This window comes from Pteropus alecto, unplaced genomic scaffold (assembly GCF_000325575.1).
Source record: "Pteropus alecto unplaced genomic scaffold, ASM32557v1 scaffold22, whole genome shotgun sequence".
Taxonomy (NCBI): domain Eukaryota; kingdom Metazoa; phylum Chordata; class Mammalia; order Chiroptera; family Pteropodidae; genus Pteropus; species Pteropus alecto.
In genome coordinates this window covers 12,610,458-12,670,027 of record NW_006434839.1, presented here as the reverse complement: position 1 = coordinate 12,670,027, position 59,570 = coordinate 12,610,458, and the positions used below count along the sequence as shown (strand labels likewise).

Below are 59,570 nucleotides of genomic sequence, written 5' to 3'. Positions count from 1 at the left end.
GAGAAAAAGGAACCCTCATACACTGCTGGTGGGACTGCAAATTGGTACAGCCACTGTGGAAAACAGTATGGGGGTTCCTCAAAATCTAAGAATTGATTTACCATATGATCCAGCAATCCCTCTGCTGGGTATTTACCCTAAAGACTTGAAAACCCATATTCGAAAAGATATTTGCAGACAGATATTCATAGCAGCATTGTTCACAGTGGCCAGGACATGGAAGCAACCGAAGTGTCCTATGATAGATGATTGGCTAAAGAAGCTGTGGTACATATATACAATGGAATATTACTCAGCCATAAGAAGAGATGAAATACTGCCATTTGCAACAACATGGATGGTGAACATGCTAAGCGAAATAAGCCAGACAGAAAAAGTTGAAAATCACATATCACTTATATGTGGGATATAAACCTAAAAGCAACAAAGTAACAGGACAAACAAACAGAGACTCATGGACATGGACTACAGGCTAGTGGTTACCAGAATTTATAGATTAGTAGTTACTAGTGCGGTGGGGGAGGAGGGAGGAGGTAGACAGGATAAAGAAGATCAAATATATGGTAGCTGAAGAAAACTGGACTCTAGGTGGTAATCACACAATAGAATATATAGATGTCAAATTATAATGTACACCCGAAAATTTGGGGGGTGGGGAGGGAAATGTGTGGGCGGGGAAACATCATTGTGGTGACTTTTTTGATATCATTAGAAACAATACATCCTTTCTGAGATATTTACAGTATTATTAAAATGAAAAAAGGTTGTACTGTTTTGCATAATGAATGTTTTTAGTGGCTATTCAAAGGGGACATGGGTTGTACTGTTTTGCATAATGAATGTTTTTATTGGCTATTCAAAGGGGGCATGATTGCTTACTCATTTTTAAAAATTAAAGGAATGAATGAATTAAAAAAAAATCATATTAACCAATGTTATCCCAATAAGCTTAATTAAAAATTAAAAAAAAATAAGAGACAGTAGTCAGTTTGATAATCATGCAGATTTACGATTCACTGAACTAAGGTGAAATGAGTTAAAATTTGATCACAAGTATTTGAGGTTTGGTTCCAAGCCTGAGTCTGACATCCTCATGTTAATTCCAATTCTGACAGCTCTTCTCTTCTATTTTTCTTGGTTTGAATTACTGTCTGAGTAATCTATTTAATGCTTGATCCATCTGTGAATCCTTGCTTTGCTTTTGTCTTTTTTCTTTTCTCCTAATATATTTTCCAATATGTCGTCTATGGATGGCCATTTCATCCAAGAATCTCCAGAAATAAGTCTGGATCCCTCGCAGACTAAATTTATAGAATCTCTGACAACTGTCAAATCCACCCCTTTTCCTCCTTTTCCTATAACCACTGATCCAAAACTTGTTAATATTCTACCTGGAATTCTAATTTCAATTGAAAAAAAATATTGATTCTTCTAATGCCACTAATGAATAGTTCTAACTGTGTCAGATATTTTGATAGAAGCATAAACAAAGTAATGAAAGAGTAATTATTTTTGGCTGCCAATGGAAAGCTTCACAGAAAAAAAATGATATTTGACTTGATTCTTAAAGGATATCAACAATAACGATAGCAAAAGTTTGAGGACGATCTTTTAATTAGAGTGGTAGAAAGACCAATATGAAGTATGTATAAAAATCACGAAAGTTCTTGGCACATTTATTTACAAGTCAACAAATAAGACATAATGGTAGAAGTAAAAGAGGAAAGAGTAAACTGGAACCACATTAAAAGCTATGCAAATAAATTTAAAAGTTTTCAAAGCGCTGAAGATAGCCACTAACATACTTTGTTTTGAGAAATGACATCATCATGTTTTCATTTTAGAAGATGAGAAAAATAAAAGATGGTTTTTAATATATTTGTACTTCAGTTCTCATCTATTTATCTTGGCTTATTTTGTTTTTGTTTGTTTGTTTGTTCTTTCTTTTCCTTATTATTGAGACTTTTGCCTTCACTTAACATAAGTAAAGGTTTAAAAGCTCTTTTAATTTACTGATCTCACACTGGTATTCCAAAATTTCCTTGTTGGTTTCTAGATTTTGTATTATGCTCAAAAATTGAGTTTTCAGAGCTATGTATCTGAAATTTCATATCATAATTATTTTCATATTCATCTGTCTACTCATTGTTCTGTTGCTGGTTCCTTTCTGATCATTACATACCTTGAGTTGAGATAACTCAATGAGGGGAAGATACTTGCTCAAGAATAATCATGAAGGGTTTTTTTATATGGGGGGAATCAGGCTGTTGCAGAGCTGAGGTGGTGGTCTCTGAAGTGTTTGCATACATTTTACTACATTCTTTCCTCAATTAAAGTGGCTCCCTTTCAGAGTGAACAGGATGTTGTCATGACTCATATTGTTCCTAATATCACAAACCTCTGATTTTGAATTACCTCCTTTCTGCTAATTCTGATCAGCAGCAGAATGTCCTCCCCTCACCCCATTTCTTTGTAGATACACTGAGTATGGATGACAACAGGAGGTTTCCCACTTTTCCACAACCTGCCCAAGCTTTGTCACTTCATCAGCTCCAGCATCTTTAGGCTTTTTTAGACTCTGTCACTTAATCCTAAAAAATTCTGAAAACTAGTAAGGATTTTGGAAAAGAATGTATTAAAACATAGCAATTTTTCCAATTTAATTAAAATTCCAATGTATTTACCAAATGCTCTTATGTTTTGTGGTTTGTGGATAAAGCCATTTGTAAATTTTGATGATCAAATTATTTTCCTTTTTGTTGTGTTCTCTTTGGGTTCCTGTTATAGGTCTCAGGAAAAAAAAAAAAGAAGAGTAAAAATGATTATGCTCTATAACCTTTTAGTAGAGACTCTAAACTAGATTTATCAGAGCTTGTTTTTATAAGCCATTCTTCATATACTAGAATAGATATTATAATATTCAAAGTCCTGAAACTAATTCAAATTAAAACTTGCACTGGGGAATACTTCCTGTGATGCTGTGAAAATATTTTTCAGTATATGCAAAAGCATTATTTTTATGGGAAAGTTAATTATACTGTAAAATATGTCTAAACAAACTGTGCTAAAAGTACACAAAGTATTCTTAGGGGATAATATATATTTCATATAATTTTTGGAACTATGAATTATAGAACATACAATAGGAACTGAAACTTGAGAAACGGGTAGTTACATATTCTCTGAGTATAAGATTACTGATTATGTCTACAGCCATGCCGTAGGAACAAGCCCGATCCTGTCTGATCTTGGAAGCTAAGCAGGGTCAGGTCTGGTTAGTACTTGGATGGGAGACCACCTAGGAAGACTAGGAGCTGTAGGAGTAAAAAATAAAAAATAAGGGATTGTAAGCTGACAAGGTCCTAGCAATCTGTGAGGTCAACCAAGGGTTGTCCCACCTCAAAAAATAAATAAATAATAAGATTACTGGTTATTAAAGAAAGGGATTTAGAAATGTGATTTTGGTGCTAAAGATTCTAACAACTGGCTATCAGGAGAAATCTATTAACACTTTCAGGCCTTCATTTCATATTCTCCAAAAAATAGATAAGGTGTCTAAAATTTTCACTCTCTCTCGAGACTTTCTGAATGTATAACAATTATTTTCTTTACATTTTGTTTTTTGAATGTGCCCATTTTTTAACTTTGGCATATTATGATTCAAATCTTGAAAAATACATACAGAGAAAAAATTCATAGAAATAAAAATAAAACACATGTAACACTGTCCAAAATTAATGTCGTTTTATAATTACCCTATTGGCAATTTAACAAATTCAGATGAAATTGTCTTTATTGTGTTTTCCTCTCCAAACTGTGAGATATTAGAAATTTCCTATTTTCAAGCTAGTATTCCTGGAGAGAAATGTTTTTGCTCTGTCTCTGTAGCTCTCCCTTTCTCTCCCTTCCTTCCTTCCTTCCTTCCTTCCTTCCTTCCTTCCTTCCTTGTTTCCTTCCTTCCTTCCTTCCTTCTTCCTTCCTTCCTTCCGTCCTTCCTTCCTTCCTTCCTTCCTTCCTTCCTTCCTTCCTTCCTTCCCTCCTTCCTCTGTCTCTGTCTCTGTTTCCATCTCTCTCTATCTTTCTTTCTGTCTCTCTCTGTCTCTCCCTCTCTCTCCACACACACACACACACACACACAAACTCATACACATACAACATACAGAAAATGGAAAATATTTATAATCTTATCACCTCTAAATATGCACTGTTATGTTAAAATGCATCCCCTTCTAGTTATACTTTTCTATGTTTGTTTACTATTACCTTGGGATCATATTTTATGGAATTTTATTATAGTATTTTTTATATAAAATTATGTCATGGACACTAATCCATGCTATTTAAAATTCTTCAAAAAAGACAGTTATTTGTATTTGATTTCCTGGAAAGCATTGTAACTTTTAGTTGAATGTTGATATATATATATACACATATATATATATATACAATATAAATATATATATATTTATGCTAAGTTAAGCTAAAATATATATGTATATTTATATTTATTACTTAGGTGTTTGTATGATATATAAATAATAAATAAATACATATTTATATTTATAAATATATACTATATAAATACACATACATATATATTCTTTAGCTTAACTTTGTCAATTTGAGTAAGGCAATTAGTTATTTGTATTTTCATATGAAATAGTAATTTTATACATAATTCTTATAAGAAGAATAAATTAAAGTTAAAATATGTCTATGGTAATGTGCTCCTCCGCAATAATACCATTTACAGTCATTCATAAAATATGTACGTGAAAGAAAGATAGTAGCTCTTATTATATTCCGACATGCGTCTTTCACTGTACTAGGTCCATTTTATACTCTCTATTTCAATACTTACAGCATCCTATGGGGCAAACACTGTTCACAGTTTTGAAATGAGGATGGTGAGTCTTCTGATATTTAGCAACTTTCTGAAATACTAGTTTTTACATACAGAACTACAAATTAAACTGATTTCAAAACTCCAGTTATGTTTTTTTAACCAAGTCTACATCTGGTTTTTAAAAATTCTTGAACAACGAGACAGCTCAAGTGACTCATGATCATTCTTATAGGTTTCTCTTCAACAGAGCATTTTTGGGATCTTTGGGATATAGTGTGACCTCTAGGTTCTACAGGCACTCTCCCCAGTATCCCCTCTTCCCTGCCCCATTGACACCCTGCCATTCCGACATCTTTTCTATCCAAGGGGCAGTGATTGTTGATGCCTCCTCTTCCTTTTTTCTGCCCTTATGCACTCTTTATCCAATTGGCTTCTCTAATAAGTAGATTATGGAAATACAATAGTTTGTAAAATAAATCAGGTATTGAGAGTATTACACTCTTTAAGCAGCATCTATTTTACTATTTTTTTAATAAATAGAATACAATTTTGCTTTTTCTAAGATTAACATACTAATATGTGTAAAGAACAGTAGTTAATAACCTTTCTAAAGATGGTAGTATGGCAGTATTTAATAAAAATTAATAACAATATTACCTTAATTAATAAAAAGTTTTTATTCTTAAGGTAAAATCAGAACTTGACATGATTTCAGAGCACTAAGGACTACTAAAATATCATTTACTTCTAAATAACAAAGTTCCATGATCTCAAATCTTTGAAATTAGGCCAATGTGAACTCAAAGACTTAGTCAACTTGTGTAAATGTGTAAATTAATTTGAGATTCCTGTTTCCTCAAATGTAGAGACTAATGCATAAGGGTGTTGCAAGGATTAAAGAAAGTGGTGTTTATAAAATAAGCATAGGTTTTTTTATTTTATTTATTTAGTAGGAATGCAACAAAAATTGCTTCCTTCCTCCTTCACTATATTCTGTTAGTTTTTCCTCTTTTCTTTTTCTAGTCTTTGTGAAGAAAGTCTGCTCACTAGATAACACCTCTGAAGTTGGGCAGTATGTGCATTTAGCTGTACCTTAATTGTTCTGCCTCACCTCACCATTCACCACAGATCCTCTCAACTGCATCACTTTTATTACTCAAATTCTTTCTTTCAAAATTACATAGTACAGAAGAGAGCCTGGGCAAATGGCGCCCAGGGAACAAATAATGGATTTGGGTCATAACTTATAATTATCTTGATCCTTTATTTCTCCCCCTGGTATTACCTATATTTTAATCATGACTTTCTTTCAACTTCTAAAAAAAAGCATTGACTGATTTGTGCCTTATGCCCCGTAAAGCTAAAATCAGGAGACATTTCACTATAAGAAATGTTTCACAATAAAAGCGATCACTAATTAAGTTAACACATTTTGGGTGAAGCTGTCTCTAGAATCCCTGATCTGATCTATTACTGACTGGCATTTTGGGAGCCAATAGTCCCTGTAGTGGTCTTGTGTTTAGTCTGTGCCTCTATGCTTCATTTAACCAGATTCATGCTGCGGAAAAGAAAATCTGATTATGATAATTCAATACTTAAATCTTTCGATAGCTTTTTGGTAAAACTTTAGCATCTAAAAACATGCCTGACAACTTTCTCTAAGATAACTCTCTTTTTTTTCCATGTCTTTCTATATGCATGTTTATATATAGATATGCATGTGTGTGAATATATACATATACAGGGATACACACATACACACATAGTATATAGTTTCTGGCACATAGTAAGTGCCGTGTATAGGTTAACTGGCAAATGAATCAAAAACACGGGTAATTCCCAGGGTTTATTAGGGTCTGAAACAGTGGGCATTCTTATATATTTTTGTGGGAATGCTAATTGATACAAATTTTTGAAGAAAAATCTGGCAAAATTTAAAACACATAAGTAGCAACTGATCCTAAACATATACTTTAATGTCTATATATAGATGTATGTATGCAAATGCTTTCCATATGATCAATTTTAATACCAAAATATACAAACAACCTAAATACCCATTATAAAGAGACAGGCTACATAAATTATATATTTTTATAATGTGATATTATGTAGATTTTAATGAAACTGAAATAATTTTGTATTTGCTACTTTGTAAAAATATTCAAAGTGTATTTTAAGTGGAAAAATATAAAATTATGCATATAATTTATGCCATTTGTTAGTTAAATAAAAACAGATATATGCAGGTATGTGTATGTATCCATTAACTAAAATTTTCTGAAAGAGAAATAAACTATAGTTGACAGTAACCTCTAAGTGCAAATGGGATCAATCTACTTTTCCATACCCTTGTGAAAATTTATGCATATAAAATATATTTTAAAATCATGTTCAATTTCCATAATTAAAAAATTTCAATTTTTAAAATAATACACATAAATTTTGAAAAGAGTTTAAAAGCCTCTTAGGTGAATACAAGTTAAATTTCCAATTTATTGTGTATCTTTAAACATATATTTAAAACAGATTGACTGATATTATAGAATCAAGACAGTATTCAAATGCAATTGTATCTAGTTGCTCTAAAAAGTTAGTTTTTATTATATCTCATAAAATAGATTATAAGGTTAAATATTTATAACAGGATATTGGAAAAATACCTTATCTATTGCTACTCAATATTTTTTTTCTAATAGGACTCTACCCCAATTACAAGAACATGTGAGTTCAAGTAGCATTAAACTAGCAATAAAGCCTTCAACAAAACATTATTTTTGAAAGTAAGTATACTTATAAGCTATAGCTACAGCAACATACTTGCAATGGCCTTTCTTAGAATTACCATGTGAAATAATCTAGCAAGATATCCTGCTGGTCTTTTAGTAGAATTCCCTTCTGAGTAGTGATGATATTTTTAGTCTGGGAGCAACATAGAAAGGAAATAGAGAGCAGTGGATCAAATAATCTCAGGAAATTTTAGCACTCATGTTCTTTCACTAAATAGTATAGAAACCAAAGATGTGAACAATTTCAGCGAGGCACCAATAATTGTCATTTTGAACAAGCCCTGTTTCTAACATTTTTAAAATTATTATCACATTTTCAGGATGTAGGATAATCACATGATCAACAACAAAAAAATATTTTGAGTGCAGATATGTGCCAAGAAATGAAGAAAATAATAGATATTTTTCTGCATAACTTCTATGAATATAATAGGTAACAACATATATAGTCTTCACCATAATGAATGCTAAAGTCTGGAGTCTAGACAGGCATTAAATAAAAATTATAAAAGCATTATTATTTTGAACAGTGGCAGAGAACTATAAGGTCTTCTGGAGACCTAACCTATTTTAGAGAGTCTAGAAGTCTTCCGGATGGAAGTGACATTTAGATTGCTATATGAACCATATATGAAAGGTGTTAAATAAGTGAAAGGAACAAAATATGTGAGTAATCAAGGACCGTAACACATCAGAAGATGTGAGATCAGGCCACCCTTTCCAAAGCATAGACATCTGGGGACAAGGAAGAGAACAGGACTAGGGAATGGAGAAATAGGAGATTCATGTTTCTATTGACATCCCTACTCTAAACTCAGAAATGTTTGCCTTTTCTGTGTTATCTCCAATTTTGTGTGAATTCTTTACTACTTCTACTCATCTAAACATCTCAGTGCTTGTATTTCCTGCATGTTTGTGTTAGTTTCTAGGGCTGCTATCAGAAAGTACCACAAACCAGGTAGCTTAAACATCAGGAATTTATTTTCTTACAGTTCTTGAGGCTAGAACTCAGATATCAAAATGTTGACAGGGTTGGCTTCTTCTGAAGGGTGTGAAGGACAACTCTTCCATGCCTCTCTCCTAGCTTCTGAGAGTTTGCTGGCAATCTCTGATATTCTTTGCTTTGTAGATGCATTACCCAGATTTCTACTATCATCTTCATGTGGTGTTCTACCTGTGGGCATGCCTCTGCATCCAAATTCTCTTTCCTATAAGGACACTATTGAATTAGGGTCCTCCTTAATGACTTCATTTTAACTTGATTATCTCTGTAAAGACTTTCATCCAAATAGGCCACATTCTGAGGAACTGGGGGTTAGGACTCTAGTATATCTTTTTTGAGGGAACAAAATTCAATCCATGACAATGTTAAACTTTAAAGTTTTCTATGAACATAAAATTTTCCATCAAATAAGAGAAATGTTCTGACAAGATATTTTAAGGCAAAGAAGACAGACGCTTCATCCTGGGAAAGAAATTTTAACTAGAGCAACACTGATTTTACATCCTTGCCTTCATCTCTTAATCGAGAATTAGAAAACCTCCTCCAATTCTGATAAAAGCCAGTTTTGAACAACTGCTATTTATTTGTGGCTTAATAAAAGAATTTTTAGTAAATTTTTCTAAAATAACAAGCAATTGATATTGAAGAAAGTTTTAAAATATTAAAAATAATTTATAAAAGGCTTAAAATATATCAAGCTGATTTTTTACTATACTTTAGCTAAAGATTATTTTATGCTCAAAATGTGAAGAAATATACAGAAGTTAATGATTAAGGAAAAATTAAAACAAAAAATGTTTTCTTTAAATCTAAACCAAAGATTAATTGTGAAAATTATGAGAATTTTATTAGGTATTTTTCTTCTGTTGAGAATTCCTTTTTCTGCTTAGAGTACCCTTAGATGGCTAAATTGTGTCTTTCAAAAAGATATGTTGAAATCCTAATCCCCAGTACCTCAGAATGTAATTTTTTTTGAAATAAGTCATTGTAGATTTAATTAGTTAAGATGAGATCATACAGGAGTAGGTTAGGCTCTTAATCCGATATGACCGGTGTCCTTGTAAGAAGAGGAAAAGAGACTTATAGGGAGAAAACAGCCTTGTGAAGATGAGGGCAGAGATTAAAGTTATTCTTTTATAAACCTGGCAATGCCTGGGACTAGCAGAACCCAGGAGAGGCCAGGAAGGATCTTCTGCTAGAGGACTGGGAGGGAGCATGACCTTGCTAACACCTTGATTTAAGACTTTGGATCTTGAGAACTGTGAGAGAATGCATTTCTGCTGTTTTAAGCCACCCCGTCTGTGGTAGCTCATTACAACAGACTTGGGTAACTAACAGACCCTCTATTTTTTTTTCCTCCTGAAAAATCTCATTTATCCTAGATCCAGATGAAATTTCATTCCTTCTGTGGAGCCTTTTCTGACTTTACCAAATGCATTAATACTGACTTTCTATAGCCCCTATACTTTCACTGTCTTTTTAAACACTCTTGGGCCAAACTAATTACTTTGTAATATTTTCAGATCTTTTTGTGGTGGCCTCTATTCAGAACTCAGATTCTTTTGTGGGTTAGATATATAAGCCCCAGATATTTTTCATCCAAGTTTGATTAATATTAAAGTTGAGACCTGAGGCCACAAAGTCAAGCTAATATTTGGTGATAAAACTTTAATGATAATGTTTAAGAAGCTGTTCACACAAGTAGTTTCGATCATGTAAAGCAACAAATTATCTATCACTTTCATTTATAAAGAAAAATAATAAAGCCTAGCAAATATTTACATGGCAGTTACCATTAAAATTAAGTGAAATCGATACCTACTCTGTTGTCTTTCTTCTTAAGAACATTGTTTTACTAGAAAGAGGGGGGAGATCTTTTCCATTATATTGAAAAATTTGATAGTTCCAAGGACAAGTAAGTTGCAACTTTGAAATTTTGAATGTTTGTTTTAGGAAAGAACAACTTTTAGAATTATGGAAAACTATTCATTCAAAATGTTAAGTTTTGTCTGGTGTGTGAAGTTGATTTTCTCGCCACTCCTGTGATGAATAACCTGTTGATTCTGACTCATTCACCTGGTTATGATGAACTCAATAATTCTGAAGTGCTATTAGTCAGAGTTCTCCAGAGAAATAGAATCAATAAGCTATATATAAATATATAGAAAAAGATTTCTTATGGGAGATTGGCTCATGTGGTGATGGCTGAGAAGTCCCATGAGCTACCATCTATAAGCTGGAGGCCCAGGAGAGCTGGTGGTGTAGTTCCTATCCAAAACTGAAGTCCTGAGAACCAGGGAAGCCAATGGTGTAAGTCTCAGTTCCAGTCTGAAGGCCAGAGAACTAGGCATGCTGATGTCCAAGGGAATGTCTATCTTGAACAGAATGTAAATTCACTCTTCCTCCCAATTTTTGTTCTGTTTGGGCCCCCTATGGATGAGATGTGGTCCACTCTCATTTGTTAGGATGATCTTCTTTCCTCAGTCTGCCAATTGAATGCTAATCTCTTCCAGAAACACTCTAACAGACACACCTCGAAATAATGTTTCACCAGCTACCTGGGCAACCCTTAGCCCAGTCAAGTTGACACATACAATTAAACATCTGAAAAAGATTATAATGTTTTATAACGTGTTTTATTTTTCCAATAAATGTAGCTAACAAATCTGACTTTAAAACAGTAGTGAACAGTTATTTTCCATCATATTGTAAGGTTTATATCATAGTGAATTCTCATTATGCACTTGAAATATACTAGGTTTTTAGCAAATATATTCTAAATGAATGTATAAATGGCTATGTGGATATAAAAAAAAATAAAGGGTTAGCGAAAAGGATAGCCCTTTCTTTTTTCGATTTAATTTTTATTTAAGATTTATAATTTATATTTATGTACTGCAATGATTTTTGTTGCCAAAATATTGGCACATCAGTATAGGCTGAAAACATGTTTCAATCTTTCCATAATCTAAAAGATGCTATTAAAATCTAGAATATGAAGGATGACAAATTCTCCTGCTTTTGAAGCCTGATTCTATATGATGAGCATTAATCCAGTTTCAGACTACGTAGCTACTTTATCTAGTAGATAGGTGAAAACAAATCAGTCTTAGGAAAAAAGGGGCATTCATCGAAATATCTAATCAGGAGTCATTTTGATTGGAAATGGCAGAAATCCAACTGCAACACACTTACTCAGTATGGAATTTATGGTTTATCTAACCAGACTTTAGGAATCAAAGCATTAGCTATTCTCAGAAATTACTTAGAACAAGGATTTGAAAGATAGCAGGTGTTGCTCATTCTCTGCATCTTCAAGTTGGTATTTTCTCTCAGGCTTTTTACAGCTATCAAATTCTCCATGGCTTTGGTAGGTCCAGATTAGTGTATTTTCAGTTTTGCTATGCAATGGAAGTTGCACATACTTCAGTCCTCAGATTTAAAATGTCGCAGAGGGATATGCTAATTAGTGTGACTTTGCTCAAGTGTCCAAAAATACCATTAGATTTCTTGGGCACAATGATTGGTAATTTTCCTTACCACAACATGAATGGGGTCAAGGGAAGAACAATCACCCCAAATAAGAGGGCATTATGCTGTTCCTGGGCATTCTGTAATTAAGCGAATTCATCAGTCTGAGACTATTAGCTAGAAACTGGTTATCATTTAATAAAAGAAAACTAACAAACAGACTTTGTATAAAGTGATCAAAAAATGAAAATATTTCTGTATGTGCGTGAGAGATTTTATGTCTTACTGGTTCTGAAAGGAATTGTTTTTATTTCTTTTAGTTTGTTTTTTTTTTTAGAAAATAAAATTCAATAGCTAATGGTTTAGATATCCATGTGAGATAGGTGTTAGAAGTCTCCTGTAATAAAAGAATATTTAAATAAAAAACAGTTGAATATATAAATGATAGACGAGTCAGTCAAGACTAAGAGTATTCATAAGTTGAACCCTTGATAAGATACGAGTTTAAAAGTGTTTTTTCTTTTTACTCTGTTTGCATTTCATGACCTTTTCTATGCCACCCTGAAACTGATTGAGTCAGTCAAAGACATTGTGAAGCAGTTAGCCCTCATCCTACCATCCAGATAAACAGTTGGATGAGTGAGCCTGGGCTAGATAATCCAAGCTCAAGATCATCAGAGCACCCAGCCCACTCATACACTCATGAAAACTAAAAAAAAAAAAAAAAAAGTTGTTTAAGCAGGTAAAACCAGCATTCGCTTGGTATTCTTTGAATATACAATATTGAATAAAGAGTTTGCTTAACTTCCCTAAGAAGCTTAATTTTTTTTCCTGAAGAAAAATTTTGAGCACTGATTCTCCATCTTATAAAATGTTTGTGTGTGTGGATATTTTTAAGGAGGGTTTTGAGTGATTATCATTTATATTTAAAAAAATGAAGAATTTGGGATTTTGAGAATCTTCTAATTAAAAAAAAATGTGTGAATAATACAAAACTTAGACCCTCACAAGAAAGAAAAAGGAAAAGATTTATGTCTCCTGAATGAGTTGAGGTCATATGTTAGAAAAACTGTCTTTCTGGTTCACAAAAATATCAAGGGGTGTGACCAATTGGTTGTGTTTCTTGGGAGTGTTTAAGAAAGAATAAGATGGTTTTATCTGATTAAATAGTTGCTTCCAGGAGAAGCTGTATGTAGACTTTCTTTTCAGAATTTTGCTTTTAAAAACATCAAAAATGGTAAAATAGCCTTTACTTCAAGTATGCACATATTTCTTTTGTGATTTTTCTTTAGTCTTGTGGAATAAGAGGAATTAATGAGAAGTATAGGTGTAAAATAAAGTAAAAGAAAGTAAGACATATGGGAAAGATAGAAGGATAGTCACTGTAAAAAAACTAAAACCAAAGAAAGAGACAATAGGAATTAAACATCAGTGACTTTAAGCCATGGGTTCTAGCATAGTTTTGAGTTAATAGTATTTTTGGAGAGATGTCTAATTTCTTCAAATGGACCTACAGAGATGTGGGGGTAAATCTCAGCACAGGAATGTAAGTATTCATGTGTATGTCAATGTATATTGACTCCTGTGTGCCCAAGAAGGTCATCCACTTTTGGCATATGTATGGCCTCGGGAGGAATGTTGATGGAATTGCGGATGAGGAAGCCTTCACCTGCCTGGTATTCCAAGGCAACAAAATTAATGCTGGTGATTAATAATGTGACAGTTCTTGTAGCCAGATTGTTCTCACATGTCAGTTTTTACTTAAATAAAGAGGCTATCATGAATTACAATACAATATAATTTTGTGAACAGACTACCAGTCACTAAAATCAAAAGTTTATACTAGAATTAATGGAATATATACATAAGATAGAATAGAATTAAATAATAATTATAAGAAAAATTCTACTAACAGAGGCACTGTGTTTTTACTTAAAACCCTATATATTCCACTCAGGCTTTTTTTGTTGCAATAAAAAGATACATCATTAAATTTTCCATCTTAACCATTTTTAATTGTACAGTTCAATACTGATAGATATATTCGCATTGTTGTTTAACAGATCTCTAAACTGTTTAGCTTTCAAGTATACCAAGGGTTGAATTAGAATTATGTTTCTGAAATTTGGGATGTGCATAAGAAAATTTAGCAGAGCTCTTTTTCTAGGATGTGATCCCAAGTGTGACACTACTGTTGTGAATTTTTGGAGCTCAACTCATTTCTCCATTGCCATGGATATTAGGTGCTCAGAGTGTGCAGGGCCATACCCTAAGGAGGTGTAACCATGGTTAGGTGGTAAGTAAAGAAGCAGAAAAGAGGGAGTGTTTTGGTTGGCTAGAGAAGTTAATAAAGCAGAGCTCTTGATTTTTGCAGTTTGTTGTTTATTGTTCCGAAGTGATAGGCAGTGTATAATGCTAATTCAGAGTCCCTATTTTGATAAAGCACACCAGGGTTCATAATGTACTGGATAAACTGATGTACGTCATTTTTTATTTTCTCAAGCAACGTTTTTAGGTTTTTTACTATCTTCATTGCCAATAGGTTTAATTCATATTAGAAAGGTATCCTTAAATGGCTCCTCTCAAAAACAAAAATAAAAAATAGAAATGATGTTTATTATATCGCAGTCAAGACTTAAGATGCGGCTCTTAGTGCAAAAGCGAGCTTGTCACTAGAGGCCAGAGAGATCATGAGTCAACAACTTTCATGTCATTTAAATGGTATCTTCTTTGAAGGAGTGAAAAAAATATTCTGGATCAGGGAATTCCTGTCTCCTTAACCTGGTATAAATTAACTCCTGAAAGAAAAAAAAAAAAGATTTACCTTTTCTTGAAAAAAAGCAGAGAAGTCAGAAAATTTTTGTAAAATAAGTTTTATTGAGATCAGTTTAAAGAAAATAAAATTTATTAACAAGTGTACAATTTTCTGAGTACTGGCAAATGTACTGTCGTGTAACCACCACCTCAATCATGAATATTTCTATCACTCCTAAAAAACCTACCCCTTGTGTCCTTTTGCAGTTCTACCACCTGCTGTCTTCTGGAAAACACTGACTGCTTTCTGTCACTAGTTTTGCCTCTCCTAGAATTTTAAATGAATGGAATCACTTCAGTACGTAGCCTTTTGTGTCTAGTTTTGCATTTAGCATGATGCCTTTGAAATTCATCCATATCGTGTGTATTAATAATTTGTTCTCTTTTTTGACTCATATTAAATCCTATAGATATACTACAGTTTCTTTATTCATTCAGCATTCAACACTCAGTGTATATTTAGGTTGTTTCCAGTTTTGTTTACTATAAATAAAGCTGTCATGGAAACCCGAATACAAGTCTTATATGGACATATCTTTTTTATTTTTCACCTAATCTAAGTGTCAGCAGTATTGGCCAGATAGTAAATGTGCACACGACTTTATATGAAAATGCCAAACTGTATTCAAAAGTGGCTGTACTATTTTACATTCCCAGAAGTAATGTACGAGAGAGCTCCAATTGCTACAGATAGTCAACAACACTTATTATGATCGGTCCCACTAATTTTAGCCATTATGGTGTGTGTACACTATAATCTCATTGAGGTTTTAATTTGCATTTTTCTAATAACTAATTATTTTTATGTGTTTGTTTTCTATTTATACATCTTTAGTAAAGTGTCTGTTCAAATGTTTTGCCTAATTTTTATTGGACTGTATGTCCTATTAAAACTTATTGAGTTGTAAAATACTTTCAAATATTCTGAACTTTATCATGCGTGTTTTGCAAATACTTTCTCCTAGTCAGTGACTTGTTTTTTTTTTTAAATTTTCTTTCTCTAGCATCTCTATCTCTATATAATAAAGGTGGGGCATATACATACCGCTATCTCTGACTTTAATACAGTGCCACTGAATTTACCTGAATTTTCACACTCAATTACCTGTAACTTTTTAAAATAACTTTTTATTTTCAACTATATTTGATATACAATATTATATTAGTTTTAGGTATATGACTTAGTGATTAGACATTTATATAACTTAAGAAGTGATCACCCTAATAAATTTAGTACCCACCTAAAACCAAACACATTACAGTATTGTTGCCTGTATTCCTTATGCTATACTTTATATCCCCAGAACTATTTTATAACTACTAATTTGTACTTCTTAATCCCTTCCCTTTATTCACACATCCCCTCAGCCTCCCTCCCATCTGGCAATCAGCAAAATGTTCTTTGTATTTGTGTTTGTGTCTGTTCTGTTCATTTACTTTGTTTTTCAGATTCCACATATTGGTAAGTCATATTTGTCTTTCTCTGACTTATTTCACTTAGCATAATAACCTGTACGTCCATCCATACTGTTGCAGATGGCAAGATTTCATTTTTTATGGTTGAGTGATATTTCGTTGTATATATGTACCACTTCCTTATCCATTTATCTATTGATGGACACCTAGGTTGCTTCCATATCCTGGCTATTGTAAATAATACTGTGATGAACATATGGATGCACATGTCCTTTCAAAGTAGTGTTTTGGGTTTCTTTGGATAAATACCCAGAAGTGGAATTACTGGGTCATTCTTTGTCTCTTGTTACAGCCTTTGTCTAAAAAAGTATTCCTACACCATCTTTTTTGTTTGTATTCATTTTCATGAAATATCATTTTCCATCCCTTTATTTTCAGCCCATGTGTGTGTCTTTTAATCTGGAATGATTTTCTTGTTGGCAGAATATATAAGGGTCTCATTTTCTTATCCACTCAGATGATTTTTATTTGGCACATTTAACCCGTTTACATTTAAAGTAATAATTGATTAATATGTAGTTATTGCCATTTTATTATTCATATTTTTTATCTTTCCTCCTCCTCCTTCTCCTCCTCCTCCCCTACCCCTCCCCCCACCTTCTTTCTTCTGTTTTCTTTCTTCTTTCTTCTTCTCCCTTAAACATTTCTTATAATACTGGTTTGGTGTTGATGAACTCCTTTAGCTTTTTCTTGTCTGAGCAGCTCTTTATCTGTCCTTCAATTCTAAATGATAGCTTTGCTGGATAGAATAATCTTGGTTGTAAGTCCTTGCTTTTCATCACTTTGAATATTTCATACCAGTCCCTTCTGGCTTGCAAAGTTTCTGTTGAGAAATCAGCTGATAGTCTTATGGGAGCTCCTTTGTGGGTAACTGTTTTTCTTTTGCTGCTTTTGAGATTTTCTCTTTGTCTTTAACCTTTAGCATTTTAATTATGATATATCTTAATTGTGATATATCTTGGCATGGGCCTCCTTGGGTTCATCGTGTTTGGGACTCTCTGAGCTTCCTAGGATTGTATGTCTATTTCCTTTGCTAGGTTGGGAAAGTTTTCCGTCATTGTATCTTGAAATAGGTTTTCAATTCCTTGCTCTTTCTCTTCTCCTTCTGGTACCCCTATGATTCAAATATTTGTCTGCTTAATGTTGCCACAGAGGCTCATTAAACTATCTTCATTTTCTTTGGATTCTTTTTTATTTTTGCTTTCTGATTGGGTATTTTCTGTTACTTTAACTTCCAAATTGCTGACTTGATCCTCTGCTTCATCTAATCTACTGTGGATTACCTCTAATGTATTCATTTTAGTTATTGTATTTTTCATTTCTGACTGGTTCTTTTTATGTTTTCTATCTTCGTTTTTTATGTTTCCTATCTCTTTGTTGTTCTCACTGAGATCTTTGAGCACCCTTATACCCAGTGTTTTGAACTCTGCATCTGGTAGATTGCTTGTCTCCATCTTTTTTGGTTCTTTTCTGGAGTTTTGTTCTGTTCTTTTATGTGAGTCATGTTTCTTTGTCTTCCCATTTTGGCTGCCTCCTTATGTTTGTTTCTGTGTATTAGGTAGGGCTGCTATATATCCCAGTCTTAGTAGAGTGGCTTTATGTAGTAGGGGCCCATGGAGCCCAATGGCACAGTCTCCCTGGTCACCTGAGCCTAGTGCCCCAGGTGTGTCCCTTGTGTGGTTTGTGTATGCTCTCCTGTTGTAGTTGAGCCTGGTTGCTGTTTGAACATCAGTGTGAGACACTGACCCTCATGCTGATTGGTTGTGAGGACTGACCATGACCATACTGGAGGAGCTGTTGTGCAGGGGCTGACCCTGTGGAGTAGGATTTGCTTTAGCAAGGCCCTGGTGCCTCCCCAGTCTGCCCTTTGGGTGTGTCATTTGTGTAGGTAGTTGGATATTGCTCTGGTGTGGTCTGAAGCTGGCCACTGAGTGTGTTGATTCTGGGGCCTCTTGGGAGGTGCTTTGGTGTAAGCCAAGTTCAGCTACTGCCAATGCTCTGCCTGAGGCCACTTGATATGAGCTACAGAGTGATCTTCAGATGGTTGCCACTTATGCTGGCCTGAAGGAACCCGGAAGAGACTAAGCTGCGAACTGAGGGAGGCTGCTGCTAGTGCTGGGCTTGGGCACTAACACCCCTAACCACTACTTAGTAAGAGGTACAGGGTACACTGAGGCTAGATACTACTTGTTTGAGGTTTGTGAACCTTTGAGAGATTTTAGGAAAGTCCACAGCATGAGCCAAGACAGGCTGTTTGTATGGAAAAGCCACTGGAAGCAGCTTGGGTGGGTCTGCAAGTTGGGTGGGGCTGGGTCTCGGCATCACTAGGGCCAAACAACCAGTGTTAGCCTGGTTAATGGAGACACATGTGGCACCCACCTGAGTCTACACGCTAGGTGTGGGGAGGGCTCAACAAAGGAATCATAGCTTTTGCCTGCACTCCTGTCTGGGACAAAGCTGCTTCTTCAGTCCTTAGCCTGAAGCCAGAGAATTCAGTTCTTCCTCTATGTCCTGGTGCCTTTCAAGCTGTTGTCCTAGTGCTGGAGCTCAGAGTGAGTGAGTCCATCAGGGAGTAAGTCTATGCATGGGTCCTTTAAGAGGAACACCTAAGACTCCAGCTGCCCTCTATTAACTCAGCCACAATCTTTGCTGATTTTCCCAGCCAGAAAACCAGTTAAGAAGACTTCTCAGTTCTGGAACCCTGGGCTGGGGAGCCTGCTGTCGGGCTGGAACCCCTTGCTCCTTAGGGGGGACCTCCACAGCCAGGGTATCCCTCCCAATTTTTAACCACCACACGTGGATGTGGGACCAGCCCAATTAGCATCTTTGCCCCTCCTACCAGTCTTGACATGACTTCTTCTCTATATCCTTAGTTATAGGTCTTCTATTTAGCTTATCTGTAACTTTTATCTGATAGTGAACAAACTGTTTCCATGACTGATCATTCATTCATTCATTCATTCAACCCTAGAATATATAAATCATTTGCAGAATTGCTAGCCTGTACTCTATGAGAAAAAATTCACCACCCAGAGTACAGTGTTAGAATAATCAAATTATCAGCTCTCGTTATGAACCTACAGAATAAGAAACTATGGGGTTGGGCCCAAACTATTTCTATTTAATAAGTCTTCCAGGTTATTCCAATAAACTCTAAAACTTGAGAATAATTGCTCCATGATTCATAGTATACATTTTTAACTTACTCTACTTTCAAATAATGATATACTACTTCATTGGAGTATAGAGTACAACGATATATGTCCGTTATTTCCCTCTCGTTATTTATGTTATTTTCATTATACATTTTAACTCTACATATGTTATAAAGCCCACAACAACTTACTATCTTTTAGTTTACACATGTATTTGCCACGTCTCAGTATTCCTTGGTGTAGATCCAAATTTTAATTTGTAATGACTTTTCTTCTACCTGAAGATATTCTTTTGGCATTTTTTTATAGTGTTTATCTTCTGAGGATGAATTTTCTTAGCTTTGTTTGTCTGAAAAAGATTTTTATCTTATGTTTATTTAATCATTTTTATTAATTATAATTAATATGTATTATTAATATATAATATTAGTTTTTATTAGTTTATTACATTTCTTATTCATTCCTTTTGTGGTGGTTGTTATACAATATTGAATACAGTTTCTCTATTCACCATGAGTGTCCGATTTACAGGAAACTGTATAAGAAGTTTCTCTAAAAGACATACATAGACATTGAGGCTACAAGCCACCCGCTGTATAACAGGGTCCCCTCTTGTGTGTTGAGAATTCTGAAATATTCCAAATCCCCTTCTGAAGCCATGAAACTGTATGTGCTAGAAGAGTAGTCACAGAGAGGAAACTCTAGACCTGCTTGAGTCTATAGAAAAATTTACAGAGTTCTTCTCTCAGAGGACCCAGCACATTTTGTCTGAGCTTCTGGTAAAATTACGAGTCCCTTTCAGAGATCAGACAATCCTTGTACTGGACTAGAAAATGAAGATCGTGCCTCCTTACACTGCCAGAGCTACTAAAATGTTTAAGCAGGAACTTGCTTCTGCCATTCTGGAAAAGTTGAAGAGCATTACCTCCAGGCCAGTTGTCCTTAGAATTTCCAGCTCACCTCAGAACCCAGACATTACCTGAAAGTGAAATGCAATGAGGGCCTCCTCAGCTGCCTAAATTAATGGAAACTTTCTAAGTCCCTTCGTTATCCCAGGAAAAATTCATGCTGCACTGGAAAACACAGAAATTTTACTTTATCTTTAGTTTTTAAAGCTATTTTTTCTGACCATAGAATTCTAGTCGACAAGTTTTTTTTTTTTTTTCTTTCAACGTTTTAAAGATGAAATTAAATCTATGGCTCACAAAATATCTTATGAAAAGTCTGCTGTCATGCTTATATATGCTTCTTTGCACATGATGTTTGTTTTTTTCCTCTGGTACCTTTTATGACGCTCTTTAACGCTATTTTTTTTTAGCAATTTATGTTATGCTTTGTTGTAGGTTTCTTTATTTTTATATGGCCTAAGTTTCTTTGAGATCCTTGGGTCTGAAATCTTAGATCTATGAGTTCATAGTTTTCATCAAATTGGAACATTTTGGATATTTTAACTTTAATTTTTTTCTGCTATCCTCCTTTTAGAATTCCAACTACACATATGTTAAACTGCTTAGATTAATATGCTGGCTTTGTTTCAATCTTTTAAAAAATTATTTTTCATTTTGGAAACTTTCTATTTCTTTACTTGATCCTTTGTTCTGTTGTTCATCCCATCCACTGTAGTTATCATTTTAAATATTATAATTTTCATCTCTGAGAGTTTTGCTGGGTGTTTTTCATATCTTCCATTTCCATCCCCATCATATTTTTATTATTATGTACATTCTTGAGAACCTCAATGAGCCTTAGTTTCCTGTTACTATGGATCATCATCATTTTTGATTGGCTGTAGTACATTATGAATTTTATTTTTTTGGATGCTAGATTTTGTTGTAGTCCTTAAAAAGTGTTGGGCTTTGTACTGGTATGTAGTTAAAGTATTGAGATGGTTTGGATCATATGAAAGCTTGCGTTTAAGCTTTGTTAGGTTGGGTCCAGAGCAGCCTTTAGTTTAGTGCTAATTAGGCATCACTCCTGAGGTAATCAGCTTCTAAGTACCCTACCCAGCATCCCATGATTTATGAGATCTCTCTACTCTGGCTGGTGATAAGCAAACGACTCCTAAGTATTCTTCAGAAATTGTTTGGCCTACTTCTTTCCAGTGGTAGTTTTCTCGGCTTTGTGGAGTTTCACTCAAGTTTGCACAGACCAACATTTAAAGAAACCTCTTCGTAGATTTCCAGAGTTCCGTCTCTCTCGGTGCAACTTTATTCTCTCTGATATTTTGTCTCATAGCTGTAGTCAGATCTTTCTTTCCAAATTTTAGTCTCTGTCTATTTAATTTATTGAGACTGTTAAACTTTGAGTTCTCCTCTCTCTGCAGTGGCCTGGAAATGTCATCTGGGCAGTAAACTGTTGCAATTCCTTATCTCATTGTCATACTCAAGCACTGACTCTTGTCAGAGACTAAATATAGCTTTTTCAGGTATTTGTTTTTCTAAATGTCTATGATGGAAGGGCAATTCCTGTGGCATTTAATCCTTCATGGAGCTATTTTTTTTTTATTTGGTAACTGAATAGAATAAATTTTCTTTATATTTTTAACATGTTTATTGAGTTTTTAAAAGTTTTCCCATACTATGCTAGTTGCTGTGAGTGATTGAACTTTAGTAGAAGTTGGAATCCTTGCTTTCCAGGAGGATTGGAAGGATAAATATATTTAAAATTCAGTAAAGTGTCGACTTTGCTGGCAGCTGATTGGATAGAGAAAAATCAAAAGATACTTCGAAGATTTGAGTCTGTTTAAATTGAAGAAATCTTTCCAAAGTATGTTATGATTTATTTTTTTAAATTAACTAAAATTTTTTAATTAAAAAAAGTTATACATTGCTTGTGATTATTGACAACATTGAAGACTGACTACACCAAAAAATCCCTTGTAAGGAACCTTTAAGGAATATTGCAAACATCATTTTAAATGCATTATTTTGCTTACATAAATTAAGTTCTATCTCTCTTTTAGGTTTCCCAAAAGATATTTTCAGTAGCTGGCAATGATGCAGTGGTTATATTGGAGGAATTTTGTTGTTCAGGAAGCCAAGTGGCTTTGTTGGTATTTAAATTGCTAGTCTGGGGAGCAGAGACAAGATTCAGACTATGGAGAATTAGAATCAACATGTCCTCACATAGGTTAGACACTTAAAGGTTTACATAGTCAATGAGATTCTCCCCACAAGCAAAATGACAAGTCAAAGTAATGTGTTTGAGTTTTTTTGAAAGCTAGATTTAAAAAATCATCTCATTCGAAAATTCAGAACCATAGACTTTCCTTCACATGGATTTGGCATTCAAATTTATACTACTCATATTGTCTGGAAAACTGTCAGCCATAATATTAGTATATAGTGGTCTAAGGGTTAAGAGGCCCATGTGTTTGTGGGAGAAGCAAATGTAAATTATATCTAGTGGAAAAAATATCCACTGGGTCTCACAAGGATATACACAAATACATTGTTATTAAATATAAGCTCAAAATTAATGATTCACTACATATATGGACATAAGTGACTTTGGACAAGGGTTAGACAGACAGACAGCACATGGAGGAATGAGACTTTCAAGAATTTCAAATAATAGAACAACGACAACAAAAAGAATATAAAAACTCAGACACGAACAACAGTTTAGTAGTTTCCAGAGGGAAAGCGGGGAGGGGGAGAGGTAGATAAGGGTAAAAGGTGTCAAATATATGGTGAAGGAAGGAGATTTGACTCTGATGATGAACACACAATGCAATATATAGATAGTGTATTATAGAACTGTACACTTGAAACCTATATAATTTTGTTAACCAATATCATCCCAATAAATTTAATTAAAAAAAAAAACTCTTCAAACTTAGAAAATGGAAAAATGAGAACAAAACACAGAGCAGCTGACTCAATTCAAAATATGGCAATAAAGGATCAAAAAAGAGAGAAAGAAAAAACAGAAAGAAAAAATAGAAATTGCAGAATAAGATGCTAAAAATAAATTTAAGCTTTTTGTAATTATGGTAAGTGTAAAAGGTGCAAACCATGATTAAAGTTTAAAGTTTGTCAGACTTTTTGTGTCAGTTTTAGTTCTGTCTCATATTTAACAAATATTTTTTTCCTTCCATTTTGCTGATCACAAATGTGTGTGTGTGTGTGTGTGTGTGTGTGTACATATGCATATTCTTGGCCTGATGTGCTTAGATTTAATTATATTACCTAGTTTATGTTTGCACTACTTAATTCTTTTTATCTTCCTTAAAATCTTTATTTTGCATTGTTTTTGCCTTGTTTTCTGTATCATATTTCCCTTCTGACCATTTGGGAGTGGGGCTTATACTCAGTACTTAGTTCTTTTCATGATTATATTTATTATTTTATATGTCATGTCAACTTTTATACAATGCTGCATATTAATTATTTGGTGTGAATGATAAGGACACACAAAGAATTAACAATTTCTATTTCCCCCTTTTTCGCATCCTGTCTCTAGTTTTGGTTGGTCCTATTTTTTTTTTTTTTGGTATCTCTTTTAGCATAATATTTATGTCTGGCTTCACATTAGTATTTTCAAGGGTGGAGTGTGGACGAAGGATCGTTTAAAACATAGTGATGTCTGAATCTCACCCCCAAAGACTCTGATTGCCTGGATTGGAGCCTGTGGATTATTATTTATAAAATTCCTGGTCATGCTAACATGTAGCTAATGTTGAAAACCACCATCAGTGGATAATTTTTAGAGAATTAATTAAAATGCATCTTCATCAGCCTGTATTCTTCTGTGTAGTTTTCCTGTTCCTTTCAAGTAGGAAATCTGTCTAGTTCACAATGAACTGTGACAGCTGTGGCAGTGCATTTGTGCCTCAGTGTGTGTGGGCATGTGTGTGTGTGTGTGTGTGTGTGTGTGTGGTGTGTGTTTGTGTGCTGACTGTTTTTTCTAGTATGATTTAGCTGTTAATGATTGTCATATGACAAAAATTGTCAGGTCCAGGGCAATTTGCTACTCAGTTTCTTCTTCACCTTGCAACCCTTGCAGCCTGCTTTCTGCAGAAGTAGTTTGTGTATTTATTTCTACAAAGACCCCTACAACTAGCCCCTGTCTCTCAATATTACGAAACAAGTTTCAAGGAGGCTATCACAGCAAGTTCCTGCGACACAACCTTGGAATTTCAAGCATGAAATCCTTGGTTTTGCCCCTATTTTGGAGGCCTTTGGTCTATCCGACCTGGCAGACCTGTGATTCCATGTTCTCTGCGATAGTCTCTTTCACCTAGTACCCTTGGTTACCCTTTTCACATAGTGTGCATTGTGTTTTAGATATTTGCTAATTCATTAAAAATATTTTTTCTCTGTTTCTCATTTATCTTTATTCCAGTTGGTTTCATAGCAGAGTGAGAACCAAGAAAAGAGATCTCAATCATCTAAAAGTATTTAATAATTACGAAAAGTGATTTTTAAGCACCTCCAACTATATAGTTAATTTAGAGTATCTTCTTTCTCTTCCTTTGATAAATGTGTAGTATTCAATAGCTGCTTCTTGATTCATAGCTGATAGATACTGCCAGGGTTAATGAATGGGATATGAACACATTCAAAACCCTGTAAACATTTGTCTGATTTGATTTTTATATTAATGCTTAGTACTGCTCTATTTAGAAAATCATGAAAAGTAAGGCTATTAATAGGTTTTGCTTGTTAGTCTAATTCAGTAATGTTATACCTTAAGATATTTTCCCTTAAATTTCCTCCATTAGTATCAACTTTCTGCAGTATAGAATAAGATATTAAGATATTATTTATATTAATACTCTTTCATAAATTAAAATAACATTTATTCTTTATAAATTATTATTTAAAATATATCAAGTACCAGTGACTTTCATCTTTATGAGGGCAAGTATAACATTTCATATATTTATATTTATAGAAAAAAAGAGAGTCATGAAGATTATAATAATATGATATACAAAATTGCTAGCAAGTGTTAATCATTTAATATATGCCAAGCAATATGTTTACTTCCTTTTGTTAGAACCTCTCAACAATTAAGATAGATGTGTTCTTTCTTCTAACAAAATATTGTGTGATTGTTGCACTGGAGGGAAATTAGATTAAAGAGAAAAAATAAGGATTTTAAACAAGAGGATGAAATGAGTTTTCTCAGATTTGAAGTATATCATTCCAGCTGCCAAATGATATAAAATGAGATGAGAAGAAACAGATCACAGAGGAGTCTGGCCAACATAGAGAGTTAAATTTTTTTCTAAGGACAATTGGAAACGTTTATAGAAAGGGTTATGAGGAACAGATTGAGGTAAGACAATTTAAATAAAAATATGCTTGTCACTGTGTAGGTGACACTCCTTGAGGGAGACAGGGGTGGAAAGCTGCCAAGTAGGTGATGATTGTGGACACACTAGAACTAAGGCAGAGAAATGGAGAGAGATTGATTGCATGTGTACAAATAGGGAAGAAGATGAACATAGAGAGACTTCTTGAGTTTATAACTGAAGTAGTTTGGTGAGAATGTGTTGCTTTAACTGCTGTGTGAAAGATTGGAGTTAGAAAGATGAAAATATTATTTTCTAAGACACATAAAATACGTATGACTGTGTGACTTCGAAGAGGAAATGTTAAGTGGCAAGTTTGACATGCGGAGTTTGCTGTTTTGAAGACAGAGCATGGCTAGAGATATTTATTTTGGAACTATCAAATGGAGTGTAGAGGGAGAAGAAAGGAGACTTTTGAATTGATCCCAAATAATATAATTATTTTGTCGTAACCTTTATTTACATTGTAAAAAATTATTTTCTTGCATTGTACATTTTGGTGTTTTTCTATAAATCACCATTCCCCTACTGTCAGATTTTTTGAAAATTAGATTCTGGGGTACCCATTTAACAACTAGCCAGAATAAAGCTTCAGTTAACACTTTTAAAATAAAAAAGGTACAAATGTGTGCTCCTTGAGGGGGTTGGATTAGTAATGTGTGATGAAGAGCATCAAAGGACCCTTCGTGGCCACATGCTATGATTCTTTTTAAAATTAATTAATTGATTTTTAATTAAATTTATTTCAGTGACATTGGTTAATAAAATTTTATAGGTTTCAAGAATCTAGTTCAATAATACATTGTCTGTATACTGCATTGTGTTTCACCACCCAAAGTCAAATCTCTGATTTTTAAAGTTATATATAAACAAACACTCTAAGACCAACTCACTCCATGCTTATCTTTTTCTTTTTAATAATGTTATTCAACATGTAGCAATGGAAGCTATATTAGGTTTTCAGATATTAGCAAGGCGTTTAACAAATATTTCATGCTATCTTTGTAAGCAAAATTGAGACATATGTGCTGAATATTAGTATCATCTGGTGCCTTTCTAACTAACAGAATAAACATGCCAGAAATGTATATAATTATCTATCCACATCAACAAGGAAGGAGCATTTAGTAGAAATGCCATTAAACTCTGTTATGAATTTCATTAGCTATTTAACTGTTTACTATTTTAATAAGAGATGTAAATACATCTGAAAAGCATTATTTGAAGTCATATTTTCAATAACAATTTAGTTATAGTCAGGAAAATCGTGAACTAGCTGAACATTTTTGCTCAATAAATACTCATAATGTGTATGTATCTGTGTGTATACACATGTTTGAATGTGAGTTAATATTTCCAGCTAAAACAATTCACTAAAAATAAAACAATAAGAATGTTTACTGGGAGCTTGAACAAGATTTTCTAAAGACGAAGTTTATATATATATATAACAAGAGGATGAACTATATATATATAGTTCTCTAGAAGTACCAATGTAATGGAAAGAAAGTCAAAGCAGAGATCCACATGGAAATAGACAGAGATGAAGAAGAAATGATGAGTCTGCGGGTAGATGATGTTGCCCTGGGCTTCAGGGATTCTTTTGGTTTACTCATGAGCAGCCTGATAACACATGCTATAGCCATGAAATGCAGGAACCACTTCCACCTGGATGTCTCACAGGCATCTCAAATCAGTATCTACAAAATCCATCTCAACATCCACTCTGTGTGATTCTCTCTTATTCTGTGTCGCAAAGCCACCCCATAGCCTTAGCAAGAAATGTTCATATAAACTCCTATAACTCTCTATCCTACAAACCTCTTGACTCTTGTTTACTTCTATTCGTACCCATTTCCACTATCCTATATTGTGGTAATACTATAGAACAGTTGCAAATAACCTCTCCACCAACATTTCTGCTTGAAACCTTCAATTATCCAATATGTATCTTGTCTACCCCCCAGAGTAATGTGAAAATGCAAATCTGATCACCTCTTTCCAATGTCTATTTATTCATTTTGGGATAAAGTTAAAGTTAATATTACTCACTGGGTAGTTTATTATTAGACAGGCTCTATACCCTTTCAACTGCACTCATTTTTAATATTTTTCACTTTTGGGTGGTACCTATAAGCAATATAGAGAATGTTTAGCTTCTCAAAAGTGCAAGTGTGCCTCAACTGTGAAACTTACAGCTGTAGAGATTAGGGTTAGAACAAAAAACATAAGTGTTATAAACTATGGATCCGAAACTTAATGTCTAATTAATAATATGAGCAACATCTGGGCCAAATAGTCAAAAAAATTTGGAATTGATTTTGTCAATTGTGTTTGTGTTAATTACTTAATACATTATTGATTGAATTTCTCCAAATCTATCATGCTTATCACAATCGCTATTCATACAAGTGGAGAAAGGTGAAGGATATCTTACTTAAATGACAAAAAATAAATACACCAGTATGGAGGAGAGAAGGGGCTTTCTACTTCAACAGGGAAGTCTGAATAGAAAGATGTCATTAAAGCAAGACTAAACTGTCTTCTAGGAACACAAAAAGCAGAAAGAATATTAGAAAGTAGTGTTTGGAAATTTTTGATTGGATATGAGACATTTTACCTTGTTGGATGCTGGATATTGAATCCCTAAAAACACATTCTTGAGGTTTGTTCTGGGAGGTAGTTGAGTTATTTGTGAACAATTGATAATTTTCTGTATTGCTTTTAATCTTTGTTGTCTCTCTGCTGACGAAAACACTCAGTATTCTATCCAAGCCTCAAGTTTTCATACAGTGGCTGATGAAAACGAGAATTATTCTGGCTCTGTGTATGATCTCTAGTTATTGTTCCAGCTATCTCTCCAGGTTTCAGGGAGTTTTATAATCTACATGTCTTTTCTTTTTTAATTTAAACTTTTAATTTTGAGATAATTATAGATTTATAAGCAGTTGGCAAAAATACAAAGAAAGCTCATGTACCGTACCTTGCCCAGTCCTGCACAATTGTCCCAATGATGACATTTGGCAAAACTATAGTATAATACCTCACAGTGGGATATTGATATTGATACAATCAAGATACATAACATGTCTCCCTCTGCAAAGTTCCCTCAGGTTACACACCCACGTTCCTCCCTGTCCCTTCAGCCCTCTCCACACTTAAACTATGTCAAGATGCATCATTTCACCATTTCTAAAAATGTTTACTTGAAGAATCTCATATAAATGGAATCATTTAATATGTAATCTTTGTGATTGGCTTTTTGCACTCCATGAAATTCTCTGGAGATTCATTTAGATTATAGCTGAATGAATAGTTCATTCCTTTTTATTGTTGAATAGTATTCTATGCTATGGATGCACAACAGTTATTTTTTTTAACCGTTCACTTGCTGGAGGACATCTGGATTATTTCTGTTTTTGACTATTACAAAATAGCTTCTGTAAACAAGTGTGTATAGGTATTTGTGTGAATTTACATTCTCCATTCTCTGAGATATATGCCCAGGAATGCAAATGCTGGGTTATATGATGAAATTTAGTTATTTTAAGAAGCTGACAAATTGTTTTTTAGAATTGCTGTGCTGTGTTACATTTCTACCAGCAAGATATGAGTGATCCAGTAGAAACTGATTGAGTAGAAATCACATTCTCACCAGCATTTGGTGTTGTTGGTATTTTTAAATTTTAGCCATTCTGTTAGGTGTGTAGTGATAGTTTATTGTGGTTTTAATTTAAATTTCCCTAATGGCTCATGTTGTTGAATATCTTTTTATGTGCTAACTTGCCATCTGTGTGTCCTCTTTGGTGAAATGTCTCTTCAAGTCTTTTGTACATGTTTGTATTTTTCCTTTTGAGTTTTGAGAGTTCTTTCTTGATTTTAGATACTAGTCCTTTGTAAAATATTTTGCCAATTTGTAAAATAATTCGCCAATTTTTTCTTCTACTCTCTAGCTTGTCTTAATTTTCCCAAAGAAAAATTTATTTTTTTTGACATCTAATTTATTGGATTTTCTATTTATGGATCATATTTTGGTATTAAGACTTTTGCCTGGACTTAGACCCTGAAAATTTTTTCTTGCTTTCTTTTACTATGAGTTTTATAGTTTTACAGATTATTTTTACATTTGAGATCCATTTCAAATTAATTTTTGTGTATGGTGCGATATTTAGATAAAAATTCATTTTGGCCTGTGGATTTCCAAATCCTTCATTATTGAAAAGGCTACTTGAAAAGACTAACTTTCCTCCATTGAATTGCTTTTTCATTGAATTCAAAGTTAGACTGATGTTCAAAGAGTTGTAAAGAGATTTTTAAAAACTACTTCCTCTTTTATATTAAAAGAAGACCAAGGTTTACCTGATATATGGTGAGAACGAGATATAATATAGAGAAAAAAGAGAATAAAACACAATTGACTATGTAGACAGAGAAGAAAAGAAACAAAAGAAACCTTAAAAAGAGAAAGAAGAAAACAAAAACCTCTAAAAATTAGCCTGTACAAGAATTTTGAAAAGATTACTTTATCCATGATATAAGAATGTTATGAAAGAGAGAATAAGAAGTTTTAGGATTTAAAAATAATTATGTGTCTTTTTAAAAAGGCATTAATAGGATAGAAAGATCAATCTAAGGAAATTCTGATCATTTAAAAACAAAATAAAAGTACAGAAAATGGGTTGGTGCCCCAGTGGAGCCATGGTCCATGGTCTACGGCCATGCTACCCTGGACAAGCCTGAAGTCTGATTTCAGAAGCTAAGCAGGGTCAGGCCTGGTTAGTACTTGGATGGGAGACCACCTAGGAAGACCAGGTGCTGTAGGCAAAAAAAAAAAAAAAATGAGAGAAGAGATAAGATTCATAGAAATACAGGCTTGGAGTCTCAGCATATTATCAGTAGAGACTTCATAAAGAGAACAGAGAACACAAAGAGAAGTAAATTATTAAACTTAATACTAAATAATATTTGCAGTGCTAATGGATATTAGCAACCAGTTTAAAAGAGTTCCTGACCTACAGCAAAATAAATGAAATAAATGAGAAATTAATCTTAAGCAAAGCATTACAGACTTTCAGAACATCAAAGATATAGAGGAGTATTGATTGTTAAGCATGGAATACAATGTTTGAAAATTAAGGGGTCATCTGATTTCAATAAATAATGAATTGCTCAAACAATATATGGAGTGTTGTCTTCAGTTAGACATACTATAGTTTAATAGGGATCTTGAGAAACTGGGAAGACTAAAAGCTAAGACAGAAATATCCTAGAAAGAAAGACTGTTTAGCCTGGAAAAGGGAGAACACACTCAGGTGTGGTGTCTGTGTATGCAAATGAGTCTCTCTCTCTCTCTCTCTCCCTCTCTCTCTCTCTCTCTCTCTATCTCTCTCTCTCTCCATCCATTCATATTTATATTTTCTAAGAAACATATCCAAATGAGTATTATTTTGTAGTCAGTGAATATGAAATTTAGAAATGTAAAAATCTTGCCCCCAAACAAAGAATAATGCAAGTGAGTGTCAAAGAAACAAATATATGGGTGTTTTATTTTTTGAAATGATAAAAGTAAAATCCAATTTTAACAACACTGCTCCATTTAATTATAGTCAAATTTTATTATACCTATACTGAACACGTTGTCAGAAATCACATTCATATCTGTGGCACCTGATGATGAAATGTAGCTCAGACTAGCTCCTTTGTAATGGATTAAAATGAAAATTCCTTTGATCTCAAGAAGGAAAGCAGTACCCATATGTAACCTTCATCTTCTAAGCTCCAGAACTATTAGAAAGATCATTTTACTTTGCTGGGCTATTTGTGAATTTATTTATTTTTTAAATGGGTTGACAGATTTTGAAATTTTGGAGCAAGGATTAAAATTGAAAGGTAATGGCATTTGTATAGGAAATAAAGAAGTTGAAACTAGAGTTCAGTTTACTTTCACTTTTTACATTGCCAAAAATTCAGAACACCACGTCATATACTCAGAAGCCAACAAAGCACTGTTTATAGAGAAAAATGCCACACTGAGATTGATAGAGAAATCGTGTTGTATAGGATTTTGCTTTGAGTGGATTTTTTATCGCCTGATCAAGAGAGCCTCATTATAATAGGAGTCCGTATGTAAGTTTTATTAATGATAATCAAGGTGGAAAGCTTGTACTGAAATATATTTATTGTCTTCTAATTGTTTGAATATTCAGTACAATAATTTTCAATTATGTAACTTGTGTTATATGTAAAATACATGGATATCTAGTCATAATCCCAGTTCTACCATCAACTGACTGTGCCCTGAGAAAGTATATGTATTCAATTACTTAAATTGCCTTCTTAAATAAAGTATGTTTCAATATTTGACATTTTAATAGGAGGTATCATTTGAGATGTATATATATTACAGTGATTGTGATCCCTGTCAGAATTTGAAACCCTTCATGTATATTCTTATCCTTGGATGAAGAGTTTTCCATACCTATCAGTTACAATTATTAGTAGTAAACTTGAAGACTTTTTCCATATTTGAAATTGTAATGTGGCTCCAAAATCAACATATCCTCATGATTATTTTAAAATATCATTAATCATCATATACAGATTCATATGCTCTGTTTTGTTATCTTCACAAGTGTTCACCAATGTAGCTCTGAGGAATCGCAACCCAAAGCTTTTAGAGCCAATGAATTGTACAAAGAAAATACGATTAACTGCTATTCCTTTTGATCATTTTTTAGACTCTTTTCCAAAAAAATTATGAATTAAACTATGGTGTGAAATGTATATATGTATATATTTAACCCCTCAATAAATTACTACTCTTTTGTATAGTAAGTGTTCATATATATTTACCCTAATATTTACCTTTCCTAATAGTCTTTATTCTCTTCTGAATTTCCATGTTTTTCTTTCTAGTATCATTTTCTTTTTGCCTAAAGAACTCATTTTAGTATTTCTTTTAATATTGGGTGGTTGCTAGGGGATAGGGGAGGAATAGGGAGTTAATAATAATGAACGTAAGGTTTCAGTTAAGTTGAATAAGTTCTAGAGACTTGATGTACAACATTGTACCTGTAGGCAGCAATATTGTACACTTAAAAATGTGCTAATATTGATTTATTGGCCACAAATTATTTTATTTACTATTTTTACTTGGAATAAGGATTTATTTTTTTCTTCACTTTTGAAGGAAATTTTCCCTAGATCTAGAACTCTTTGTTGGCAAAAGCTTACCCTCAGCATATTAAAGATATTGTTATCAGTTGCTAGTTGAATTGCATACCTTTGAAGGAAGCATATTTTCCTGCCTATGGCTGCTTTAAGATGTTTTTTTCTTTGTCCTTGCTTTTCAGCAATTTTGCTATGATGTTTTAGATGTGTTTTTCTTCTTACTTATTTACATGGGTTTTGTAGAATGTCTTTAATCTGTGCCTTGATGCCTTTTGTCAGTTTTGGAAAATTCTTGACCATTAATTTTTTTAATATTTCTTATTTATCTTTCTCTCTCTTCTCCAGTCTGGCTCTATAGCTACACTATGTTAAACATTTCAATGTGTTTCTTATGTTTCTCTCCAAAGATAATTCACACCATCATTTGCCAGGCTCAGGGGAGCAGATCATAAGAAATCCAATTAAAAACAGAGCTGGCTGATTACCCATTTTGGAACTCTTCCTCTCTCCTCTCCTCTCCCCTCCCCTTCCCCCTTTCCTTCCCTTCTCCTCCCCTCCCCTCCCTTCCTTCTCTCCTCTCCTTTTTTCTTTCCTTCCTTCTTTCCTTCCTCCCTCCCTCCCTTCCTCTCTCTCCCTCCTTCCTTCCTCTCTCTGACTCTGTCACGCTCTCTCTCTCTCTCATTCTCTCTCCCCACCCATTCCTCATTGTTTCTCTCTCCTTGGATTTACCCTTACTCCTGTTTTGTAGACCTCCATTAGTTGCAAATGTACATTTTGTAACTTTCATAGAATATCTCCTATTTGGTGATACCTGGATCTTAATTTTTGTGTTCCCAATGCAATGAACTATTCAAAATTTCTCTCTGCGTTGCCTTTTTTGGGGATCTTATTTGTCAATTTCTGGATACCTGGGCAATTCCAAACTTAATATTTGTTTCTGAGTTTCTCAGAGTTTGCTTCGAGTTCTGCTGTATTCTCCACATGTTAGCAGTGGTTCTTTGTAGCACTTCTCAGGCTTTTGCCTCATTCTAAGTCTTGGAAAACATCCCAAGGGTAAAGTGACATGAAGAAAATTGGAGCTATCTTTATGTGCTTCCCTAGTTTATAAGATCTGACCCCTCATTTACTGGCTGCATTAGTAGCTATCCAATGCCTTCAAACAAAGACTGGGCTAATTTTAATGGGAATTCAACACTGAACTGTGAACAAAGGAAGGAACAACATAAGTAGAGCAGTATTTTATACAGAGTCAATCAAAATGCAAGGGTAAAATATGTATGGCATGTCTATAGAAAAAGGACTATTTTGCTTTGGCTACAGCATAATATAAAAAAGAGGTGATGTTACCCATCTAAAGAAAAGGGAGGCAGAACACATAAGGACTTTTATGTCATTTTAAAGTGCCAGCATTTCTCCTTAAATCTTCTTCAGCTGATTGAATAGAAATGTTAGCAATCTAGTTTCTCCTCTGAATACCTGTTCCCATATTGACTCTATAATACTCTCCTTGTACCACCCCCACCCCCATAACCCTTGCTCTTCCAGCTCTGTGCTTCCAGTATCTGAGTCAAGTGCATTGAATTAGTGCAAAATAAATAAGTAAGTAAGTAAGTAAGTAAGTAAGTAAGTAAGTAAGTAAGTAAGTAAGTAAGTATATAAATAAATAAATAAATTTAACTTAAGGTGCTAGGGAGTGTTATTATGGGTGGAGCATTATATCTTTTCCATAATGATTTAGATGTCTTTTGCCATTATCGTGGTTTGTTAAATAAATAAATAAATAAATAAATAAATAATGAAAAAAAGACAAAATAAAATAGCATTATAGGAGAGCAGTTTATGAGTTTCCCATTGCATTTTGACCACAGGCATTTCATTTAAAAATTTTGGTCATATTTCATACTTGACTATTTTACTTGAAAATCTTCTGACAGTAGCCTATTTATAAAATTGGCAATTTATTGTGCATGTAAGGCATATAAAGCAATACATACATGGACTTTTTGTTAAATAATATTATCTTGGAGACAAGAACTCTATCGACTTCAGTTCAGTTAACAAACCAATTTTGTTTTTCCCTGGCAGGAATTTTTAACTTTTCTAAGTTTAGTTTAGTTTAAAATGTTTAGCTCATCTGTATTGCAACTTTCTAAACTTAATAATACTGGCTTCCACTTGAATAACATATAAACCATATAAACAGTGTCTAGTATTCACAAAATGAGTAATGGAGAAGTAACAATATAGTTTTTAGTTTATAGACCTCTTAGTTCTATGAAAGAGCTATAAGCTATAAGCTTACACATTTATATGCCTCCCTAGAGGACATGAAGCAGCAGGTGCAAGAAGGCAAAGCATAAGCTGCCCAGATTTTGCACTGCATTATGTGAAAATGGTCTCTACAGACATCTCTCCCTATTATGAGAGTGTTTATGGTCACATTATTTGATTTCCATTTATTTTGTTCAGATTGCATAATTTCAGGCACATTACATTTCAAGAGATGTTTCTAGACTTATACTTTAAAAAGTGCATTATGGCAGCATTAGCAAGCTGCTACGTGTCCTGTAATCCATAATGTACATAACTGCACTTGATTTCATGGGAACTCTCATGTTCTGTAGACTATATAAGTACTGGCAAGTGGATAGTTCTAAATAATGAGTGCCATATTAAATCATGCTGAGTTATACTTTAAATATTTACCTGAAAACATGAAATAAAAACTATATGTGGTCTGAAGTTTGAAAGTACTTTCCCTAATTTTAAGTCTAGGAAATATTTCTTAAGGAAAAATTCTTAAATAAAGAATAAATGTACTTCTCTATCAAGTTATCCCCCAAAGAAAACTGAAGCAAATATTTAAATATCTTTATTTTAATTTGTGCTAATTTATTAAAATTAATAATTTTCCTCCATATAGACACTATATATCTATTTTAATATAACCAACATAACTGACATTTTTATTATGTAGTTTTACTTAACATTGCAGTATTTGCACTTCTCAGTACCATGGAAGCTGTATTTGTTAATGCCATCTTACAATTATATATTTCCCATTATAATTATTTACTAAATTATTTAATTTTCTGTTATTGAACATTTAAATTTTTATATTTATTACATTACATAATTATATAATGAACATCTTTGTATATTTAGCCTTTTATATATCTCTTGTCTTTACAAATTCCTAGATGTAGAATTGGTAAAAATAAAGTTATGAATATTTTTAAGACTTGATCTACATAGCTATACTGGTTTCCTGAAGTTTGTGCCAACTTAATCAACTGCAAACCGTGTGTAAAAGGACACACCCCTTGCTATCCTTAATTTATCAGTTTTTAGTCCTATTATTCAGAAATACATCATTCAGTAAGTACAGGAATTCTTATGTGGCATATTTCAACTTCATTTAGAAGAGGCACCTTTAATTGACTTCCTATAAAAAAGGATGTATCCAAAACTCCATCCTATTAAGTTATCTGTTTCTCAACAATAGAGCTTTGAGGATATCTGGTGCTTTACATCTGAGCTTCAGAGTGTCCACAGAAGATGTAAGATGCTAGGATACTCCAGACTTCAGAACAGAATGGACCTACTTCATTCAATATCTAATAGGATATTATCTCATAGGCATGAAAATCTTGATGGCATTCAGTGTTTCACATAGCTCACCTCAGACTCCTCTAAATGGGCCACTTTTCCTGTGGGGTACCTTGGAGATAAAGAGCTTTCTTCATGTTGTAGTCTACAGAATATCAGAACTAACCTTGGGCTATAAAAGACCTACTGGTGCCAGCTGCAAACTGGGCTGCATCTACTGGCCAGTCTGTCTTTTGGGCTTCATCCCACCCAGTGAGCTATGACCTGTGGCAGAGAGATTGAGAATACAATGAAAAAAAGGGTGTTAAAGTCGATCTCTAGTGGAACATTCTAAGAGTTTCCAAGAATTCTTTCTGATTTATTCAATATTCGTTCTGAATATATCTTTATCTTGTCATTCTTACTTCCAATCCTCCTTTAGCCTCTAAAACTAAACACTGGACATGTTCAGGCCAAGCCTGAGAACCTGGGAGTGGAAGCCTTATGGAAAAGCCAATAGGTGATGTGCTCCTCAGGGCATACAACTTCATTTTTTTTTTTTTTCACTTTTCAGGGCAGGATTGTGGCAAATTATACCCATAGATTTTCTGTTCACACAAGTGTACTCCAAATACTCAAGATAGAGCATTCTCTTTACCTGAAAAAATGACTACGTCTTAATTATTTCCTTCTGAAGACAAGCAATGGACATGCCATTATTATTCCACTTAGACATAGCTTGTTTCTCTTCCTCTCTACTTAAAGGAATGTATATTTTTATATTAATAAGATCAAACTGGATTTAAAAAACTGTGACATAAAATAATCATTACAGAAAACATCACCATTGTCATTTCATATTCCTCTCTATATCTCCTTATCATCACACAAACAATACTCTACTGCTTTAAAACTACATTATGTTCTTCATGTAGTTTTTCTATTTCATCTCACTTCTTAATTTTTTGTATAAGTTTTTCATACTATCTTCTCATCTTTTTAATGCCTTAAGGATCTATAGTGATGCTCCTTTTCATATTTTTTGTTCCTAAAATTGATATTCTATTTTTCTTTTTCATCAGATTTGCTAGATGTATACAAAATTTATTTGTCTTTTTTATTTTTTATTTTAATTAAATTTATCAGTATGACATTGGTTGATTAAATTATATAGGTTTCAAGTGTGCAATTCAATAATACATCATCTGTGTATTGCATGGTGTGTTCACCACCCAAACTCAAATCTCCTTTTAAAAACAACTTTTAGCTTAGTTGATTTTTTCTATTGCAGTTTTTTTAAATTTATTAATTTCTGCTCTCATCTTTATTATCTATTTCATTCTACTTTCCTTTGGTTTCATTTACTTTTTTCTCTAAGTTTTTGAGATGGATACTCAGATTATTTTCAGTTAGTCTTTACTCATTTTTATTATATACATTTAAGGTTAAGTATTTCCAAGCATGGGTTTAGCTGCATTCTGTAAATTTTGATATGTATTTTAATTATCATTCAGTTAAAATATTGTCTGATTTGAATTTTAGTTTCCTTTTTGATCCATGGTTATTTAGAAGTGCATTGCTTAAGTTCTAAATATTTGGTGAGTTTTTAAAATATCTTTGTATTATTGACTTGGATTACTTTCAGTTCTTTGAGATTTGTTGAAACTAGTATTGTGACATGGTACATGGTTAACTTTGATAATGTCTCATAGATTTGAGAACAGTTTATATTCTTAGATTATTGAGTTGTTCTATATTTTCCAATGGATCATGTTTCTTAATCCTTTTGTCTAATTATCTATAGCTTATGGATATTTCATTTTCATGTTTTATCAGATAATATAGGTTTTATTTTTTTTTTTTTTTTTTTTGGATATTTCTACCTTTCTTTTAAGTTCTGATAATCAACATTATATATACAAACTTAGAATTGTTATGTACTTTTTGTAAGTGAACACTTGTTATTTTTAAATGGCCCATTTTATATCTAATGATGCTTAATTGTCTTAAAGTCAATTGTGTCTGTTATTACTATTGTTAAACAAAATTGATTAGTGTCCACGTGTCATATATTTTTCCAATCTCTAATTTTTAACTTTTTTTTTTTATACTTGAGGTGTCTCTTGTAGAAGGAATAAAAATCAAGTCTCCAAAACAACAGAACACCACCTTTTTGGTTTTTGTGCCTCTGAAGTTTAGAATATCCTACAATGTATGAGTAAGAAAAAAGTAAGAGTTGGATATTTATAGATAGAAGTTGTATATAATATATTTATTTATAGAAGTTGGAAAGTATTATTTCTGAGAAATATTTTATTTTTAAATTGTATACCTCTCTGGATTTTTGAATATTTCCTTTCTCAGATACAATGAAACATGAGCTTCAATGCATAGTGGAGAAGGTGACATATTTTGAAGTAAAAAGCTGACTATAATCCCCAAAAGAATCTAATGAGAATTTCATACTGGCAGGTCACTGGGAACAGCAAATAAAACTACTTGTGGTGACATGTAAAACATCACTTGCTGTCTTCAGGACATTTCCACTGGGATAGAACAGCAATGCCTCTCTGACAACCCCTTCTTGTAAAATAACAAGATTATTTTAGGTGACTTCCAGTTGCTTATAGGCATCATTTAAGGGATTGCAGCTGTAGTTTCACTTGCATTTTCCTTCTTTCATATATAATTGCCTTAAAATTACTACTCTCAAAGAGGAAGCAAAGATTCTTAAGAGGTGTATTTGGCCCCAAATTAGCCAAAGACATACATAAACATCCTCATTTTTCCATTAAGAAGAGAGCCATAGAGGATTGCTCCTCTGCTCTTGGCAGATGGTGATAGAAACTCATCACTTACTCTCAAGCTGCCTTGATGTAATCCTAGGGGAAAAAAATTTATCAGCTACTTGTTAAATTTATAGCACTTAAATTATGATACCTTTAAGTAAAGGCCAGAATTATCATCAAGGGAAGATGGATTAAGTGTGTTATCCATTATGTAACCAAATGCTGAAGGTGAACCATTGCATTTAGAATTTCAAATGAAATAAAGAAGCTTTAAGATTTAGGTTTCATCTCCAAAATTATTGAATAAACTCATTAAGTCTTTTTAGGAGGAGTAAAAGTATAAATAGAAAGGCAGACTGGCAATAATTATAGCTTTATACATGTACTTAATTGGAATGAAACTCTTAAATCAGGCGTCATAAAGACATATGATTTAAAATTTTCATTCCCATTAAATGTACATTTTAGGTTTTCATCTTAAGTGTGAACATTAAAACTCAGCTAAATGTTATGATTTAACATGAGAACAAAAATAGATAAAATGAAAAAAAAATAGGCCAAGATCATAAAGAGAATGCTCTCCTTGTAACTACTTCAATTTCTAAGGCAGATAGTTGGAAAAACAACTTTTTTAGTTAAAAAAAAAAATAGTTATATATGTATTTTTACTAAAACCTGTCAGAATGTTTCCTATGCAAAAAGAGTTATCTGGCTATCTCTGTAAATATATTAGCCTATATTTCCAGTTTTGTGGTATCTACATTCTACAGTCTAGAACTAAGATGTGAATCAACAATTATTAAATTTATATTTTATACAAGATATATTCTTTCTTTTGACTTTTCATTTCTGTATTTTATCTAGTTCTGACCATTATTTCTTCTTCCACCATATAAATATAGAATTTCCCAAAGCTGAGTAGTCTCCAGCTACTCTCTTTATAGTCTCCCCTTGGAAGTTTTATATAATAAATTTAACTCTCACATATTCACAGGGATGATGTGAATTCTACCATTCAGTAGGTATTCAACATCAATCAAACTCATAATTTTGACAACAAGGCTCCTCTATCTAGCTTTCTCATTTTCATCAATGACCCTGCAATTCTATCAGATTTGAAAGTTTGAGGAGACTCATATTTATTTACTTTTAAACATAGATCAGTTAAACAAATCAAATATTCTAGAAATTTTTGAGGTTTAAATAGATGCCATGGGAAAATGGGAAAGAATGATTAACTGGGATTCAGAGAATCAAGTGAGGATTTTTAAAGAATATGTCATTTGAGTATGGGTTGTGAAAATTAAGTTTCAATAGGCAGGGAAAAATATTTTAGGTAAATAGTGTGATTTCAGCAAAGTCCAGAGAGTCAAAGCATCAGGCATATACACAGGCTAGAGCAAATGGTTATTGAGAGGCATTAACAGAAGATAGATTGAGAGTAGAATGGAAACTCCTTAATTCTATCCTAAGAAAGTGAACTTTATTAAATAGTCATCAGGAGATAAGAATTTGAGTTCCATTAAATATGCCATTACTTTTTTATAATGATACCTATTGGTAGCTGTTATAGAATGAATCGTGTCCCCCTATTACCTCCCAAATGTTGAAGTCCTAATCTCCAGTATCTATAAATGTTATTTTATTTGGAAATAGGGTCTTTGCTGATGATCAATTTAAGATGAAGTCATAGAGTAAACCCTGATCCAATGTGATTGCTGTCATTATAAAAAAGGGAAAATTTAGACAGAAACATACATACAACAGGGAAGATGATGTGAAAATACAGAGAGAGCACCATCTACAAGCTAAGAAATGCTTGAGGTACCAGAGACTAGGAGAGAGGCAAGGAATAAATTCTCCCTCACAGCCCTCAGAAGGAACCAGCCCTGCTGACACTTTGATTTTGTACTCCCAGGATCCAGAACTATGAAACAATAGAAATTTCTGTTATTTAAGTTACCTAATTTATGGTACTTTGTCTTGGCATCTCTAGAGAACTAAAACAGCAATATGGATTAGTATTATTAATGTAAGTGTCTCAAACTGGAGGCAGAAAAAATAATTAAGTAATTGTAGTAGTTTCGGAATTAGTGATGATGTCATAAGATGTAGGAATGGAAAGTTGATACATATATGTGAAATATTTTAATAAAGAATATTAAGATTTTCAGTAGATTGTAGAAGAGGCAAAAGAAAGGAAGAGTAAAAATGACCTAGATTTCTAATTTGATCCATTTGGTTCGATGTTGAAAGAAGTGAAAAGATGAGACTTTCAGAAGAAATGAAATGAAAGAATGGATGTGTTTTATAAATGTATGAACTTGAAATTGCTCTGAAGTATTCATTTTTGTTGTTTTTAAGGAAAACTTGAAAAAAGATCTTGACTGGACATAGAGATTTGAATTCCGTTAACATTTCAAGTAATGAGTTTACATCATATGGAGTGGATGTCCAAAGGGCTGAGACTAGAACTCTAAGAACAGCAATACCTAAAGACCAGCTGATACAGAAGGAATTTGTAAAAGAAACAGACAGTCAGGCAAATAGAGGACATCCGTGAGAAAAAAAAAAAAATGTTAGCGAACCCAAAGAAGAAAACAAGTTTCCAGACACATGGAATGGAAAACATTTTAAATGCTACATGGAAATGAAGACTGAGAAGTATCCATTAAAGATCATTATAGGAAAAAAATACACATACACTTCTGATATATTAGCGTATCAATCTAAGAAATAGATAAGGTGGCTCTCTCAAAATAGCAAAGAATGTGATGTATAAAACAGATATACCAAATTTCATAATTCTGAGAGGTAATCTTTTAAACATTTTTATCATCTCTAGAATTGCCTTTTACACTGCTGGCCTGGATTAGGTTTGCATTATTCCAGAGATGGAATGAGTTTGCTTCTGTTAGTCACAACGGGTCCTACCAACCTGAGACCATTTTAGATTAAATTTCTCCCTAAGATTTTTTTTTTTTTTTTTTTGGAACCGTACTGGTAGTTTGAATTAATTGTATGAGTACTGGCTTGTGATTCTTTTTCTCAGGATATGATTGTTTCCTCTTTCTTCCCAGATCTAGTTTCAGACTTCCAAATATCCTTATTGTCACTTCCCAGTTGTTAAACTTATAGCTCATTAAAACTTTCTCTGGATGTAACTATTTGATGACATAAGTATCCAACTGTGTATCAGAATCTTTTATTATGCATTGATTTCCATCTGGATCTTACCTGCCTCTTCTTTTTAAAGACTTTATTTTAGGTTCACAATAAAATTAAGAAGAAGGTACAGAGATTTCCCATACACTCTCTGCCCCTACACATGCACAGCCTCCCTCATTATCAACATCCCCCACCAGAGTGGTACATTTGTTACAATCAACGAACCTACGTTGACACATCATAATCACCTAAAGTTCATAGTTTACATAAGGATTCATTCTTGGTGTAATTCTATGGTTTTTGACAAACGTATAATGGCACATTTTCATAATTATAGTATGACACAGAGTATTTTGACTGCTGAAAAATCCACTGTGTTCTGTTTATCCTTTTTCCTCCCCCAACTCCTAACAACCGTGGATTTGATTTTACTGTCTCCATAGTTTTTTGCCTTTCCAGAATGTCATAAAGTTAGAGTCATACGGTATGTAACCTTTTCATACTGGCTTTTTTCACTTGGTCTTATATATTTAAGGTTTCTCCTTGGTCTTCTCATGGCTTAATAGCCCATTTCCTTTTAGTGCTAAATAAATTCAATTGTCTGATGTACAACAGTTTACTTATCTATTTAACTACTGAAGGACAATCTTGGTTGCTTCCAAATTTTGGCAATTTTGAATAAAGCTGCTATAAATATCTGTGTGCAGGTTTTTGTATGGACATAAGTTTTGAACTCTTTTGTGTAAATACCAAGGAACACAATTGCTGAATCATATGGTAAGAGTAGTTTTAGTTTTGTAAGAAACCACCAAACCATCTTCCCAAGTGGACGTATCATTTTGCATTCCCACCAACAATGGACAAGAATTCCCTTTGTTCTACATCCTGACCAGCATTTGGTGTTGGCAGTGTTTTGGATTTTAGCCAGTCTCATAGCTATGTGGTGGTAAGTATCACATTGTTGTTTTACTTTGCAATTTGCTGATGACATATAAGGTGGAACATCTTTCTATTCCCTTTTTGCTACCTGTATATCTCCTTTTGTGGAATGTCTGTTCAAACATTTGTGTTCACAGAGAAACCTGTACAGAAATGTTTATAGTAGCTTTTTTCATGATTGCCCAAAATTAAAAGCAATAAATATGTTCCTTAACAAGTAAATGGATAAACAATTTTAGTTATATCTATGCAATGTAATAATTTTTATCAATAAAAAGAAATGAGCTCTTAAACTATGAAAAGACATGGAGGAACCTAAAATGATATATGAAAAGAAGCCAATCTGAAAATGATACATACTGTATGATTTTAGCATGTGACATTCTGGAAAAGGAAAACTATGGAGACAATAAAAAATCAGTGGTTTGAGAAAGGGATGAATAAGTGGAGTGCAGTAGATTTTTATGGCAGTGAAACTGATCTGCGCGATAATGTGATGGTGAATACATGTCATTCAACATTTGTCAAAACTCAAAATGTACAACACGAAGAGCAAACCCTAATGCAAGCTATGAACTTTAACTAATAATAATGTATCAATATGAATACATCAATTGTAACTAATGTATCACAGTAATGCAAAATATTAACAATTGGGGTAATTATATATGGAGGGTGTTTAAGGAAGTATATGAAAACTCTGTATTTCCTGCTCAAAATTCTGTAATCCTAAAACTGATCGAAAAATAATGTCTACTAATTAGAAAATAAAACAACAAAAGTGCAAATGTGGTATGATCAGAAGCCACATATATAGATGAGGTTTTTTTCATTGTCTCTTTGTGGTTGCCTGGAACATGTGTGTGTACTTTTGAAGGTCAGCACTTCTCAAGTCAATTTAATGATCTATATATCCATTAATGTATCTATTCAGTAACTGTTAATTGGGCATTTCTACAAGTCTGATATCATGACAACCATTGTGGATACACAGAGGGGTGTGTGTGTGTGCGCTTATTAGTGTGGTCTATATGTACTGCTATCTATATGTTCATGTAATAAAAATAGGTACATGTTCACAGTATATGTGTACATATATATATATATATCTCATACATGCTTATTAACACATACATGCCTCTATAGACAATTCAAAAATAAGAAAATAATCATTAAATATTTGTAAAAAATGTTATTTAGAGCCATCATCAGCATAGTGCTGCTAGAAAACTCAGGATATCTCAAGTACCCAAAGAGAACATTTCAACTATAATTAATAGTAAAAACAGCTGAAGACAAAGAGGTCAGAAAACACTTGGACTTTTTCCTGTTCCAGGGAGATGGCTTGTCTTTGAAGACAGTGCCCATCTTAAGATGGATTACTTCATTTGGCTTTTCCTATGGACTTCAAGGACAGCTGTAATGAAGGGCATTAAAAACCTCAAGTATCACAAAGTATATTTTTAAAAAAAGTAAAGAACAAGGATGCCAAGATATCTGTTATTGAAAAACAATAACTAGGAATTAAATGTTCATTTGAGAAAATATTTGTGTAATACTTTCTCTTCTTTATTCAGTAAAAGTCATGGAGTGTATTGTTTTGTTTTTAACTATGTTAAGGCAAAGCACATAAACTGTATAAGTTGAGAAAACCCTGGATGCTTTTTATTTTTACTCCCTCAACATGCAAGAAACAGTAGTCATCACTGAGAGAGAGAGTGAATACATCAACATTACCCAAGGACCTTTAGAAATATATCAATACTTAGACCCTACCCTAGACCTACTAAATCAAAATCTTCAGAAGGTATTTAAAACAAACAAACAAAAAATGGCTAAAAAAAAGTCCTCAGCTTTTTTTTTCTGGCGAATAACTTAAGATGACTACTATTGTTACTGACAACTTTTTTTAATATTAAATTTACTGGGGTGACTTCGGTGAACAAAATTATATAGGTTTCAAGTGTACAATTCCAAAATATGTCATAAGTATATTATATTGTGTATTCACCTTAATAAACCTTCAGCAAGATGAGGCTCAAGTTGGCCAATCACAGAAAATAATACAGAAAGGAATTAAAGAAAGAAAAAATTATTTTAGAGAGCTTTGAGGAAATAAACTAAGCCACCTTTGTGTGTTTGTAACTAGAGGCTAGTCATTTATTTTAAAAACCAATAAAATGCAGGTCTTTGAGTATGACTTTTAAATTTTCTATCACTGAGTAGTTAGGGAAACCAATGTATTCTTTATTTTTCCCTTTAATTGAACAAGGTTCTAATTCTCTTCCATCCTACCCATGTTTACTGTCAAATTCTAACAATTCTTTTCTCTTCCACCATGCATTATAAAGTTACCAAATTTTATTAATAAAACCCAACCAGTACTTGGCACATAAAAAGTGATCAACATGTATCATCAGTATTAGATGGTTTGTAGTAGCTACAGTAGTCTCAAAAAGGAAATGAACCAGGGAAAAAGATATGGTGAGAAAAATAATGCAATTCAAAGCATTTAGAGAGAGAGTTTTTAATTGAATTGTTAGGAATCTGTGTTAGATATATACAAGATGTTTAATAAATACTAATTGTTTAAATTATTATCAAATGTTTAAAGAAATAAATAGTAGTGTATTTGTCTATAGTACCTCTATATAGGGCAGAAAATTTGCAATAATGTGGCCAAAACCAGTTTAGATCATCAGAAAACTTCTGAGTCAGAATCCAGATTAGAACATGTCTGCTGATCTTCTTCTTCCAAACAATGTATTTACATAGGGTCTAAAGAGTCAACTGGTAAAAACTTATCCGTGTCCATATTTGTGATTTAGGCATATGCTGCTACGGCTGTGGAGTGGTGGGGACAGCAGGAGGGAGGGGAGAGATGCGAGCTTGGGGGAGGAGTTTGAGGTGTCTCCAGAGGGAATTCTTTATAAGGTAGGAAGTTTCAAATATAATAAACTGAATTCGCTAACTGAGAATTCACTCTTTTCAGAATGGATTGGGAAATTCTTTTTAGTCCTCTCAACACAGATACCTGTGTTTCCTGAGAAGAAACAGACTAAACTGAAAAAGTGGGTTTACTAATATCTGTAAGACTGTCGTGGTTCCCGAAATGAGGTTAAGACTGACCAAAATTGGAGCATAATGCATATGGGAGAGAGCTAGGCTCCCCACTTTGAAAGGGGATGCTGCGCTCATGGGGCACAGGCATGTCAAGAGCTCCCATGGGTTGGGTGCAGGAATCTAAATTTTGTGGGAGAGAGGAAGTGGTGATAGAAGGGGAGCTTGTGGAATATGGGAGCAATTAGTGATAGAAGCTTTTTTAAAAAAAAAAAATCTGAGAAAGCTTTCAGAAACATTGCTAAAAGTGTCGCAGAAGGAAGGGCTTTACATGAGCTGGTAAAGGCCTAGAAATAGAAACAATTAATGTAGTAAATACATGGATAGATTTTGTGCCCACAACCTAGGAAACTTCAGAGCACATAAATAAGAAAGTGCACTTAAAATAAACTATTTGAATTTCTTAGTCCACCTTCTTTCAGTCATTAATCTCATGATCTCATGGCACTTATTTTAAAAGTATGATAGCGTTTGAAGTCATACCTTCTTCCTGACTTATTGAGAAGCAAATATTAACTTACTCAACATCTAATTCACTACTCTGGAGAATGATAACTGAAATATTTTATATCCTAACTCTCTTAAGGTTACTACTATTCCATATGTGGACTAGAATCTTGAGTCAGATTTGGATTCAGTAGTAAGCCATTGAGATAGCGGCAGCGTGCACAAAGACTGATCTTCCATCACATGTGATGGTAGATGCATCTGATTTTTATATAGCAACTCTTTTGGAGTTTCGTGATATTTAGTCCATAAAAGTATAGAAGTTAAGCTGTAAGTGGTAGTAGCTACTGTATATCTATGTACTCTCAATTTTTTAAAATATAAAATTGCTGCAAAAATAGTCTATTAATTAAGAAGCAATATTTTCAAAACAAAAGCATAATCTTACTAATCCTCATTTCTTTCACTGCTGTCAATTTAGTCTAGATCATCATTTCTCACATTTTCCAGTCCTATTCCTATACAGGGCGTTCTAAGTGTAGAGGCCAGAACGATCCATTTAAAACTTGTCTCTCCTCTTTGCAAAATCTTTCCATGGATTTTAACTCAGAGATGGGTAGCCTAAAGCCATCACAGCACCCCACATGACTGTGTGTGCTGTCAAAGCGCACGATTCTGTACCCCTTGAACTGTTTGGCATCGCCAGTCAATACTTAAGCCAGCTCACTCAGCTCTAACTCCATTCTCTTTCTCTTTGCTGATCACATCAGCCATCCTCTAGCTTGAATTTCATACCGTTTCCTCTTCCTGGAATGATGTTTTGCCAGACAGCCTAATATGCTCATTCCTTGTCTCTTTAGGTCTTCTCAATTGTCACCTTTTTAGTAGGTAAAGACTCGCTTGTTCATCCTGTATAAATAGCATTCCTTCCCAGCGCTGTCAGTTCTTTTTTCCTGCTATAGTTTTTCTCCACAGCACTTATCATCGTCAGATGTGCCATGCGTTTTACTGTCCAACTATCTATACCAGAATGTATAGAGAGAGAAAAAAGAAGTGAGAAAACCAATTTTAGAGGAAACTTGGCTTATTGAAATTATCACACCAAGTCAGTGCCGAACCAAGACTTAGCCCCAAATCCAGTGATATGAGACTAACCCAAGATTCACGTATGACAATTTATATAGAATTTTGATACTTAAATTTACAGTTTCTGCCTAATTTGTTTATCATGATAGCATCTCAGGACATATTTATTTGGTTGCATTCATGTTATTCTATGTGAATTTGAGAAAAGTGTATTTATTAAGGGTTCTCAGATAATGTTATCTTTAAGTAGGAAAATAATGTCTTTTTTTTTTGGTTTTGTTTTGTTTTGTTTTGTTTATGTAGAGGGAAGACTGGGGTTTGGTTAATACTGATTCTCAACCAGAGTTGAGTCAAATGGAAAGATAGCGCTTTGTTTTATTGTGATTGACCCCCAAAAAACCTTTGTTTATTTGTCAGGGTTATTTTTTAAATGGGTCTGTCCAAAAAGCACATTTCAACAATAGATTGATCCCTATGGCATTTTAAATCTTGGGGTGAGCTGCTTCAGGCTAGAAATTAAAACATCCCATTATATATCTACCAAATGGAGTTCAGTGCTTCAGGCATTAGTGCTTGTCTAAGAGTCTTGAAAAAAGTATCTGTTTTGTAAATGTCTTTTATAGAAAAGTATGAAGGGATGAGTTTAAATGTTAAAGCAAAAGAAAGAAAAGCATATGGAAAATAATGCATCCATAAATTTAAAGTCACAATGAATGTCATCTTCTTAGCAAAGCAACAAACCTGAATTTTGAAAGATCAAAAAAAGTTGTAATTTAATTTAGGATTATGTAACTTCATTTTTTGTTTTGAACTAAAACATTTGTGTGCAATTTAAGAAGGTCAGTTTCTTCACACCGTCATACTGCGATGTTATTTTTGTTTTGCAACGTTTAATTTCTTTTTTCGGATGGCCAAATTATCCTCGTGTCCCCTGCAGCCAACTGTAATGATTTCCACTGACTACTGTAATGAGGGCAGAGCTGATTCACTTTAGGCCTCCCACCAAAATCAGTAAATAAGTTACCCAGCAAAATATGCATCGTTTTATATATACATATATATAAACAAGAATATTCTTGTTAAACAAATGAGAATATTTTTATCTTCCCTTCCAGCAAAAGGAAAAAAAAAAAAAAAATCAGTGAACCTACCAACATGGCACTTGCCAGTTGGCCAGAGGATCAAGTCCCTTGCATGCCCTCCCACAGCACACACAGGGTATTTGCAGACTTGGCTGCATTCTTGTTTTGAAGGACAGCTATGCTGGTGACTCTGATTTCAGTAGGACGCAGAGGCACTGTTGAGAATAGCTTACTTTAACCCAATTTAAACAAAGAGTTAAACTATAATATAGAATTCTTTTAAGGAAAACTGTTATAACTTAAATGTATAAAAGCTAACATAGTTTTTTTTTTTTACCCATATACCCAAAACACGTATGTTTTGACTTAATAGTCTTTGATCATTAAACATTTACCTTGTTTTATAGATGGAAGAATTGTGTTTCACCATACCCATGGTATTGTGAAAAAGAGGCCACTCTCCTCTAGATGTTTGTTTGTTTATTTTGGTCTTTGAGAGGAAACAAAGAATCCTTTACAGAGAAGATTTTACTCAGAATTTACCTTTATGCCTCCACTGAAAATTGCATATCAGTTAATTATACCAATCTGAACTTCTAAACTTCCATAAGGTTTGGACTATCATATGCCATGCACTTTTCTTGGTACTATGGGGAGAACAAGGAAGTAAAAGAAACACGTCCTACTCTAAGGAAGTTCCCAGCCTAGTTGTTGAGCAAAAGATATCGAGAATTATGTATTTACCATGTTAGGTACCTATAGGATCGTACACACATTTCTTTAGAACATTTTTTACATTTCAAGGTAGTTATACCTAACTCTCTCTCAAGTTAAGGAGTACCTTCTGGGTAGCGGCTACATCTCATCCATATTTTTAATCCCTAATCAGTGACACAAACTAATTTATAGTAGATATTTAATAATGGCTATTTTATATGAGCAAAATATTTAATTTCTATCAGAAGAGGTCTAATTTCTTTTATGCTGGATTTACATTTATAAGCAAAATTTATATACTCCCATCTAAACATTTAAGCCCATTTTAGTTAAAAGGCAAACCAAAGTACTAAGAGTCATCTTTTAATATTCTCTTTCTTCGAGTTATATACCTAATTCATTATTAGGTCTGGCAGATCTAGCAAATAGATGGCAAATCCATTCACCTCTGTCTCCTCCGCCGTTGCTATCAAATCCATAGCACTACTATCTATGATCTGGACTTCTGCAGTTCTCTGTTAATGGATCTCCCTGTTTTCACTCTTGCTTCTCCACTCTCCACACGTAGGAACCAGTGCGGTTTCTCTAAAATGTTATTCTAGGGAATGTCACTCCCTAGATTAGAACACTTTAATGGCTCCCATGCTTTTAGAATAAAGTCAAATGCCTCATCCTAACTAACAAAGCCGAACAACAATGTAATCCTATTACATCTCTAACCTCCTCTTTGTTCAGTGTCATCTTTCCCATCAAGCCCCAGACACATTATTCTTTTTTTCAGAAGACTCATTCCAGCCTTACATTTTTTGGATCAGCCGTTTTCTCTGTATGGAATATACTTTTTTCTGACTTTGTTATAGCTTGCCTCTTCTTTGTTGTTCCTGCTTCAACTTAAATGCTACTTTTGTCTCTGTTAGAATGTTTATACTGCAATAAATAAAAGACACACCTAAGAGTAATTTTATAATGTTAAATTATTTCACTTACAAGAATGTTGGAAGGAGGACTATTATAATGCTAGTTAATGAAGAATTTCAGGTATATCAAAGCATGCATGCAGTTTCTCTGCTCATTTTCTTTATTTTCTTTTCAAGGTTACAGTGCCTTACAAGCATTATATCCAAGAGTAAATAGATAGATGCTATCAATACTTTTTCAAGAAAGAACTGTCAGGGAATGACTATTAGATTAGTAACTAAGGATGTTTGCCGTACTTCCTCAGAGCACTAATCTCTGATGACTCACTCAATAGGTACCACTCAGTTACATTTTAGCATATCGCCTGTTTTTATTTTCTGAATAACATTTATGATCATCTGGCATATCTTTTATTTTTCTATTTTGTTATTTTAATCATTATCAGTCTCCTTTTATTAAAATGTAAATTGCAGGTTGTCTATTTTATTCATAGTTTTATTTCCAGAATCTATGATCATGCTTGGCGCTTAGTAGGTTCTCAATAAATAGTTATCAAGTAGATGGGAATGACCATAGCAGTAAGGAGGAAATGATATTCATAAATATGGGTGAAGAGATTTCAAATATGATATAACTGACATAATTTTCAAGCTACTGTACTTGAAAACATCTTTTAAGATTAGAAAAAAGTTTAATCTTTCAAAAATTATAATAAACAAAAAAGTAAACAACAATAAAAAGAATGACAATCAACCCAGTAGCATATTTGTTAATCAAAATAAGTATTTTATATATAGTGTTACATAATAGTCAATCTAAATCATATGTCAGATACATCCAGAAACCTGAGACCTCTAATTTCAATTTCAAAGTTTTGATAAAATATGAGTGCTTTTTCAAGCTTTTCTTTGATTTTCAGCCAAGGTTTGTTGTTACTGGGAATCAAATGTTTTAAAAAGAAGAGTTATAATGCAATAGCACGTAGCAAAACAAAAGTACATATCAAGAGGTTAACATGGAAGTTGTGTGGGGTCCTGTGGCATTTGCTTTACATGCCTTTAAAAAATAATTATAGTTACTGCTATCAGACAATGCTGGCACATGGATTTGGTGATAAGTGCTTAATATTTTATGTAGAAATTCTAATAGAAAAGTTATGTGCTCTTTCCCAGTAGATGCCTTCTCTAAGTCGTTGGGAATATTTCTAATAGTTATTTCTTTATAAATAATTTTGTAGGATGTAGATATAACAACATACATTTCTATAGCCTAGCTGCAAAGTCATTGCTTGTGTAGACAATACTAACACATATTCACAAATTATTTAGCTTGTATTAGAGAGGACAAAACCTAAACATGTGTGTTTTAAAAATTATCTCTGACATTAAAAGTAGGTTCAGTATCTAAAGTGTAGCAATTATTACAGCCATATTGAGCCATGGCATGGTTTCTGAATTTGATTCAAAATCAATGCATATGACCTATTTAGCAGCCATTCTACATTTACTATAGTCTGACGATGGAAATTTGTTACGACTGGACTTCTGGTCGTCTTTTTCTCCCTTAAACTGCTTATTTAATAAGTTTTTTTTTAAACAGGGCTAATATTCCCTCAGGTTTCTCATCTATAATTTATTTCCTTCATATGAAAAGTATAACAGATCCAGCAAAAAGAAACTAAGTGGCAACATAAAACAAAAGCTATAGCAACTTTGTTCTTACTTAAATTTGGTTTGGATGTCTTTTTAAAAAAATGAATGACAAGTAATGAAGATTCTTTCTCATTAAAAACACAAATAATGCATGGTAGAAAATAACTGAAAACAAAAAAAGACAATGATACAGTATTTACTCAATAGAAATAAGAAAAGTAAATTATTGAAAGAGAAAATATTGTTGCTTTTTAAAAAATATTATTTAAGAGAGCAAATGCAGAGAAGCAGTAGAGCATAAAGGTTAATAATCAGGGTTAAAATGATCACTTCCTGGTGATGTGACTTTAGACATTTAAAAACTGTCAAACAGTCTAGAGTCAAATAATCCTGTCTCATAGGTATTTTGAGGATTTACTATACCGATGCATGTAAAATGCCTAAGATGGGCATATGGTAAATGCTTAATAAATGTTAGCTATTAATATTTCTTAAAATGCCTTGAGTGCTTAATTTTAGAAGAGTGGACATGGCAATCAAAAAAAACATTGACTCTAGGTTATTTTTTTGAGACTATTAACAGTCTTCACTTGAATGAGTGCTTAAGAAACAATGTGTTAAGGAAAACCCTTAACAGGGTATATTAGAAAAATCCTTAACAGATTTCAAGAATACTAGAAATAATACTGAGAACGTGACTAGTGTGGGGGTCCCTTTATAATAATGTGAGAAATAGGCCACAGATTTTAGATTTTTGTAGGCAGCAGAAGTTTTGAGTCCTGGGTTAAAGACAAAGAAACTCAGAGCCCCGTGGTGATGACAGCATGCTGCAGGGCCTTATTCTTCAGACATTGGCCAAGGAAAGCAAGCATGTTGATCACAGCAGTCAATTTCCCCTCCAATATTCTTTTGGAGAACAGTGGCCATTTGAACTTTACAGAATGTGTCTCAGGCCATGAAGAAATGTGCCTTGGTTAGAAGTGAAGCCAAACATTTTTCCTCATCCACAGGTGTTTGTCACAGAGATGGGCCCTGTGCCTGCTGAAGGCAGGGAGCAAATAAGCCTGAGGGAGTATGGTCTCAGTTAGAGCCCAGTCATTCCCACAACAGTAAGTCTGTGCTCAGTGTCTGGTCATCACTCTTACAATTCCTGAAACTTCCTAAGTCCCAGGGTCTCCATTTGGAGAGGAGTTTAGGAACAGTACTCTCTTGGTATCATGATTAAACAAGTTAAAGTAGGTAATGCACTTAAAACAATGCTGGAATATTGTAAGCTGTCAATAAATAAAGCATGTTTCAATTTTATTTTCTTTCCTTTTTGAAAAAATAAGATTAATGTAAAATATATGAAATGCTCCTATCATATACCATCAGAGAACTACAACCTTTTAAAATATAAACTTTTAAGAAAAATCTGAAGAATACTCTACCAAAAAGAGCACTGTGCTTACTTTCAAAAGACTTCTGTCTTAACCCTGCCTCTGCTTCTAAATTTGGGTATGATCTTGACTAAGTAACTTGAATTCTTCTTGCTTTGGTTTCCTCATCTGTGAAATGTGAATTATCATAAATGCCTGTCTACTTTCTAAAAGGTTGTCAGGGTAAAAGAAACTTGTAAACTATAAAGTCGCATTTATTATATGTAATTGAATAAATGCAATATAATTATTATAAACTATCATTAAATAGAAATATTTAATTTTTCTTATCTCCCTCTAAGTAGTAAAAATGGTAAGCAAACTGTTAGGTTAATAAATAATAACTGATTAAGGTGTATAGTTAAGTAAAATTACTAAAGACTGCTATAAGAAAATTTCCTTTTTCTTATATTTATACATGGTATTATGTATTTCTATATTATATATGTATTATATTTGCATGGTGCTTTATAATTTTTTTATTGAAATTTTATTGGTTCTCTATCTGTTCAGAAGTTTAAGGATTCTATTGTCAATGGAAGATGCCCAAAGAACAAACTGTTTAAAGGGGAAATATGCAGGATAAATAATACTCTTCTTGTCTATTAATACTCATTTTAGTAGCTTCTTATAAAAGTTTTGTAGATAATGTCTTACACTATCTGTGAAATATATGCTTAGAGTAGTATAACTTTTACTTAATTCATTTTTTACTTAATTTTTCTTCTAAATTCCATAGAAGAGTAGAAAATATTTAGGTAATTCTAAGATAAAAGAAATTTTCTTTCTATCTAGTACTTCTGAACTGGGTATCTGCCTTTTTCATAGGCAATTCCAGGAATCTCAGCCAGAAATAGATGTTCTATATTTATTTGAAGGAAATTATTTGGATTTTTTTTTAAAACTGATTTCAATGTAATTCTTAACTTTAGACATCAATTCTGATAAAAGAAAGAAAGAACAAGAATAGAAAGGCATAGCTTCAGCCAATCACACGAGGTATAGACTAGACATGGTAGCATGCTAAGCTCACACATCAACTATAAACCACTGCAAAAATGTAGAGGAAGCAAAAAATATCTTCACACAGGTGAATTGCAATAAATAAATAAATTAGTAAATAAATAGGAAAAATGATAAAATATTAACGTTAACGTTAATTTTTTAAAAAGTACCTGGGAGACAAAATTATCTCAATGGCATATTGGTCTTCCTCACAGGTTCTCACCCTGCTGAGGAATAAAAAAATTTCCATTTTTTTTTTTCCAAATCTCTTCCTTTTCTGTTGTAAACGATTTCATTTCACTTTCCACATTTAATCTACTCTAAAATTGTATACAGAAATTATTTTACATGATCTCATGGATGACTTCTTCACTTTAACTTAAAGCTTACCACAGTTAGAGACGAGATCTTGTGTATGCAGTCTTCCCGGTTCTTGTGGCGGTGATGGGAGAGGTGACCTTGAACCAGCTGATGCCATTGTACTGTCCAAAGGCCTTTGAAGTGATGGGATGTCTTATCTGCTCGATCACTGCCTGGCCTGTTGGCAACTGCTGCTAGAATCTGTAGCTGATGATATTGATCACGCTTATCTAAAATCAAGATAGGTCCACCAGGTTACAGTCTCTGAACTCCAGTTTCTGCCCCCTAATACAGCAAGACTGTTAAAGTGTTTTTTTTAGCCTCTCAGCTTCTCGGCTGCTTTCTCTTGAGTCATAAAATACTTAGAAGAAGCCCTAAACTTGCCACTAAAGTGTAGCAATTATTACAGCCATATTGAGATTTTCATCCTCCCAAAGATACAGGCTGGTTATTCTTTACGATTTTATTATATCTTTTATGTCTTCAACTAGGAGTTTGTGTCTAGATTTTCTAATTGTTCTCAGCAAGAGGTTTAGTGTAAATCAGTCTTCCTTTACTGAAACAAAGAATCTGGTTGTCATTAATAAATACTTCTTAAGGGTAAGAGGCAAAATTGTGGGAACCGTAAAGAGGAATATAAACAAAAGTAGTATTTCTTTCTTGACCATCTTAAAATGCATCTTGTAAGAGATGGTATCTGATTCAATGCTTCATGTTCTCCTCTTATCCAATCTTGAAGGACAGTGAAGAACAGCAAACAAATCCCATTCATATATAGGTTTCAGACTTCAGAGGCAACCATTATGGAAATTTTCAAAAAGATTTTGTTTTTTCTTTTAAATCCCTTCATAATTCCTAACCCATTTATTTGGGACAGTTTAATATCTCCAAACAGTCAGTGAATTTGTTAATCTTTCAGCTGTTTTGTTAACGAAGAGGCAGGTTTATAAGGACTTTGTTGAATTCTCTTAAACCTGGTTGAGCGAATTTTCTTTATTATAATAGTAATTGCATTTACTCTACAAAATGTTATTTTATATCTCTTATGAATTACTAATTTTACTTTCATTAACACGCTGTGAGCATAAGTTTTTGTTTTATATCTGATTTTTTTTACTGTTTTGTAATGGTTTCCTTATAATCACTTATAATCTGAAATTTTAAGAGCATTGAAAGGGATAGAGCAACTCTTACATCCAAATCCTTACTTAAAGATAGTGAACATGTTGGAACAATCTAAGCATGTTTATACTCATCTTAAATATAAACCCAAAATTTAGAAATGCTTCTTTTCTTAAAAATAATTTATCTATGAATCTAAGAAAAGATATGTGTCCATGTATCAAAAGAAAGCTATGGAAAACAAATAAAGCTATGCCTCATTTATCTGACAAAAGCATTGTCAAGTATCTTTTATCATAATTTAAAATGTCCTCTCAAACCAATAATTTAATTGAAATGTTTACTATGTAAAACTTAGATCATCATCTTCAAAGAGAACAAAGTGTTAATATTCAAGTTCTTACAATAAAAACGTGAACAGATTATATTATCATTTGAAAGCAGTATACTATTTGCATATAAAGAAAAAAGCACAGAGATTTGAATGCAAAATTCATACTGTAGCTTCTAGCAAATGACAAGGATAGCAACCTCAAAGAAGCAGAAAATTCCAGAAATAAACACAATCAAAATAATAACAATCAAAATGCCTATCATACCCTAAGGCATTGGGATAAGAAATAATACCATTTGTCTGTCTGGCAGAAGGTATGTTTCTGGTAATAAGTTTTAGATGCTGAAAGCAAGATGATTATCAAAAAAGAGATTTGTTTTTTAAGCTTCATTGGTAGAAATGACTAAACTTTTAGTTAGAAAGATACAAAATATTATGTCTTGTAAATAATTTGATGATTAAATAATCGTCAAATGAGCTCAAGTAAATAGGAGGAGCTCATTTGAAACCCAAATATCCCAGATCTTATTAGCTTTGTCTCCATTTTCTCTAATATCCTGTGTTAGGAGTAGTGGTTTTAAAAATAAAGTTTTAGAAACAGATTTTGGGAGGTCTAACAGTGATTCTACCTGTTAGAAAATGTGTGTGCTTGGGCAAGTTATTTAGTATCTTGGGACCCGAATTTTATAATCTGTTAAATGAAGTGGTTTTGAGGGTTGAAAGGAACATCAGTTGTAAAGGATTCAAAAGAATGGTTGGCTTATGATTAGACTTATCTGCTAGAATTACCTGTGATAACTATTATTAAAAATTTATTTTAAAAACCCTACATATTAAATTAGTATGGAATTTAGTCTTTTTCCAAGATTTCATTCCAAATAAAATCCTGAGTGTCTCAAGGGTTATTTATACTTATCATTGAACCAGTCCTTCCCATATTCACCTGAGATAACCTCCCAGGAAATTAGATGTCTTAATTAGGCAAGACTCTGAAAACAGTGACTGGCTGGTTTCATTTCCTTTCGTCATCTTGGCCTCATTTGTAGGGCAAACCAAGACAAGCCCTTACTGCTGCAAGCCCAGTGGTTTCCTCATGCTGGCCACATCTATGTGTTCATTTATGCAGATCAAGATGGTTTCTTTTGCTATGAGGAATAATGCTCTTGTCAGTACAATGCTCAGTGAAGATTACAAACATGTCCCTTGTGATCTAGCTCTTTATAATTAACTTTCCTAACATTCTCACTGTGGCACTAATTTTTGTTGTTGTTGTTGTTCTTGTTGGGGGAGCAGGGCTCATTCTGCATTAGCTGCACTCTGTGTAGAACATCAACACTTGATTTCTATTTCCTAGGCTCTAAAGTCAAATCTGATTACCCAAGGAGACCCATTTTCCATGCGGTGAGTTCCCCTCAGGAATCGCTATTATCCTTCATCCCTTTCTGTATCTGACTGAGACTATATCAGCCAAGTTTACGTAAGTGTTTGAATATCAATTATTTTACAAATAGAATACTAACTACATAGGAATCTGCTCTTGATGAGCCATAGTGACTCACCTTAAAATAGGAGCTGATTGCTTTTGACATAGTAGGGAGATCAGGCATTTTATCATTATTATTTTATTCCAATTAGCTCTTATTACATCATCAGAAAAGAGGCAATACTGAATTTACCAATGAGATTCAGGAATAATATCAAGAATAATTAAACCTATCAATCTCTACCTGGAATTGCTAAATGTGATAAGATATAAAAATAAATATTACGCATTTTAACAATAAAAATTTAGGAAGAGTAATAATAGACAAAATGAAGAGAGGACAAGAATATGTAATGATAGATATTAAACCTTGGCCTTTGATATAGGCAAATAGAAGGGATCTTGAAGAGATCTCCTAACCCCAGACTTATTGCTATTATTAAGAACATTGATATTATTTTAAGAAAAATAAAGATGGAAATGAGAAGCAACTGAAATATGGATAGAAAATGATCAAGGAACTTCTGGTTTGTGTTTGCTTTAGGCTACTGAGTATTGTGAAGAGAGATCTGGACTTAAAAGATAAGGTATAGATTCTGGTAGCGACTGTCCAACCAAATAGATATGTTACTCTGAGACTCAGCTTTGTTGCAGACAAAAACCAGTAACTTTACTTGGTCTGTCTGCTTTAAAGGAATCTCTAAGCGTCAAGGAAAATAGTATAAATATGGTTTTTCAAATACGAAATTTTTGAAAATAAGTATCACTCCTAATCATTTAAGTCCATTTCTTCATCAGTATAGACTACACTGCAGTACTTTTCAGGCTTTCTCCCCCCTTTTTTGCTCTTGTGACTTTTTTCTCTCCTTTCCCTTTCCTTTTCTTCCCAAATCATCGGGTGGTCAAAGTGCCTGTTTAAGATGGGCCGTTAGTAGGATAGATCTGAAGACCACAGCTGATGTACTATTTCAGTAACTTTCTACTAAAATTCAGTTAAAAAAAAAAAAAAAAAAGACTGGAAACCTAATTATGGTTGTGGTCTTAAAGCCAGAGAATGTTAGAACAAAACCAAATCCTCCAGTTCCTTCACTTCTCACTTGTGTATGTAAACCTTGGCATTTGGTATTCACCTGAATAGAGTATCACATGCAATACATTTATCTCACAAATAAGCAGATTGTTGGTGGAACCAATATCTGGACATAGAACCTTCTCACTAAGCATTGTTTAGAAAAGAATAAGAATAAATTGAATTCCTTGGAGAGATCAGTAATTCAGGCAATAGTAGCCAAAGTCAACCCAATCCCTCATTCTTTT

General features: G+C 33.2%; 1 pseudogene; it reads left to right on the top strand.

Moving 5' to 3' along the window:
* The first annotated feature begins 30,563 nt into the window (after positions 1-30,563).
* On the top strand, positions 30,564-30,679 carry LOC112478760 (annotated as a pseudogene).
* Positions 30,680-59,570: the final 28,891 nt, after the last annotated feature.